Here is a 72,089-nt window from a genome sequence, read left to right on the forward strand (position 1 = left end):
CTGCATTGCATGAGAGTGACGGTCTAATATATATAAAGTTGGAAAGATTAAATTTAACAGTTTTTGAAAGCCTTTTGACGTGATTTTTAAAGGACAGTGTGGGATCTAGTACAATGCCAAGGTATTTGAATTCGTTTACAATCTGTAGTTCTTCTTTCAAGAATATATTTGAGTGTGTCCTTTCAATCGGCCACTTAGAAAACATCAGACAAGCAGTTTTTTTAGGATTCAATAGTAGACATGATTTTGGGAGCCATTCCTGTACACGGGTCAGTGCAGATGTAAGAGATTGTGAGGCTTCTTGATCAGTTTTGGCATGTGTAAAAATTACTGCGTCGTCTGCATACATTAAAGTATTGATGTTTTGGCATAGTGTAGGCAGGTCATTGAGGTGAGGAGATTTAATATTGTCAACAGAGACACAGTGCGTTCTGTTGGTTAAGTACGAGTTCATCCAGCTGATGGCTTGTTCGGAGAAATTGAAGTTTGTTAATCTGGACAGGAGTATTTGATGAATGACAGTATCAAAAGCCCTTTTCAGATCCAGAAACAGCACCAACAACAGAATGAGTGTCTAACGAATGTTTGCCCTTTTCAATAAAGACATTAACTGCTGTTTCAGTTGAATGATGGGCACGAAAGCCAAATTGCATGGGATACAGTGGGAAGCAACATTTATTCAGATGCTTTATTAGTTGTTTTGCTTTCCATTTTTCAATAATTTTAGATATAACAGGAAGAATACTGATTGGTCTATAATTGTTAATATATAATCTGCTCCCTGATTTAAAAATTGGTGTAATCGTGGCCACCTTCGAATCTGGTGGAACAACAGACTGCTTAATTGTTAGATTAATCATATGTGTAATAGGGCATACTAGAGACTCTTTGTGCAGTTTAATGAAATTTATGTCCAATCCAAACTCATCCTTAGCTTTGGATTTATTTAATTCATCAATGATAGAGGCCACATCTGGTTCCAATCATAAATATAAATATAGGCTGTGTTTAGTTAACAGGAAAGAAACATTTTCAGATGGGGTGAATAATTAAGATATTTTTGAAAAACGAGTTTAACTCAGACGCCAGGAGGAGAGGATCTTTCACCAATACATTATTAATTTTAAGTTCAAATAATTTATCTTGTTTGTTCTGTTTATCAGCTAATTTGTTAATGCTTTGCTAGATTTTTTTTCCCGTTCCCTTTTGCGCTTTCAATAATAGTCATATAAAAATGTGCTTTGGCCTTCCGCATTGTTTGTATAAATTTATTTCTTGCTGATGTAAATTGTTGTCTGTCTGAGGTCAGGCCAGTTTTAATCGCCCTTTTAAGTAATTGATCTCTTATCTTCATTTGACTCCTGCAGTCATTATGAAGCCATGGTATGTCATTGTCATTAGTTCTCCTATGCCTCATTTAGGGCTATTTCTAGATTTGGATGTTGACTTTTGGGGATTATATCATGATACAAAGAATTATTAGATAAATTGGAATTACGAAATAGTGTTTTGGTTAATTTTTGTGAAAAGAAGATGCATTAAAACATTAAATCTATTCTTGTTTTGGAGCGGTTAGTTACTCGGGTTGGCGTTTTAAATAGTTGATCCAAATTAAAATGATCAATTATCTGTTTAAGGTTTTTCCTGTCTTTCTTGTCTTAGTTAAGATGAACTATTTTTTCATGTTAGTAAGATTGATAAGGGTTTTAAGGTTGCTATAAAAATCTAATTTAGCTGATGGTTTACGATATATACATATGACTGTGAATGTCATTTCTGTAGAAAGTATAATGTCTACTCCCATACACTGTTTACGTTTTGGGGATCATGCTTCTAATATTTAGGTGTCCACCAAGTAGCCCTTTAGGTTTACAGCATGGGTCCCAAATCATCTTTGCCTGATTTAGAGTCTGAAACATTACCGTATGTTTCTTAAAAACTGGGTTTGGCTGTGGTTGTAATTTGTTGGTTGTGTTCAGCGCTACAGTTTATACCTGATGAAGGTGATTTCATTTGGCACTCACTGCCTAAAGTCTGTGCGGCTTTGCTGGTACCTTGAGCTGGTATTGCTGTTTCTGCGTTGGTGTCCGAGTGTTTCAGATCGGTGTGTATGGCCAGTTGTTGGGCATCATGTTGTAGGTACGGACCCGCGGGTGACCCTGTTGTAGACATTCTCTCTTTCAGTCCCTTATGAGCATCTTCAGTTGTTTGTGAGTAGCTCATACTAGCGGTTACATCATTGCCTCTGCACATGGCATCTTCTTTTTGCTGACCTGAGCATTTTCTTACTAACCCCAGACTCACTGGCGACGGGAAAGAGGGGATTCCCCTGGGCTTCCCTTTACTACAGGGCCTCTGCCTGGCCACAACAACCTCTGGCACACTTTTTATGTTTCATTATAATAAAATGTTACATGAATGTACTGACATAATTATATGCATATGCTGACTTACATTTAGCATGTAAATATATGTTTGTCTTAATATAATAAACCATACTGATTACCTGTAATATGCCAAATATGCTGAACACCAAATTAATATAAAAGGCAACTTATGGGCACATTTATACTTAATCATTATCTGAACTTTTGGCCTATATGTACATAATTATAACGTTATATTGGAAACTGATTTATGACACAATTTAGCTTCAGTTTTTGTACACTGTTGTATGTGTAGAAGGACACCTAGGGATTAGATGGGGTAATTATATAAGCATTTAAACTAATGGCTCAAAAGAGCGTGAAAGCAGAAGAGTAGGATTGGGCTTACATGTACCCCATGTGCAAATCTGTCAGAGTTGAAGGTTGTCTGATGGGATTTCAATATTTTCAGCAGAATTAGTTGCTTTGATGTGGGCATTGCGGTGGGTGGAGGAAGGAGGTTTGGGTAAAGTTGTCTTGTGTGATTCATTATCTGCCTTGATAGCATTGGGTGGGGGTGCTGGTGAGGATGGCAGAGCTAGGCCAGACATAGCTGATTTTAATGATGATTTTTAAACTATAGAGGCAGGGACGTGATGTGTTTTTTTGTTTTTTATTTGGTGCCAGCTCATGTTGGGGTTGAGGGAAATGAGGTGGCAGACAGTTTAGGCATGGACAGAGATGCAGGTGCCACTTGGCAGGGTGGAGTGTCGCGACATCATCAGTGAGTCATTTATGGCAGCAAGAGTGGGATGTAGAAAGCTACAACATTCAGCCTTCAGTTAAACATGGCAATAATATAATAAATATAATAATAAATATATGGGCTTAATCTCCTGGGGCAATGTGGTACTCATCCTACCAAGACTCTTAACAGACTGCGGGGAACATAATGAGACAAATTTCACAAGTTTGGGTTGAATTGGTGATGCAAAAGCTGAAAACATAGGATAACAACAATTACAGTACAGTTTCCATCATTTCTCTCTTTTTATTGCCCGTGCCAAAAGTAGCAAACAGCAGGAAGGAGTATGGCGTGTAGGCCGGAACTGTTTAGATCAGATTTTTCATACTCAGGGTTTGTATTCACAGATGGCTCCACTTATCCTGATACATATTAAGGGAAGAGTATCCGACCATTTGTCAGTATATACCACAGAGCTGTTGGCAACACTACTGGCCCTGCAGTGGATAGAGAAGAAAATAAATAACACCATTATTGCATCTGACAGCTTTTCAGCACTAAGATCTGGCAGATCATAATTAAGAATAGATATTAATGAAATATTCCTTATAATGGACTGGATGAAAATTAAGGGTATATCTACACACTTCCTGTGGGTCCCAGCTCCTGTTGGTGTGGAGAGAAAGGATCGGGACAACAGTCTGACCAAACAAACACTCACAATCAACCATGTCGACCTACAAGCTCCATTAAGCAAAACTGAAGCTTAGACATTCATTAGCATATATGCACAGCCAGTATGGCAGGAGTATCGGGATAACCGTGAAACTGGAAGACATCTATGATATACAAAGACATGATGGTGCCGGGAGGATGGTGGGCTGGAAACAAAGGGAAGAAAATATAATCACTCGCCTGAATAGATCATACAAGTCTCAACCATGGATTACAGGTGCTGCTCATATAATTAGAAAATCGTCAAATAGTTGATTTATTTCAGTAATTCCATTCAAAAAGTGAAACTTGGATATTATATTCATTTACTCGTTACACACAGACTGATATTTCAAATGTTTACTTTTTACTTACATTTAATTGTGATGATTAATGAAAATCCCAAATTCATTATCTCTGAAAATTAGAATATTTCTTAAGACCAATACAAAAAAAGGATTTTTAGAAATGTTAGCCAGCTGAAAAGTATGAACATGAAAAGTATGAGCATGTACAGCACTCAATACTTAGTTGGGGCTCCTTTTGCCTGAATTTCTGCAGCAATACGGCGTGGCATGGAGTCGATCAGTCTGTGGCTCTGCACAGGTGTTCTGAGAGCCCAGGTTGCTCTGATAGTGGCCTTCAGCTCTTCTGCATTGTTGGGTCTGGCGTATCGCATCTTCCTCTTCATAATACCCCACAGATTTTCTATAAGGTTAAGGTCAGGCGAGTTTGCTGGCCAATTAAGAACAGGGATACCATGGTCCTTAAACCAGGTACTGGTAGCTTTGGCACTGTGTGCAGGTGCCAAGTCCTGTTGGAAAATGAAATCTGCATCTCCATAAAGTTGGTCAGCAGCAGGAAGCATGAAGTGCTCTAAAACTTCCTGGTAGACGGCTGCGTTGACCTTGGACCTCAAAAAACACAGTGGACCAACACCAGCAGATGACATGGCACCCCAAACCATCACTGACTGTGGAAACTTTACACTGGACTTCAAGCAACGTGGATTCTGTGCCTCTCCTCTCTTCCTCCAGACTCTGGGACCTTGATTTCCAAAGGAAATGCAAAATTTACTTTCATCAGAGAACATAACTTTGGACCACTCAGCAGCAGTCCAGTCCTTTTTGTCTTTAGCCCAGGCGAGATGCTTCTGACGCTGTGTCTTGTTCAAGAGCTTGACACAAGGAATGCGACAGCTGAAACCCACGTATTGCTGTGGCCGTCTGTGGTGGTTCTTGATAATAATTGTGTAGCCTACAGAACTAGACTGAGAGACCATTTAAAGGCCTTTGCAGGTTTTTTGAGTTAATTAGCTGATTAGAGTGTGGCACCAGGTGTCTTCAATATTGAACCTTTTCACAATATTCTAATTTTCTGAGATACTGATTTTGGGGTTTTTCATTAGTTGTCAGTTATAATCAACAAAATTAAAAGGAATGAACACTTGAAATATATCAGTCTGTGTGGAATGAATATATACATTATACAAGTTTCACTTGGAATTACTGAAATAAATCAACTTTTTGATGATATTCTAATTATATGACCAGCACCTGTATATGCAAGCACCCAACTGGAAAATGTATAGTATAGTAAAATAATACAATATCAGAGAAATCACGTTCTTCAGTCACTAAGGAAGGCAAAACACCATGCCTTTTCATTGTCAGGTCTCTTTGGGGAACAGTAGGGCAGATATACTGTGACACTATTAAGTTTTAAAAGAAAATGATTTAGATAAAATAAACTATCCCCCCTGCATAATCTGTTGTTCTACACTCCAGTCCAGTTGGTGGCGGTAATGCACCTTTAAGATGGTTTGTCAACCGCCATTAAACACTAAAGAAGAAGCAGAACGAGCCGCTTCTGGATTGGTCCTACAGAGCTGCCGTAACAGCCATGGTGTTCGTGGTTGAAATTATTTGTGCTATTTTACTTGTATGTTTGTTGTTTGTTATCCGGTTATATGTTGTTGTGAAGACTGGACCAAACTGTCGACATGGAACCAAAGGTCCGGTTGCTGTTCTCGTTGTTGCGGGATCAGGTAACGTTAATGACTTTAACTTACGCCCATGTAACGTTAAGTTTACCTCTGATGTGTGCTGTTCTCTGTGATGTAAGTTTACGTTAACTTACTCAGTCATATTAGAAAGACTTTATTAGGCATTATTTCATATTCTTGCGCACAATGGCGAACAAGCAGAACACGTTTTCAAGTAGCTTATTGCAATTAGCTGTCTTCCTTCGCTTCCACGCTAACAACGCGTATAATACGGGACTGTACAGAAATACTGGGGGGGTGAAGCGAAGCCTAATCATTAAATGCACCGACTTCACTAATACCTCATCTCACTCCAGACTAAACTGAAAAGTTGGCAGCCCTGATAGGAACTGGCTTATATCTCCCATGGTGTGTTACCTGCTGTGTTGATCACGTGTTACAGACAGTGTGCCTTGTGTGTTTTCCAGGTGGTCACACCACTGAGATCCTGCGGCTGATGGAGTGCCTGTCTGCAGTTTACACACCTCGACACTATGTTATCGCTGACACTGACATGATGAGTGAGGAGAAAATCTCCACCTTTGAAAGCTCTAAACGACACTCGGACTCTGAGCCACAGGTACGCGCTTGTGTAGATGTGGGTCTGGCTGGTGAGGTCATGTTCGCACCAGTGTCAAGGCACTGTTGAATTGTCCTCATCAATGTGTTTTATATCCAATTTGTTACAAATCTCAAACAGTTTTGTCACTTTAACTCCACACAGTGTTACCGGGAAAACATTTGTGGAGTTGCCAGGTTTTTGTATTTTCTGCAAAATAATAATAGCGATTTTCAAAGTACCCAAAGATGGTTAGAGGGAGGGAAAAAATGTAGTTGGTCAAAAAATGGAGGGGAGTGAAGGGAAGGAAGTTAACTGGGGGATGCAAGCTTGAAATTGTGGGTTTTGAGGGCCTGTTTGAATGATGCTCTGGGGTTTGCCTGTTGGATGTACTTGGGGAGGGCCCTCCAGAGGGTGTGTGGTAGCTGAAAAGGCCCTGTCACCGTAGGTCGGGAGCTTGGTCCTGGTGGTTTGTAGTTTTGTTGCGTCTTATTTATGGCTTTGTAGGTGGTGAGTATTAATTTGAAGTAGTTCTGTGTTTAACTGGGAGCCCGTTGGAGTTGAGGTTGTGAACGACAGGTGTGATGTGATCTTTGCGACGGGTGGAGGTGAGCATGTGGGCAGCGGAGTTCTGGACATATTGAAGTTTATTGGTGATTTTACATTTACTGATTTGGCAGACGCTTTTATCCAAAGCGACTTACATTTGAGGATCAACATACAATCATTTTTATTTTTATTTATAGAGTTTAAGTTTACAGAGACAGTGCACATTGATAAACATTTCTGTAAATGTGCCAGTTTAGCCAGCTTGGCTAATGTTCGACTGTAGTCCCTGGGCAGGTGTTATCACAACTACATAAAATACACTAAAACAGGAAGAACAGTACTTAAGTAAGTAACAAGATACCTTTCACAAGGACATGTAAAATACAAGGACAACAATTTAAAAAACATAAAAGATAAAACAAGCACTCTTCAGGTGTTTCAGAATAATTCACAGACTATGGTCACACACTTGATTGTCTTTTAACCATGATTTTAAATTCAGTTTAAATGAATAATACGTTTCACAATCTATAATACCAGTTGGCAGACCATTCCATGTGTGAGCTGCTCTCACTGAAAAGCTGACTGTCCAAAGGCAGTCCTCCTCATAGGCATTATACAGTCTCCTCTTGCTACAGACCGAGTGTGTCTATTATCAGTTGTTTTCTGCTTTATAAAAGCAGTAAGAGGGGGAGGAGCCAAGCCATGCAGAATCTTATAGATAAGACAAGCATCTGTAAATTTAATATAATTGTCCCAGCTCAGTAAATTATGATTGTTTAGACTGTGACAGTGGTGATGAGTATTTGGCTTTCTATCAAGCACCTTGGAAGCCTGGTGGTATACTAACTGCGCAGGTTTGAGTGTTGTACAGGAAGCTTGTGCCCAACTAGTCAAACAGTATGATAAATATGGCATAATCATAGCATTAAAATATACTGTTGCTCCCTTAGTAGTTAGACAGTTTCTGATATGACGAAAGTTTGACAGATTAAACTTAACTGCATTTATTACCTTCTTAATTTGTTTTTTAAATGTAAGATTAGAATCAATTATTACACCAAGATATTTAAAATCAGAAACCACTGTCAGCTTTTCCCCAGTAATATAAATATTGGGTGTGAGATCATCAACAGACCTCTTTGTGAAGGACATACAAGCCGTTTTCTTTATGTTTAAATGAAGACAGGAGTTATTAAGCCACTGTGTGACATCGGCCATCACTGCTGGAAGCTTACATGCAGCTTGCTGTTTGTTTGTCGCGTGAACATAAATGACAGTATCATCTGCGTACATTTGAATTTCAGACTCATTGCATACAGTGGGTAGGTCATTTATGTAAAGGCTAAACAACAGGGGCCCCAGAATTGATCCCTGAGGTACACCAATACCACACTTGAGGGCTGATGACACCTCATCATTTATCTTGACCTGCTGTGCTCTGCCTTCAAGATATGATTGCATCCATTTAATACTATTTGGGGAGAAGTTACACAATGAGAGCTTTGCAAGTAGGACATCATGATCCACAGTGTCAAAGGCTTTCTTTAGGTCTAGGAATATGGCCCCAACAACTCCCCCTTTATCTAGTTTAGATCTCACATTCTCAAGAAAAAAGCAGTTTGCAGTTTCCGTTGAATGATTTGATCTAAAGCCAAACTGCATAGGATGCAATCTGAAAGGGCTGTTGTTAAGGTGGCTAGTAAGTTGTTGTGCTACATACCTTTCAATTACCTTTGACACTGTAGGTACTATACTAATTGGTCTATAATTGCAGACCTCTGATGGATCACCTGCTTTGTGAATTGGTGTTATTATAGCTGTCTTCCATGCTTTTGGAAAGACCCCTTCATTAATGGATATATTGATTGCATTTGTTAGTGGGCCAGATAAGCACTCATTAAACATTTTCAGGAACATTGTGTCCAGTCCATATACATCTTTGGCTTTAGAACTCTTCAGGGAATTTATAATCATTCTTACTTTAATTTCAGTAATTTCCTGAATCTCAAATACAGATTTATTATAATTTATAGGCATCATGCTTATTAGATTGGTGAAGGGATTCTGGATCAGTGTCTGTACAGATTCAACAAAATATGAATTAAGAGTTGCTGCTATTTCAGCTTCATCCTGTGTCATACTGCCATTCACACAGATTTCAAGGCGCTTTTCGTTACCATTATGATGTTTACCTGTCAACCTCTTTATGTTCTCCCAAATCAATTTAGTATTTCCTTTTGCTTGGTCAATAACATGAATTAAAAATATAGCTTTTGCTTTCCTAATCTCTCTTGTTACTTTATTTCTTAGTCCCACAAATTTAAATCTATCTGTTACTAATTTAGATTTTAGGGCAGCTTTCAGTGCCGCATCACGTTCTCTCATCAATTTATGTATATCACCACTTAACCATGGAAGAGCGCTTTTTTGTCTGCAGCCAGGTATATTTTTCCTTAAAAAGGTATTCATTATACATTGAATTGTAGAGAGAAAAATCTGACAGTCAGAGTAAGGGCACCTCCGTTGCATTTATCTTCCCAATTTATGTTAAAATCCCCCATTAAAATAACCTCTTTGTCAAAATTACATTCTTTTAATATATTAGTTTAACTGTTCAAAAAAAAGCTACTTTGGAAGAGGGTGGTCTATACAGACCAACAAGGGTAAAATACATTTGTGGAGACAGTGTAATATTAAGACCATACATTATCACATCGCCACTGGATTTGATGCCATCATCAACAGAGCATCAAATACAGCACAACATCTACAACTGACAATATATGTTAATAAAAGCAGCAATAAATGCTAGTAAGCGCTAATGGTACATCAATGGGGTAAATACTAAAGAAAGAAATTAGAGTTCACAAAAAGTGCAATCAATACAAGATAATTGTAGGGGATAGAAGAAGAAGAGCACAGGAAGTGCATGTTAGATGTTAGGAGATAGAGATGTTATTTTGTCTGGTGAACCATAAAGGATGCTGTTGCAGTAAGCGAGTCTGGAAGTAATGAGGGCATGGATGAGTAATTCTGCAGCAGCAAAGGACAGGGTGGGCAGGGTTCAGATTTGTTTAGTTGTTCAGTTTAGTTTGAGAAAGTTCTGTTGCAACCATGACTTTATCAGTACCAGTTAGTTTGCCGGTAGTAGTTGGGGATGTCAGGTTCAAATCTAAGTTTCTTTTTAGTATGAGGGTAATGGCAGAAAGCTTGGGTCAGGGGACAAGGCCAATGGACAAGGAGTAGTGAATTACATTGGTAATGAGTGGGGAGAGTGTGGGGAGGCAAGTCTTTACTAGAGAGGAGGGGATAGGGTCAAGGGTATAGTTTAATGACTTTATGCTTGCAACTATGGTTACAGGATTTCACTAAAGGATGTGAGTGAGTGGCTTGGAAGTAGTGGGGGGTTGGGTTGAGGGTCGGGGAGTGTGGTGAAAGAAGAAGTAGCCAGGTGATTGTGTATTGTGTCAATTTTGGTTTGGAAACAGAGATAGAAATGAATAGAATTTGCTGCTGGTGGGCTATTTTAATGAAAATTGAAACTGATGATATGGCAACCCACTGTACGCATAGTAAGTTAGCTGCAGCACTGACAGTAGTAGCCTTACGTAGTGTGTGAGCAGTGATGAATAAACGTCGGTTTGAAGCAGTTAGTATTATACTTTAAACGCTTCAAACATTGAAGAATTAAAAACATCAATCAGTCTGATATTATATATAAATTATAGGTCATTTCATTTTATCAAACGACTGCTAAAATATAATTAAAATGGTTTAGTCAAAATGCCCCGACAAAGCAAATTAGGGTGTCCTAAATTCAAAAGTGTACTAAAGCAAAAGTAGAGAAGCATCATCAACAAAATGTGCTTAAAGTATCAAAAGTAAAAGTACTTGGTCCCTAGTCACTGATTTAAAATTATCAATATTTTACTGTTGTAGTTGCTCTAGGAGCTCCTATTTCAACTACTTTATGTAGTTAGGTAGTTTAGTCCAGAATATCAGATGAGGTTTGAAAATATTTTAAAATAGACAGTTGGTTGAAACAAAGAGGCACATTACCTGCAGGTTATTTAGATTTTATATCAACTTATTTTCTTGAAACATTTATTGTAAACAGTTTTTTAATTATTCATTTTGGCTTGAATTTATGTTATAAAATATCAGTTTAAAATCAGAGAAAAATTAATATGACGCAACTCTGTTTTAAATAAGTTATATAAATACAAATTGAATGAAGTCAGTGTTTTGTAAACATGGGCTGCTCGTGTATGTGTTTTTAAATATGTTCAGGGAACCATTTTATAATTGATCTGTATTAAAGTGTGTACATGAGCAGTGCACATATTGGCCATCCCACAAAAAAAATCCTTACTGAAGTTGTCTGGGTTGGCTGATGAAAGGAGTGATATAAACTGTTAAGACTGTCTGGTGCAGTGTTGGCATTCAACAGCAGGTGGTGTGAGTACACCTCTCATCTGTGCTTCTCTAAAGTTGAAGTACAACACACCTGATTCCTACCTTGTACTTATTTGAATATCAGTGAGGAATAACTTTAATGACAATGAATATACAGTATACTATACAATTATTTGTATAAGTAAGATTTAACCGCAGACCAGTTGTATGTTGGTGAACCAAACTTTTATTGTTATGTGGCAGCGGTAAAAGTGTAGACTCATTGGAAAAGTCTACCACTGACCTGTTCACGTGCTGGTGAGAGGCAGTGAAATCTGAGAGATGAGCCAGTTTTATCCAAGTACAACAACTTGTTTTATGATGAATCTTTATTTTTTGCAATACAAATGGGGATGTCTCTGAGCGCCTCTGATGAACATGTGCCCTTGTTCCCCAGTTCAACATATATCGGATACCACGGAGCCGTGAGGTGCATCAGTCATGGAGTTTCTCTGTTATCAGCACCCTGAACGCGCTGCGGTATTCTATCCCTCTGGTCTTCAGACTCAGACCTGACGTGGTGAGTGAACCCAGAGACCAGTCAGTAGCTGTTCTCACACAGCAACATACCTCTGTACACACTGTACTACATACCAGGCAGGGAGGATTCAGTGAAAATATGTTGCGTTATGGGAAATGCAACATCCAATGTTTTTAGAGTTTGATACATACTAAAAACTAAGATTATCTAATGCCGTTTTTCCATTACCAGCTCAACTCACCTCGACTCTGTTTGGCCTTGCTCCGTTTTCCATTGCACATAGTACCCCTCAATGTAGCTGGTCGTCATAGTGACGCCACACACAACTGCCTCGACGTAATGTTCAATGCGACACACACACCAGCGACCCACAAACAGCTGTCTCTTGATTTAAGTTAAAAAGTTTCAGCATTCTTCAGAATGTAAAGACAGATAAGCGGTATGAAAACCTTCCAGCTGTGTTTTCCTCTGCCGTTGTTGCTGCAGCGGTCTGTGTGACGGCGGGAGCAGAGGGCTCTGTAAGCGGGCGGCTGGCCCGGCCTCGCGAGCTCCTCCCGCGTGTTGCTGCAGGCTTCCCCCGCAGCCACTTGCGGAGCTCCTCAACTCCAAAAACGTTCAAGCACATTTTTGTTCCGCCATCACTTCTCGTAAAACTGTCAATATTCAAAATCTACACAGCTGATTTCTCACCTCAAAACTTCTCAGAAGTGGATTTAGTGATGAAATAACGTGTGAAAACTGTAAAATATGAAACTTTCTGTTGCTGGCCTCTGTCTGGCGCGCAATGATGACGCAGTAAACAGTGACGATTCTCTCTGACCAATCAGTAGTCTGCCGTGTTTTCACGTCAAGTTTTAGTATCGCCTCAGCTCGCTTGGAACCTCGACGGAGGTGATATGGAAAAAAAATTACCTGGAAGCAGGTACAGGTACAACTTTTCCACAATGGAAAACCAAACAAAGGCGAGTCAAGTCAAGCTGGTACCTTGCAGTGGAAAAGGGGCTTAAGGATATCTCGGCCTCTACAACTTTTTTTTTTTTAAACCTTTCACTTGTAAGACCACCATCTTTTATAGAAGTACAGGACCAAACTGCCCTTAGTACCCATTTATAGATTCACTCTGGAGGAGCACAAACCCATCTAACTCCATCCTGCACAGAGCTGATATTTAACATAACCAGATCAGGCCCATGACTTACACAACCTCTGTGTCATTAATACATTGACTTATGTACGTTCTCATTTCTAAAAGATAATGAACTACAGAAGAGGGCTAGGGTCACATGTGGAGTCAGAAGTCATAACTCAGATACAGTTTTTACATGTGACCCTAACCCTCCTCTGTATTTAGCAACTTCTAATTTTGTTATTCCATTCAAACCGACAGAGAAGTAGACTGATGTTCGGTTACCAGGCGAACCCTGGTAAGTACAGTTCGTTTGGTCTGATGTGAAAGCTGTCAGTCGAACTCTGGTGCAGACCAAACAACCGCACAGAGACCACCTGGTTTCAAGTGGAAACAATATGTGATTTTATTTCAAAAGCTAAACTACTTATAAATCTATCAGCTGATCATGGAATGTGCTCAAAGAATGATGTTGTAATTGATTTGTATAAGCCATGTATATATTTATGAATATCATTTGGTAGCCACATGCACGTTAGCGGGATATTCTCCCTCATTAATAGCTGTTAAAAGTTGTTGTGCTTGTAGTCTGTGTTCTTCGTCAGTTTATTAAGTCCATCCAAGTGTGTGACAGCGATCCCACTGTAATAAGCCCTGAATCATTACTGTACAAAGTGACATGTCATTATTCATAACATGCGGTTGATTTACAGTCTAATAATGCTTGTATCAGTTATTGCTCTGTGAGCTTTTTGTGACACCAAAGAACACAAATATACATCAGAAGCATTAAAGTGCCTCTTAAACTGTCAGTCACCAGAATTAGATTACTGTCCTATCAATGAGTCACCTGTCAGTCTGTATAACTTCATGTTTAGTCATCTTGGTCATTTATAAAAAGTCAGTGTGAACAGGAACTGGACCAGAACTAAAATGCAACAGTGCATCATTGCAGTGCTGTATTATGACAAATAAACAACTATGTACCTTGTATACATTGTTATAAAAATATATATTGAGAAACTGCTTATGGATCCATAACATTTTTGATATTATCTAGTGGATTTAATACGTGACAAAGATGTCATCACAGTGATGCAATAATCTTATAAAAATCCAAAATTGCAACTAAGCAGTCCTTCTAATTGAGTCTGAACATTTCCCACTATGTCTGTCTCTCAACTCATTTGATTGGACTATGGGGGGGGGGGGGGTATGACATCATGCACTTTCTGTGCCGTCAGAGGGCTCCTTCGAAAACGCAAGGCACTGCAGGCGCCCAAAACGTGAGGAAACAGCGCACAGTACGCTCACTACCAATAGAATACAATTAAAAACAGGTGCCTCTCACTGCGAAAAATGTGTTCTGTCTCATCCGGTCATTAGTGTGAAATACTGAAATAATAATAAGTAATGGACGAATTATTGACAATTATTCATGTTTGTTGTGTGGCATTGTTCTGGACCTCTGACCTCAACCTTTTTTGTGAAAGTGGATCATATTTTATAGAGAAATCTTCCCTCTTATGTCCTCCGGTTGCTCTGCCTCAGTTTGCAGGGATTAATGGTGTATTGGGCTGACTGGGAACTTGGAGCACTAGGAGGTTATTGGTGTTTCTAGCACAGGAACTTCGGACCGCCAGAGTCTTCAGTCCTGGGGCGGTTAATGGAACTGGGCTAAGCTAATAAGACCGCTAGCTTCATGGCTAACTGAGCTGACGGCAGCTACAGTTGGCAGCAGTTAGCGGTTACTTTTAAAGCTCTTCTCCATCAGCAAAATTTGGATCTGATGAAGGTTTTAATGTGTGTGTTGTGCTGCACCACAATTTGTCTCTTGAAGGACATTAAAGTTTTCTAAGATCTATGTTCTAGCAGGTTAATCAGATCCACCTCAAGACCTTCACAATACTAAATTGCAAATCTTTTGTGTTTTCATAAAATGCCGTTGCCATGGCAAGACAGACAATTTGCTCATTTCACCATTAAGAAGCTGTTGTAGCTCGACTGCTGTGGCTCCCCCAAATTTCACGTGCTTGATAAAAGTCCAGTCCTATAAGCTAATATTAAGTATTAGTCATAGCCATACCTGTCAACATTGGGATTTGAAAATAAGGGAAATAAAAATAAAAATTTATGCAAAATGCAAAATTACAAGCACTGTAACAACCTACTTGCTGTGGGCACATTTTAAGTGTAGTGATATAAAACAACCTATAGAGCTTCTTTTCTTATTTTAATAAAAGAACATAACTGTGCTGTTGTCACAGCAGTACTGTCCCTGTCTTTGCCATGCATATGCACACATGTACCTGTTAGAATCCAGGTTGAGTGTACACATGGCCATGAAATCAGGTTTCTCCAGCAGAAATGTAGTTTACTGGGTTTCTCATATTTATGGGGTAAAAAAGTGAAAACTGAAAATTTTCTGCTGACAGTAACCAGATTGTGTAAGTGTAGGTAAAACCAGTGCTTGGAAATGTCTGGGTGGGGAAAATAAATAATAATAAATTTCCATCTCCAGAGTTGTATTTTCTGTAGCCAGAGGGAGCGATGTGGGGAAGTCTGCTGATGTTTATAGCAGACCTGAAGATTTATTTTAGTTTTATTGACTGCACAGCAATAATTTGTAAGCAGCTACTTTTTATAGGTTAACAAGGTTTGTAATACTGATGCTTACAGCTGCTGCTACATGGACCATTTCTTGTTTTGTGTGTAAAGTTCTGTCTGCTTTGTGAGTGCAGAGTGCAGGGCAGCCAGCTCCACAGTGCAGTTACTGTGTCTGCACTGAGGAGCTGGATGAGGACTCCAGTCTCCAGAGCAGCTCTGTCTGGTTTCCTGTTAAACCGTAATTCCCTCGGCTTCCATCAGCCATGAGGCCACGTTTTCATTTCAGTCCCCTTCGACTCTGTCTCTGAGTAACACTGAGCTGCCTTCACTCCTGTCACTGAGTCACACAAATAATGCAAGTTTCTGCTCTCCTTGTGTTTTTTTTTTTAATCTTCACACTATGTATTCACCACATTCCCTCACTCTGATGAACAGTTTCTACTACAGAACTCTCCAAATCCCAAGATCTCAAAAACAAACACGCAGAACAAGTCCCTGTGCTATCCTCTAACTATAGCCCTTTTGTCTAAAATGAATCAATTTCTAGCTGTAACCCTCACCACAGGTTGTGGACAAACTGTTTAGCAGCCACAGATAGAGGGAGAGGTCTGAGGAGGTGAACATATCCACTGTTTCACAGGAAAAAAGTTAAAGTTTGAGCTGCAAGTCACTGTTCAACAGAAATGTTTTATACAGAAGTCAGTTTATTTTCATACAGATAGAAAGTCATGGATTTTGATAGTTGATATTTTTACCTATAGTTGTTTTTGTATAGTAAAAATAACACCAATTGTAATACACTGTGATGCAACAGTTACCCTAATTCATACTAGAAATCTGCAAAAGTAATAAATTGTGAATCAGTGATTTCTGAACTAGGAAAATAAGTGAAAAGTTTGCAGGGTTTTCTGTATCTCTGAAAAAACATTTTAAATTGTGTGTGTATTTGGCCAATCTCACATATTTCTCACATGCACTCTACTGTTCTTTGGTCAGTTTTCTACAGTGGCTCAGACAGCCCAGCACAGTGCAACTGGAGGCAACTGGGTAAAAGTAAGAAAAGGATGTTCACCCATCATTGTAATAGGGGGAAAAAATGGATTTCTGGATGGAAAAACATCAGTCTGCTCTTTGTACTGGAGACACAGGGATTAAACAGATATTGATCTTAAGACAGCAAACACATATCACCCTAAACTTTAATGAGTTTCTGTTGTGTGACCTGAGAGTTGTCACAGATGTCCTGCACAGCCCCTGCTGGACACTGCTTTCTGTGTAGCTTATGAAAAACAGAGTATGCGTCACTTCCTGGAAATGTTCTCATCACCTACCTTTGTGTGTGTGTGTGTGTGTGTGTGTGTGTGTGTGTGTTATTTCAGGTGCTGTGTAACGGCCCAGGGACCTGTGTCCCGCTGTGTGTGGGAGGACTCCTTCTTGGAATTCTGGGAATGAAGAAAGTTCTTATAGTTTATGTTGAAAGCATTTGCCGGGTGCAGACACTGTCGCTCACGGGGAAGATCCTGTACCCGATATCAGACTATTTCTTTGTGCAGTGGTCCTGTCTGAGGGACAAATACCCCAAATCCATTTTCTTTGGAAGAATCGTATGAACACATCTGTTACACATAGGCACAAAATGAACACCAATGTAGGATCAAATATGTTGTAATGCTTGTTATAATGCTCATGAATAAATGCTCTATTTTGTATCAGTGAGTTATCGTTATATCATTTAACAGTTCTGTAGGTGTGATACATACCTCATACAGAGTAGTTGTTAGATGTAAAAACATTAGCTTCTATAATGTAAAAAATTACCATCTTCAAAAGAAGAAAATATAATAGATTTACTCTGCACTGACAGGTTTGTTTCTGCTCCAATAAGATTAAAGGAAAAGTTGAAGACCTGAAAATGAAATTACAGTGTACACTACTTACGTAGTTTACACCATCAAAGTCTATTGTTAATTTCAAAAGACACCTTAATCTCTAAAAAGCTGTGTTCAAATACTTGTCAGTGTGATACTTTTGTGTTCCCATTATCTGTGTGTCCAACTATATGGTCCACAGCCAGCTTCTCAACAACTGATTAGCCAAATTGCCATGACATAACTATACCGTATCTATTCCTAGGTCTCAGAAGATGAATCATTTAGTTTTTTGGTGAACCCCTGACTTTTAGTTTTACACTCATACACTAGAGGAATCTAAATCTAATGGGCTGATTTCCTACATGCTCCCCAGAGGACAAATCTATGTATGTCTTAAAGGTTCAGTGTGTAATATTTAGGAGGATCTATTGACTGAAATGCAATATAATATCCTTAAGTATGTTTTCAGTGGTGTATAAGAACCTTACATAATGAACCGTTATGTTTTTATTACCTCAGAATGAGCCATTACTACACCGCGGGCCCTCTTACATCGAAGTCTCCATGTTGCGCCGTCATGTTTCTACAGTAGCCCAAACAAACAAATGGCTCTACTATTACTTGGTATTGGATTGTGTAGGAATTAAGTGGTATCGCACATCACTACTGCAGTCATGTAATACTAGGATGGAAGGTTTGTTTGCAGCACTGTTGACATTTAGGCTACACCCACATTACTACGTTTTTGTTTTAAAACAGTTTTAACCGGCAATGAGGTGAACTATTACTGAAAGTAACACAGGAGTACAAACGCACTTTAAAAACATTTATTGGAAGTTTTATTCTTTTACGTTTTAATTTACAGCTATAAACGTTGAAATGCATATTGTGGTAGGCTGTATATTAACTTATTGGGAGAAAACTGGTAGATGTAAAATCAGACGTTGAGCACCGCTATATTGCGAATATATCGAATCAGGCTCTGCCCGTCGAAGCATCAAATCTTCGACTATTCAGGGTCAGCCCTTGGCCCCGCCAATAGACTCACAGACAAAACCAAACACTAAGACAGAAAGAGGGAAGAGAAATAACACAAGAATACACAAGATACTAAACAGTAACGCACTGTTACAGCCATAAAACAAGTTTTCCTTTAATCCAAAACAAAACTGTATTATCATTCTCTCTTTGTTGCATTATACAGCCAACGTGGTAGTATACCATAATACAGGCATGTAACAGTATTTTAATCTAATGTGAAAAATACAGATCCACAGTAACAGCATGAGTGATAGCACTGTAGTAGAAAACCCCTTTATATATTAGGGATAACTACACATAGTCTGGCTGAATAATTACCTGCAGTAGTCAATGCTATAAATCTTGTAATTAAATATTTTGTTCCTTAGAGTAGCCATATACCTCACTGGTAACAGATTAGCCCAAATCAGTTGGTCTTCACTTTCAGCCAGCTCTCCTGGCAGACATATATGATAATCATCAGTCATTTTTTTCAGAGCATATTGCTGACCCTTTTACACATGATAAAAAACCCAGTAACACCCACTAACACCTGGCTTTTGTCTTCAGTGTGAAATGTTACAATCAGCATTAATTAGCATTCTCTCCAAATGACTAGTAGTGGTAGTCCGTAGTCATTCATCTGTTTCTATCTGCTGAGGTCTGTAAATGTCGATAAACATCTATAACTACCACCAGATGCCAACACTGACAAGCGCTGCAGCTGTAACCAATGCACACTTTCTCTCTCTCTTCTCTCACTTGGGTGGCTGTGGCTAAGGGGGTAGTGCGGGTTTCCTACTCATTGGAAGGTCTGTGTTTCCATTCCTTCAGTCTGCACGTCGAGGTGTCCTTGGGTAAGATACTGAACCCCAAATGGCTGTGTGAATGTTTCTGATGAGCAGAGTTGGCACCTTAGCCTTTGCCATCAGTGTGTGAGTGGGGTGAATGCGACGTGTAATTTGCTTTGAGTGGTACTGTACAAGAACATTGCAGGCATTGTGAGTAGTGTGGAGTAACGATCTGCTGCTTGGACAGAGGACCCAGTAATGATGTCATATTACAAGGGCTTTAATAATGATGTAGGCCTACAGTAAATAGATTGTTAGCTATCTGCTAACAATCAAGCAATATGAAAAATACAATTCACAGTCTGACTGTAGCCCTGCGATGGACTGGCGACCTGTCCAGGGTGTACCTCGCCTTTCGCCCAATGTCAGCTGGGATTGGCTCCAGCCCCCCGCGACCCTGTACGCAGGATAAGCAGTTGATGATGGATGGATGGAATCTGACTGTACAGCTCACTGTAGAGTGAAACACGGACTGTGAATCAGTGGAGTGGAGCTGGACTTTCGTCGGTGGTGTCAGAGAGGAGGATGCTCTCCATGCTACATGTCTTCTTGGACCATGTCTCCCACCCACTTCATGATGTCAAATGCAGGAGCACAAAATGCACCACAGAGCTCCACAGGAAGTCATTCCTGCCAGTGGCCATCCAACTCTTTAACTCCCCCCTCAAAGTGTCAGACACAGTTAGTTAGACTTAGTAAGTTCTCAAACTAGACAATGTCGTCCAATTCTTCACATTCTGTTTAAATATTCAGTGTGCAATATCCTTTGCTGCAATTCTGCTTCTATTTATTATCTATTTTCACTACTACTGTGCATCACAATTCTGTCAATAACTTAAATATTGTACATACCAGACTCCTTTATATTTATACTTTTTATATTAAATATTTCTTTACTCACCAACTTCTATTAGGCCTATTATTTCTATTATTTCTATTTCTCTTGATGTGTAATGTTTGCAACTGACACAAGTATTTCTGATACATCCTACAAAATGGCTAACTGTGGACCACTATAAGACAAACTCACACACTGCGGGTAATGGATACAGAAGGAAGGTGACATAACTCTTAATTTGCATATCAGTACATTTGCTACAGAGAAAGGATCTTTGCTATGATCCACTTTGGCAATGAAGTAAAGCATGTATGTGCATTTGCATTGCAGCTACTTTTTGTTTGTTTTTTTACCACAGGGGTCTTTCAAGTCAATTGATCTAATCCAGAATTGCCAATGTTGCCACAGTAGTGAAACAGTGACAATATGGGTCCCAAACCGTTTCTTGTTGAGCATATGTTGCCTGCTTCCCACAGTGTACGTTTATATAAAAGGTTTCACTATATTTCACAACCTGAAACAACATTTGAACACTTAATAAAGGAAACTGAGTTTGGATAGCACTTTTTGACTTTGAGCTGAGGTTGTTTAACAGCCATACCGTCTGTCCGAACTTTTTGTTTCTAGTGTGACACAAATCGCATCAGGAGAGGGAGGAACCCGATACAAATCGGGTGCTCTGATTGGCTCTTGTAGTTACGTCAACCATTTGACATTTTTTTTGCAATCTGAGCACATCCTACAGATAGAGTCTGGTACTCTGCTCTGTGAAGCCTGACGGAATACTTTCCTCCTGGTCTGCGTGTTGAAAAAAGGGGCCGAAGCAACCGCTGCTTCTCTGTGCCACATTCTAGCTGAGGAGATTCATTTGGGTCTACGCGAAAAACCAAGAAAATGACTCATTTTAATAAGGGGCCAGCCTACGGTCTGTCTGCTGAAGTGAGGAGCAAAGTAAGTGTTCCAGTCTTGTCTTTGCCTTTTGCATCTCACGGGGAAAAACATCTTTCAGACACTTTTAAAGAAGTTATGATATGCATAAGTTTAGCTAACGCATGTGTTCCCGTATGGTCTTAATAAACATAAAGCCCGATAACGTTAACTGTTACCGATTGTTCTTTATCCTATTGACAAGAGCAACACGCAGAACAACAGGCCATTCACCAAAGTGCCCAAAACTTCACGAGCGTCCCGAAATTCGGGAGTCTCTTTTCAGCTCGGTGTTACAGGCTATAAAACCAAGATTGAGAACGCGCTACATTCTGGTAAATTAACTACAATGGCCTTAACGTTTAACTTGAACGTAATGTCAACAAAGGCAGAAGAAAGGAATGTGAATATTGAGGTCGACGCCACTTATTTTCCGTCAATGATGGGGAAAAAAACTTCCTTCCGTCCCACTTAAAAGCTAGTTTATAGACTTTAACACATAATCACTCTTTAAATGTCATGGTGTTAACACGAATTTATTTTCATGGTATGATGCACTTAATGTTGTTTGCTTTGTGAAGAATCTTGAATAGGATACAGAGGAACCGGGCCCCAGCAGGGGCTGTGTAAGTTAGCTGCCTCCTGGAATATGGAGCTATTTGGGCCTGCGTTATCTAATACTCTGTTGTCTGTTTTTGAATGTTGTAGCCTACTGTTTTATAATCAGATTGTCATGTAGTCTAGTAGTAGTGTGATTAGACGCTTTCTATTATTAAAATAATAGCCAAGGCAAAAAAAACCTCAGTTTTGTTTGTTAAAATAAAGGAACATGAATAAAGGTGGCTGTAAGAGTTATTGTGGACAGAAACTGACTGGGACTGTAGGAAATGCAAACCCAGTCTCGAATCACAATGTGTTAGACATTGGTCCACAGCACAAAACATATTAGTTTCACATTAAGGGCTCTAAAATTATGAGATGCCTACCTTTGTTTGTTTTTGTGCTTATTATTTTCTATTGGCCTGCATCATGTCACGTGACTGCCAAGGTTCTTTGTGGACAAATGGCAGACATTTCTTTTATCCCAAGTGTAAAATGCAGTATTTTAAAATAGTTAAATTAAAATGTGTTTTGATCAAGCAGCAACCTCTGGCTCTCACGTGTGAAGCCATCCAGGAATTGCCTTAAACCTGCATTCTTTCTAACAGCCAGCAGGGGGTGACTCCCGAGGTTGCAAAAAGAAGTCCGGTTCCATTAGAAATAATGGTAAAATTACCCTACATTTCACCTCATTAATTGCCTCAGTAAACACTTTCCTGATGTGTTTCTAGTCTAAAACGGAATGTGATGCATTCTGTAGATAACATTTGAAAAGTCTCTAACAGCCGCACGTATATAATTTTACCCCCATTCAAGGTAGCGGAGGGCTAAACCGGAACTTAGCATGCTTGGCTGGCAAACGTCAACACATTGGATGCTACAGCGCTACCGCCAACTACTGTTTGGAAGTGTAATTGCAAAACAACGCAGATACCAACGCTCAAGTAAATGCATGGCTACATGCGTAGCCTGCTAATCCATTCTTTGACCCATATTCTTTGTCTTTATAATTGCTATCTTTATAATCAACAACAGCTGTTTCGTGTGTAGTGTTGCGTCATTTCACATTTCACATTTCACATGTGTTTTCTTGACAAAACGTGGTTTGTCAGCTCGTGTAGTGTGTGGCCGTCTGTTACACACGTAGTGTGTTCGCCACAACAACTTCAAGACGGCAAGTTGTGAACCGCACAGTGATTGGCTGATGCTGAAAGTGGTGTAGTCTGCACGAGTCTTCAGTCACTACTTTCAAGTCTTCTCTTACACAGCATGATGTTTATATAGTAAATGGTCCTATTTAGGGGAAAATAGATTATAAAGCAGCGTGTGCTTTAGGATGGGACTACCTTGTGATTGACAAGTTGCAAGTAACAAGCTTATTAGGAGGTGGCTGTTAATTTTTTCCTTTAAGTACGTTTTGTTTTAAGCCTGTTTTTAGCTAGCCAGTTAACATGAATTACAGATGCACAGCCATCTCATCCAAATATGGTCACATCTGGTGCCTGGTTACAAAAAATCATCATGACGGTGGCCAAAATGCCAAACCAGAGGCTTCAAAACGGCAGGTCACAAACAAATGGGTGACGTCACGGTTGCTACGTTGAGAGAGATATATATATATATATATATATATATATATATATATATATATATATATATATATATATATATTTCTTGATCTTGTCAGGAAAGGATTTTTTAACAGGCCTAGAGATGAATGGGTCTTGCGGTTGGAAAAACATGCGGCAGAGAAGCGAACTGACCATAGGAGCTGACTGAGGCACACAGTTACACAAGATGATAGAAGGAGATGGCATTATCAAAAAAGATGTCAGGGAAAACAGTTGTCCGAGTTGAGTGGACGTTAAAGTAGGCATTTATTCTTCCAGCTTTGAGCTCTACGAGGCCGGTGTGCCTCATTTGCACAGAGTCTGCTGCGATTGTCAAAAGTGGAAATATTAAACTCAACTATGAAGCTAGACACAGACAATTAGATGAAACTTACCCAAAGCAGTCTGAGGTGAGGACATGGAAAATCAATGTGCTCAAAGGCAAAAATGAACAATCTACACAAGTTCGGTGTCAATCCCTCACAGTACAAAAGTGGGCATGAGTGTTCACTGAGAATACAGTGGATTTTTAGGACAACATAAAAAAAACCTTTACAGATGGAGAAATGATAAAGGAGCGCATGGGTGCCATGTGTGAAACACTTCTAGATGGAAAAGAAAGACATGAACTTAAATAAGCCACGACAGCCACAAGATGAGTTGATGTGTTATTGTTCAATAAAAATTATGACTAAACTCACTGCTTTAGTCTGGCAAAAAGCACGAGCCAGTATTTGTAGGTATCGAATCGTTTGGACCTCAGCAGGGGTGTGGGGATTAGATTAGATTAGACTGTTTTATTAGCCACACAACAATGCCGGTGGAATTTGTTTTCGGTACAGTATGTTTTAAGTTCTGCATCATGTGCAGACAATAGAAACAACAAACAAGACACTTGACAACATGTAACAATAGAATCAGTTTTATTGCCAGGTACATTTTGACATACCAGGAAGTTGCCTTGGTATAAATTGGTGCTTACAGTACACATGAACATAAATAGAAATATACATTTTTTTAAAATGAGATTAAAAAAAATCTAAGTATACAAAAAATACAATAATATAATACATTGCTGACATGTGTGTGCAAAAATTCACAACATGAGCATAAAGCACAGTTGAGCGTTGGTGTTTTGTGTGTGTTTGGGGAGGGGGGCATGAGAGTCAGTGACAGTGGGGGCCTTGTTGAGGAAGCCCACTGCAATCGGAAAGAAACTGTTCTTGTGGCGAGAGGTTTTGGTCCTAATGGACGGCAGCCTCCTGCCAGAGGGGAGTGTCTGAAACACTTTGTGTGCGGGGTGGGAGGGGTCAGCTGCAATCTTTCCTGCACGCCTTAGAGTCCTGGAGGTTTACAGGTCCTGAACAGAAGGAAGATTGCAGCCAATCACCTTCTCTGCAGAGCGAATGATATGCTACAGCCTGTGCTTTTCCCTGGCAGTGGAAGCAGCGTACCAGATGGTGCTGGAAGAGGTGAGGATGGACTCAATGATGATGGTGTAGAAGTGCACCATCATTGTCTTTGGCAGGCAGAACTTCTTCAGCTTCTTCAGGAGTCCAGGTGCTGGACAATCAAACACTTGCTAGCAGCTGCTCTTATGAACCTGTTACATAATCCTAGGGGTGTTTCTCAAAACCATGAATGCAAAGAATGGACTTGTGTTCTTGGGGAGAACGTTAGTTAGTCTAGACTGTTTGAGATGATGCGTTCTGGTATTGTGCAATACCTCCAGCACAGATGCCACCTGCATTGCTGTAATTATTGAAACAGTCAGGCTTCATCCCCCAAAACAAAAAGCTCAGAATCGGGTTTATTGTAGGTTTTAACTTACCAATATGTTTTCACATAAACAATTTATATAAAATAAAAACAAATAAAAAGCAAATACTGTCACCACTACTCGACTGTACACTAGCAATGTAATGTCTAATATAATAACAATAGTAATAGTAATAATAATAAAGCAAAGACAGTCCCCTTTCATACTATTTTTGATATTTTTTTCCAAAGTTTCACAAGACCAGATTTTTTTGTACATCACCGTTTTTCTGTAAATCATCAAGATGTCTCTTGATTTAAGTAAAAATCTCTCACTTACTTTCAATTACTCAGAATGTAATGACAGAATAACAGCGGTACGAACGTTATCTTACAGCTGTGGGTCTTTACTCTGCCGTTTTTGCTGTGTTAGCTGCAGTGGTCTGAGGGCTCTGTGAGCTGACTGGCAGGCCCGCTGGTTAGCTTCCCCGGCAGGCTGGTTCGCTAGCTCCCCCCACTGACTGTTAAGGAGCAACTCCGAAAATGATTCGCCATCATCATCTATGTTGATTTCTCGCCTCAAACCTTCTCAGAAGTGGATTTAGTGATGAAATAATGTAAGAAAATAGTACAAAACGTTCTGCTGTTGGCCTCTCTCAGCATCTTTCAGCCCCTCGCTTGAATGCCGAAATGAATGCTGGGATATCTCTGCCGTCAAGTTCACACAAGTTACCAACCGACACTTCCATTTTTAACCGTTCTTGCCAAAATGCAAACTTGTGTATTGGGACAGTACTTGGGGGCACAAAAGATGACGTTTCACAAGAACACAAGTACAGACAACACAGATTGTGAAAGGCCCTAGATGTTTTTTTGAAGAATGAGGAAGCTAACCGAGCATTTAATGTTACCGTGCTCGCACAATGTGCGAATTAAAACATTAGTTGCGCATTGATTAAAGATTGTGGGAAATTTTAATAGCAGCAGTCATAATTCAGAAGCGGCGCACCGCCGCTCCTAAATGCATATAGGGGAAACACTGGTTAACATGAATTACACTTCTGGTTCCGGAAAAATCAAGATTCCACCGGCCAAAATGCCCTTTGGTAAGCCAACCTGCTTTCCTGGGTAGCCTGTTCTGCCTGTGACAGCCTGTTTGTATAGTCAGGCTGTGTGTGCTCAGTCTGTTTTCCTTAGTTTTATATGTCAGGTAGGCCTACTACCATGTGATTTGGTGATGTATAATTTCCTTTTTGTTTAGAGATGATTTGGTTGGGACAGATTGTTTGGTGTCTGACCAGCAGTCAGAGAGGACTTTGTTTAACTCTGAAGAAGGCACTGAAGGGCCTTGTACTGGTAAGATTGGGGATTTCTAGATAGGAGATGTTTTAACTCACTTTTGAATTTTAATGATTAGATGGTATTGACCAAGTTGTTTCCTTCAAGTTGTGCGTCTATGAACTGTCTGTGAAATATGTTTTTGCATAATTATGCAGGCCGGGCTTCCAGTGGATGCTTTTCCCATTTGGCAGGTCTTGGCTGGTTAGTGGACCCACACTTCACTATCTTTATTATTGTTGGGTGTGTTAATGTATTTAAAATTTAGACTCGGGCTGTTCTGCCGGTCACTCTCTCTCATTCTCTCACACACAAGATAGATACAGAAGAAGATACACAGTGACATTTACACTCCCACTATTTCAAAGGGGTGTGGAGCACTGTGTCAACTCTTTTTAATGTCCTTCAGAATTTAAAAAAAGTAAAAGCTCTCAATTCAACTCAAAATAAAGCACTGCTGCAAAAACGTTCTCACGCTTTTATTTTGCTAAACTGGACTCCGGCACGGTACGCATCTTGTGTGATCTCTAACCTTGCCCAAACACAGAACCACGACACAAACTCCACTGTGTCGTGTGAGACAGAGCGCTTTATTTTTCACAGAATGACAGTCGATATTGACTTCCAGCTATGTACAGCTTGCTTACCTGGACAACCCAGCTGTGATCTGTTAACATAGCTCTCCTTATTAGCTAGGCTCCACATGCTTGCTAATAACTTTTTTGAAGGTGGGTCTCCGACATTGACAGTTGTGTTGGACAGATTTGTGCAGAGAGAGAGAGAGAGAGAGAGAGAGAGATGCGCGAACATATGCTCCCTAGCTCCTGGTTGCGCGCACACCAGGCTCACACTCACTGTTTTCACGGTGAGTTGTTAATTTGTCACATCAATTATATGACTTAAATAGTAATAAACCTTTTTATATACAGTCTGTGTAATAAACACGGACCTCATCACTTCTCCTCTCCTGAAAACTTTCATACCAGACTTGCTAACCCTCCCGTTTTTCAGTGCACTCTCCCGGATCACAGCAGGATGTTTCGTGTTACAGTAGGTGAGTGGTGGAGGCTGACATTACGCTGACAGACGTGATTGTAGATTTATTCTGAAACGGTGCGGCACTACGGTCCTCATTTCTCCCAAGTTCATTATTTCTAAATATTATTTAACATAACTTATAGCAGCTAACGCTGCCAGTTGCTAAATTAGCCACAAAGCCAATGTTTATCAGTGGAGTGGTGCTAACGTTAATGGGTGATTAAACTATAGTGTTTGATGTATTCTATATATCCAGGGCTCTCAAGTCTCACACATTCACCGTGAGACACATGCATTTAAGCCAGTTCACACACCACACCTTGTATTTCTCACTGAGAAGTTAAGAGATAACATCCTCGAAGTTGTCCCACTATATTAAATTAATGGACGATCATTTTTGTGCCGAGTTCATAGCTTTCTCCTTTGCCTACTAAATGCGAGAGCCGTTAAGCCGATCACAAATGAAAATGTGTTGTTTCCGGGTGAATTCCGTGATCCTGCCGCAAGAACGTTCGTTACCAGGCAACATGGATGCGCGTGCACACACAGAGTGGAAGTTGGAAGCCAAGACCCGATGAATGTGATAACTAGGTTTTTTTTGCATTTTGATTTTACGATTCCTGGATGAAATCGCTTGCCTTGGATCAAAGATAGTGAAATAGGGAAGTGTAGCCAAATTTGAGCTAAATTATTACTGATGCAGTCAAAAACTCTACAACCTGTTTGCAACTAGAAGCTTTGGCTTTTTTAGCTAGTGGTGAGCAAAGTAGCCTAACATATGCCTATTCAGATGCTTTAAAAAATATATAAAAGTACCAATACCTCACTGTAAAAATACTCTGCAAGTAGACCTACTGCATTGAAAAAGTTAAGTAAAAGTATGTAAGTAGGCTATAAGCAGGAAAATGCAGAAGTAGCCAATTAAAAATAAAAGTAGCCTACTCAAAGCAGAAAGGAAAAATGTCCCCTTTGACTGTTATAATATTTTATATTGTATCATTAGATTATTGTTCCTTATGCATTAATGTAGTTGGTTGAGGTTGAACTATTTTGTATCATACTGCAATTAATGATTATTTTTATTTTAATCAGCTGATTATTTTATCCATTAATCGGTTGTCATAAATTCTGGAAATAGTGAGAAATATTGTCACAGTTCCCTAAGTAAGACCTTCACAATGCTTGTTTTGTCAGTCCAAACCTCAAAATGATTAAAAATACATTAAAATAATAAAGTAAAATCAGCAAACCTTCACGTTTGTGAAGCTGGAGCCATGAAATGTTTTTACATGAAAAATGACTAATATCTAACAGCCTGCCAATTAAATTTCTGTCAGTTAGCCTAACTGATGTAGTTCTACTAGCTGGACTTGTATAAACTGTTAAGTAATTAAATTTATATGAAAACATCCTATTTTTTAAACTCTTCATACGTTTTGTGTGTAAAAAGCTTATTTTTAAAGTAACTAGTAACTGAAGCTGTCAGATAAAGTAAAAAGTACAATAGTTCCCTTTGAGATGTGGTGAAGTAGAATGTGGCATAAAAATGTGTCATAAAAACAAAATACTCAAGTTCAATACAAATACCTTGTGTACTTAAGTGAAGTACTACTTTGTTAGTGTCCACAACTGGGCTTAGCCTTGGGCATCTGAAACTAAGGACTAGAGATGTTTTTCTATATTTGGGTCTGGACGGAAAGCTATCGTCCATCATGATGGTGAAAATGGCTGACTTTGAGCCACAGTGCTCTAAGTGGGAGCCCCCTTCCCCTGTCATCAAGGCATTAAAATGTGCAACAAACGATTACAACACAAAACACCATTCATAAGCTGAAATGTGTAGCCTACTCACACACACAGCTTGGCATACATGCGTAGGGCAAGTTCTGCCATCCTACTGTAGGCCTATGTGTACAGAACTGCTGTTCAGTGGGCTCATTTGGGGCCAGATTTGTTTTTAGTTTTGATACATTTGTATTTTTGAAATATAAGTGTGTGTGTATGTATGTTTATGTGTGTGTATATATATAATTAGTCTTTTATCAGATCTACCTATTGTTATACTTGTTATTGTCAGTTATTAGCTAAAGGTAAAATCTAACTGCTAGTAAAAACTTGAGAGAATTGGCTGGGACCGAGGGGCCGCTGCTGCAAATATTTGAGTGGCTCCTCCTCTAACACGCGTTATCTCACTCCAAACTTTTGATAAAACTTGCGAGCCCTGCGAGCTGCTTGTCTCTTGTTACAGTCGGCGTGTCAGAAATGATTAAACCAGAGTGGACTTGTGAATAAACGTGAGCTGTACAAGAATCTAACACGGCTTCCTGCCTAACACAGTTCTCTAATGTTACCTCTTCTTTTGAATGTGAAACATTAGTGTGAATTCTCAAAGTTGCAGGTCCTCCTTGTAGACCGTCATGTAGTATTAGATTAATTAAACAGCAGTGTTTTCTTTGTCACTGTACGACGATATGTTTTAGAAAGTAGTCAATGGTGCTCAGGCACGGTTCAAGGCAACTGGGCCTAGTGTGAGTACACCCTAAATGTTTCACACTTAACCTTAAAACATTAGAATGATGAAATAAAATCAACATTGAGCCATGTCAAACAATAATAAGGCACTCCAACATTATGTGTGTACAAACACACAAAATATCCAAAACTGACCAAAAAATCCTTTATTTCTCAGAATCAAAGGGGAAATAATTAACAGCTATAACATTGTCCTACTGTTGAATTATCAAGGAAACGGTTGTGTGTGAGAAATTTTAAGGATGTCATTAAAAGAAAACTTTGAGAACAGATTGGCATACCGGAGGGTGGCGACAGCAATGCACCTGGTCTGTTGAAAATCCAAAGAAGAAGAATTTTTTGTTTTTTTTAAGGACATCATCAGTAACATAAAATAAACTACACAACTCAAAGAAATGATTCAAACATGCAAGCTATGTGTTTTCAACAATTGCAGAATCCATAGCAAACACCATTTTAATGAATACGTTGCATTGTAACAATTTCCTAGACAGACGTTAGAGTAATATAGCAGGTATATCAACATAGCAGGTGTGCTGTATGTGGAGGAGGCTTGTTAACTAAACCAATGTGGTAGCTAACAAAAGTACATCTGCAATGGTGTGTTCACTGTTGCTTTACTTGGTCCGTGCTTGTAAACAATCCACTATGTCCGCGCCTTGTAAGGTAATAGATAACTACCTGTATTTTTCAGCTAAATGCTAAAATGGGCTGCCACTTTTGCCTGGACGGCAGTTAATGTACGACCCGTCTAACTAAAGTCTATATGTGGGAAACAGAACTATGTCAATTTTGTATTTTAAGTGGGAGCTATAAGAGAATATGAAAATAAGTGGAAACAAATGACTAAAGGATATAAGTACAAACACCATGGCATGCCTTTATTATTAAGTATAACTGATTTGCAATGTTGGCTCAAGACAGAGGTTTTGAAAGTGTAAGGGGGGTGCTCCCAAGGGAACCTCTATACAGTTTCCGTGGAGGCTCAGTGAATAGAAGTGAAACAATATTACATTAGTTATCAAAAGGAGATCACAGAGACTGCAGGCCAAAGTGACCCAAATCCTTTCTTTTTTTTCCCCATATGTGACTCAGATCTGATCTTTGACAGTGTGAAAAGGCCAAGTCGCATGGAATCTGATCTTTTCCAGTTTGGATTTGTGCCACTTTCATATGTGGTCTAAATCCAATACAGATCGTATCTTTTTAAATGCGACCTGGAAACTCAGGTCGGAATTGATGCGACTTTGACGTCACTCTAAAGCTGCTGTTGTCATAGTTCTGCTGTAGACGGAGCTGCGGTGAACGAAAAAAGCTTCACAAAAGCCATAATTAAGCATGTGGCTCTCTTCCTTTTCTACCTTGCCATCATCTGCTCACAAATTTCCGTTTTACTTGAAATCCACCGGACTACAAGCTCCCTTGTGAGGTATGTGCATGCTGCTTGTGTCTGTAAGAACACAGTAGAGAGAGAGACTTAGGGAGGGAGTTGTGGGCCACTTGAGTTGTACAGTGCCAGAAACTGTAATGAAAGAGACAGGAAGTTGTAAACACTTGTCATAATTTGGGAGAAATGTGACCCGTGAGAGGACAATGATAAACGGGAGTTAACTTCTGTAGCTTACAATAGTGTACTGCGACGTCATGTTATTCTTCTGCGCATGCGGGTCACTTTCAGGCTGCGGACAGTACACACTGGAATCTGATATGGGCCGCAATAAAACAATAATGTGAACTGTCAAACAAAAAAATCGAATCTGGGGGAAAAAATTGGAATTGAGCATTAAGGCTTGCAGTCTGAACGTCACCAAAGAGCCAGACACTAATAAATGCCTTAGGTTAGACCTTTTTTTAATGTATTTGATATAGTCTGAAGTTATGTCTAACAGCAATAGTAGGGTATATTGGCTCAACTGTTGAGTGTCTATGGGATCAAATGACATAATCATGATCCCGCAGGCATCCAGAAGCAAAACTAGGCAAGTAAACTAAGGGGGAAAGTGAGGGGGAGCCTTTTCCCAAGCTTGAGCTTGAGGGGAGGCACATATTCTCCTACTTTGAAAACACTGGAAAGGTCCTTTTTAGAAACGGTGTCCATTTTTTAAAAAATCCTTCTGTATAAAGTATCATAGACAGCTTGAAGCTGAATACATTCAACTGTAAGAATTCTGGATTTTGAGATTCAAATTCCTCTTTTCCATTTGGAACCGACTATTCTTAATCTCTGTTAAGTGTAATGACACAATTGCAGTCACATAGTTCATTTCAGTAAAACATCCTCTGTGAGACAGCACACTTAAACAAAAGGAAGAGGACAGGCTGGGGGCCCATTTGGGTTCCATTGCTTAAAGTGTGATCAGTAGTCCATGCTCTTCTCTGAGCTGCATATGTCACATTCCTGAAATTCTTCAGCAAAAACCCCTTGATGAGGACCCCATCCATTGGTCCTTCAGGCCACATTTGACATCAATTTTTTTTCTACCCAGGGGAGTAGACATGCATTTCATGTGACTGTCATTCTCTAAAATATGTTGTGTGGGGAAAAAATAAAATGTTTTAAATAGAAAGTAAATTTGTCTGAATAAACTTACCAGATTTGTTGCCAGTAGCTTTTTAGGAAATAATGTTGCTGAGCATCTGAAAAAAGTAGGCAGAGGATCAAACCAATATAAGGCATTTTGAGGGGAGAGGACAAAAACGCATTGGACTCGTGGTCGACCATTTGTGTAATAAATACATTGACTAGACGCTGTTAATTGGAAGCTTGTATCAACAGTGAGTTTATAATTTTTTCATTTACTTACTTGTGCCAAGCCAATGAAGCCATATTTGAAACATCCATTTTAGGGCTGGGTATTGGCAAGGACCTCACAATATGATACTTATCATGATACAAGGGTCACATGCGATTGTATCACGAGATATTGAGATGTGATGCTTATTTCGGTACATTGCGATACTGTACTTACTTTTTAGAAATTTTTAAAATAGAGTTGAAAACTTGCTGTGTACCACCTAACCCCGGACTCACACAGGCGTCATGTGTGCTGCAGTTTTGATCTGTCCTCAGCCCGGCCTCAACTCACACTGGAAGTGTTTCAGAAGTGTTTCAGCAGCAGAGCGTTTAGCTTGCCCCACATTGTTGACTTGTTGTTTATTTGTCATTTTGTGTGCTTCTGCTACCGATCACAGCTCTCAGTGAACCGTTTTTTCCCGTTCCCTGCACGGCATGAAGCATTTCAGCCTGCCTGATTTTGCTGACACTTTCAGCTTTTGTTGATTTGTTCACTTGCTTCTACCATGGTTAAGTAGGCTTCATAGTTAAATTGTTTCTTTTTTTGTCTAACTGTGCACAAACCATTGTATGGCAAAATAATTTAATCTGGAAGGATATCTATGAAGAACTTTGCACTCTTGTAAACAATGTTGTGCTATAGTAAACTATTTGATCATAAACCCATTGTATAGCTTTAAATGGTGATGAAACAGCAACAAAAGTCAACAAATTTATTTAATGTTTTTCCAGCAACCCTAAATCAATAAATAGAAAACAGAATAAGTAATTTCCCTAACATTTTATTGTTGTTGTTTTTTTTTACTTTTAATAGACACATTATTTCTATCCTGTGGCACCTTATTTTGAAAACCGGATGTTGTCACATGTATCCTCGTGCTAAATTCATCAAGTCCGACCCTATTTGATAAATTATGTTGTATGTGGTTCTCGTATCGTGTAACATGAAGACTTCACAGCCTCTCTTCAGGTAGGACTCTCATAGTGCAACACTTGTCTTTGTAAAGAGAGAAACTGAATGGATAAGGTCGCTAACCTGCCTGTCGGCTTTTGGTTCATTTTGAAACTATGGCGGGCCACTATGGTCTCGTTAATTAACTTCCTAACATTCCAACGGCCCGCCCACGGGCAGTCAGGTCCTGGCAGCAGCTTTCGGTATGTGCACACAGCTGCTATGTTAACTTCATACTCATATGATACACCATTTGAAAGCTAAAATCCTCGTGATTCGACCAATGCAAACCATTTTGAGATACAATCACCAAAGCTGGTACAATCAGCGCTTCTGTCAGACCAACTTGTGTAAGCAAAATTTACGCAACTCACCTATGAAGCCTCAGTAATCCACTGATCGATTATATTCCAACAAAACTGGTATTGTTTCATATTTGCCAGCAGATGTGGCTCGTATGTCATTATAACCGTAATAACGGCGATTTGAATGTAAACAACTACGATAGCTTGTATTCAAATTAGCCGTTGAACTCTGACCTTTCGACTGACAGCTAATCCGACCCAATAAGAGTTCACATGTCCGTTTCGCAGCCTACAATAGCCAACAAGAGCCTGCGCTGTAAGGAAGGGCCAGCCCCTGTTATTTTCTGGGTAGGCCAAGCCAATTGCAAGCAATTGTGCCGACGACTGGCACTTGGTGTAGCCAGTAAAATTCTGAAAATAACGATATCCAGCTTTAAGTAGGAAGTTCATGATCTATCATTCGATCTACCGGCTAATACGGCGCGATGCAGCAGCAGCCGCCTGCCAAGGGGTGCTCTTAGAAAAGATACATACCCTTAGAAAAACCTGTGTAGTAATAGTAATTTTTTTATGGTATTGGTATGAAATATTAACTAGGACTAGGTAATACTTTATCCTGTGGCCCTACAGTTTTTTCCAGCTAATATGTCCCAGCTATAGTTGTCTGCATGCATTTGTTAGCAAGCATTTTCAAGCGGAAATGAAAAATAGCACAGTCTTAATCAAAACATGATTACGCGCTGAAGGAAGTAATGTGGAAACACTATCTTTCAACAATCCCTTTATAAAGCTCTCAATTCAATTCAGTTTTATTTATACAGCGCCAATTCATAACCAAAGTTATGTAAATTAACTTTTCATATAGAGTAGGGTAGAGGATACTGTTTGTAATATTATTTACAGAGACCCAGTAATCCCCACCATGAGCAATACTTGGCAACAGAGGCAAGGGAAAAACATCCTTTTAACAGGCAGAGAAACCTTGAACATGGGCATTAGCTTGAGCGGAGGGAGACAATATTCACACAGTAATACAAACACTAAAAGTAGTAGTTGTACAGACAAAAAATGAATAATGGGACTGATAATTCTAGTAATAATAAATGAAAGGACTAGCTATAGGACTAGTAATAATAATTGTAGCAGTGGGTGTTGAACAGGAACATGGGGGTAGCAGGATGCCTGCAACCACAGATCCAGACTCTACAGCTCCAGAGTCAGAAACGCCTGCAGAAAATGATAGGAGAGGGAAGAGAAAGCACAAGACTACGGGAGAGGGAAGAAGTTGAGTTAGTTAATGTTAGTAACTCAAGGGGGGAGAGGATTCAAAGTTTGCTCAATTGACTCACATGTAAACATTTTATTAAAAAAAAAAAAAGTATAGGTGTAGAAAAAAGTTGAATACAAGCCCACATATCCTCAAAGTGCTGAACAGTGTGGTAGTCGAATGGTTCCTGTAGCTGAAAGTATGCCTAAGTAGTAACGAACCACAAAGAAGAGTTGCAGTGGAGGGATAGTAACAAAAAGAGTGAATTTTGTACTAAATTTGAAAGATCTAACATAAGACATATTCCTAAAAACTGAAGAAGCTATGTCTGGTCAAGCTTGGTAAACAAGGAGGAGTGTTACCCACATGAGAGTAGCCCCTGTCAGACCCACATATTACAGTGTGTTCAGCAGCATATGGAGACTGTCGTGCACAATATCCCTAAGAAATTATCAGCAGTCAAGTAATAACTTATTTAATAATAATGTATTGCAACATTTCAATCATTGTCAATTGTCCTCTATTAAACAGTATGATAGTGTTTTAATATCCTACTGTTGCAATACATTTATTGTGAATTGTCCCCATAAATAATTGCACATAAATTTGAATATTTCTAAATGCACATTTGCATGATAAATCAGATTCATTGATAATGATTACATTTTAAATATTTCATCATTCTGATGACAAAATATGCTTATTGTAAAACACAGAATGCATAATTATTAAAACGGAAAACACGGAATTTGGAGGGAAAATGAAACCAAATCTGAAAAAAATTAAAACAGATTTCATAAAACCCTACAAGTGCACACAGCTTGTGTGATGTGACTATTAGTAGGAAGGATTGGCAGTTTACTTCAGAAATCAACTGGTTTGGTGATAACTCTTAACTGAGGGTGGCAACAGTTGATAAGACAAGTCCTGGGTTCAATTACCCACTGTGACATATCCACCAATGTGTCCCTGAGCAAGACACTTGACCCCTAGTTAAGTCCTAGTTAGACCTCTGACATATATAGTAATTGTATATGTAATTCGCTTTGGATAAAAGCGTCAGCTAAATGAATGTAATGTAACCCCCCTTATGTTACTCTCTCTGATCATTCCTGTGTTTTCTTTGAGAGTGCTATCTGCGTGCACACAAATGTACAAACAGAGGTAATAACAAAACGGCTTATCACTGAAAACACTAGTGAAAAATTTATTGAGGCTTTCTCCTCGACACCCGCCCTCTCACGGGTCTCAGTCAATGAGCTTGTAGATAATTTCAGTTCTAAAATTACAAATATTATTAATGCCATTGCACTAGCCAAGGTGCAGGTGGTCTCTGGTAAGAGAAGATCTCCATGGAGAAATGCCACGCTGGTTAGAACTAAAAAAAAAAAGAGTGTCTTCTTCTCTGACGTCATCACCAAAAACACTAATAATGCACGTGCCCTGTTTGCTACTGTCGACAGGCTAACCAACCCTCCTGTGTCTGTAGCCTCTGAACTTCTATACACCAGGGCCTGCAATGAATTTGCCTACTTCTTCACAGACAAAATTCAAACAATTAGACAAGCAATCAGTGCCTCCATGCCAGTAACAGGATATGTCTTGTCCCTGTGTCCACTTAAAAACAATTCATATAGCATGAGACAATTTGATTCTATTAACCTTAAAAACCTGGAGGACATAATACAACATCTGAAATCTTCCTCATGTTGCCTTGATATTGTGCCAACAGGTTTTTTTCAAAAATGTTTCTAAATGCATGGCCTCAGATCTACTAGAAATCGTCAACATGTCTCTCCTCTCAGGTTTTTTCCCACAGGCCCTGAAAACTGCAGTCATTAAGCCACTCTTAAAAAAGAGCAATCTAGGCAGGTCACTAATGAGCAATTATAGGCCCATATCAAATCTCCCATTTTTAAGTAAAATCATTGAAAAGGCTGTTCAACAGCTTAGTGCTTTCTTGACACTAAATAACTGTTTTGATGTCTTCCACACCACAGCACTGAAACAGCTCTTGTTATGGTCTTCAATGACATCCATTTAAACACTGACAGTGGCAGAATTTCAGTCTTAGTATTATTGGATCTTGGTGCTGCATTCGACACGGTCGACCACAACATATTACTAGACAGACTTGAAAACTGGGTTGGACTTTCTGGCACAGTACTAAAATGGTTTGAATCCTACTTAAAGGACAGGGACTACTTGTGTCTATAGGTAATCACATCTGAGCTGACAAAAATGACATGTGGAGTTCCCCAAGGCTCCATTCTGGGGCCTCTTTTGTTTAACATTTACATGCTTCCACTGGCTCAGATTATGAAAAACAACAAAATATGTTACCATAATTATGCAGATGATTCACAGATTTACATAACCATTTCACCAGGGGGCTATGATCCCATACGGGTGCTGAGTAACTTTATTGAGTAGGTCAACGGCTGGATGTGCCAGAACTTTCTTCAGTTGAACAAAGATAAAACTGAAGTTATTGTTTTTGGAGCCAGGGAGGAACGATTGAAAGTCAGCGCTCGACTTCAATCTGTAATGTTAAGAACCACAATTCAAACCAGAAATCTTGGTGTAGTCATAGACTCAGACCTGAATTAGAAAGTCAGCCTACTATCACCTGAAGAATATATCACGGATTAAAGGATTTATGTCTCATTAAGACCTGGAAAAACTTATCCATGCATTTATCTTCAATCGACTCCACTACTGTAACAGTGTCCTTACAGGGCTCCCTAAGAAATCCATCAGACAGCTGCAGCTGATTCAGAACGCAGCTGCTCGAGTCCTCACTAAGACCAAAAAGGTGGATCACATCACTCCAGTTCTGAGGTCTTTACATTGGCTTCCTATATGTCAAAGAATTGATTTCAAAATCCTGCTGTTAGTTTATAAAGCACTGAATGGTTTAGGGCCAAAATACATTTCTGATCTGCCAGACCTCTCAGGTCGTCTGGGGCAGGTTTGCTTTCTGTCCCCAGAGTCAAATCTAAACAAGGAGAGGCAGCGTTCAGTTATTATGCCCCGTATATCTGGAACAAACTCCCAGATAACCGCAGGTCTGCTGAAACTGTCAGTTCTTTTAAATTTTTACCATTACTTTTAATTAAATATTTAAGATTTTTCTTTTTACCACTGCCTTTAACTAGTAGATTGATAACTTACACTGCACTGTAACTTTTACTGTCCTGTTTTCTTTTTCTTTGTTTTTAACTTTTTACCATTGCTTTTAATTAAATATTTACACGGTGAGAAATGAGTAGGTAATTGAGTGAAAACATAATGAGTGTGAGATGGAACAGAGTGAAGGAAGTGGTCTTAAATCTCACGCCTGAGTGATTTGCAGGAACCTCTGTACACCTGTAAACACGCAGGTGGGTCCAGAGTATAACTGGATCAAAGTGGCCTGCGGACAGACATGTCCTGGTTTCTCTGTAGTGTCCGAGGGTTTTTGGAGTTTCAGTGGACCCAAAGATTGCTATGGACCCGAGTACAGACTAGCTAGAGAGAGCAGATTAAGTGTACTTCTCTGTTTATTCTCTTTTCAAAATAATTGTTACTCAATTATTTGCTCAACCCCTCAGCCTGTTTTTATTTTCCATTTAACTCTTTTAACCCTGATTGTACACTGCACTGTAACTTTTATTATTTTTTAATGTGTATTTTTTCCCTATGTTGCTTTTAAACTTTTTTATATTTCCCTGTTGCTTTTATGTTTTATGTAAAGCACTTTGAATTACCTTGTTGTTGAAGTGTGCTATACAAAAAAACTTGCCTTGCCCTCCCCCCTGCCTACTCCAGACTTAAAACTGTTCAGAAACAACTGGGCTAGCAGCAAGAGGTATCCACCAGGTGTACTAGTAATTTGTATATGCTACAGAGTCAACTGGAACAACTGTCTATGACCTTCCATGTTCAGCAGCCAGTGGAAAATATGACTTCCCTGCTCGCCCCCCATTGAAGAGCTCACGTAACAGATCATCTCAGCAACTGGATAAGCTGAAGATGTTATACCATCGATGAGTGTTAACTCTTCTTAAGAAAAAGAGACTGGCCATGGTGTGAAAACATTGAAAGCCACATTGTTGGAAACGGTCCAGAAGAGATTCTGTGACATTGATTCTGAGCGCCTGTGTGACATTGCGACAGTCCACGATCCAAGGTGAGTGAACTTCATTCACACATTCTTTACATTCCTGTGTGTGTGTTTGTGTGTGCGCGTGCATCCAGCTGTGTCACTCTTAGAGCGGATAAAAGAGCAGGTGAGAAAGCAGGCAAGTATTGAAACCTGATGAACCTGTATCTGCAGCTCCCCTCAGCTTTACAGTGCTTTACAGTCAGTTACAGTTCATTGTTTTGTGGTTTTGGTTCACTCTCACCGCTCTCATGGCATTGTTCTCGGCCACAGCAGGCAGCTGTTTTCAGTGATAATACTCTCAAAACCTACTTTACATCAGCACCAAACAGCAGACGGACAGTTTAAGACTAGCTGGCGAACACGGGGGAGCATTGAGCAGCTAAAGAGCAAAATATTTCCCTGAAGAGTTGGTAGTTACCAGACAGATCTAGAAGAGAGTGAATATTGGACTTGCATGGACTTGTGGACACAAACACTCCAGTTGTAATGTTGCTCCTTACAAGTACCACTGATGGCATTGATAAGATTCAGCATTTAAATATAGCACTCGCATTCCATTCCAGTGGTTGCCAGTTTGTTGCACAACTTGCATATTTCATGGTAGTGTGGAGTGAGACTGACATAGTCATGTTAAGTGATGAATCTTTTGTGGTAGAATAATGAATTAATTTTGCTTTAGATTTAGGTTATTTGTGAGGTGGTGTTTCAAGATTCATGAAGCTAAAATTCTCAATGAAGTCTGTGAATTGTGGCAAGTTAGTATTAGAATATATGGACATTCTATTCTAGAATGAGGGAATCGGGAACAACTTTCTGAAACCTTCCCTCAGTCAGTCTTTACCGAGACAATACCCAAAGCTTCATCTCACTCCATTTGCTTTAAATGCAACATCAGTGATTCTGAACTGATTGGATTAAACGACAAAATATGTAGAAGTAAGCAATGGTAGATAAATTTACTTGCTAGACATACCCTGAAAGTAACTATATAGCTACATGTGGAAAAATAAATTGTCAATATACAGGTGTGTAGCTTTGGTTAGCACTCAGCATCTAGCCTGGTCTGACCACAATTCTGCAGTGGCTCGCTGGGCAGCTAGGCCGATATTGCACTATGTATAGCTGTTACCATAACTACACATTTGAGATGGAGTTGGTGTAACCACATAACGGTTTCCTGCATACAGGTCAACATATCAATGCAGGTATCTGCAACAAGGGATGTTGTCTGCTACATTGACCCACCAGAGACATCATATGAGTGCAGATTTGTACGCTAATTTATTAGGACTATTCTGAGCTGCTCTGCTAACTTTTTCCCCAAAGAGTACACGTGCTCCTAAATGACAAAAATTAGGAGCACAGTGAAAATGTTTAGGAACACAGAGTTTATTGACATATTAACTGCATGTGTGTGTTGCTTGCTCCTCTTTGTGTACAAGGACTTTCAAAGTGAAGTACCTTGTATCTGGACACTTAGCATGGGCCTTAGAATGTTGAGACAGAGTTTGAGTTTAGGAAATTCGACACATTGAAAACAGCTTTTAAAACATGGACACAGCCCTTTAAAACATTTCATCACAGTGACGAGTGAAAACATTCATCAGAGAAAACTCTCATGTGATTGACACGTTGCTGCATTGTGGCATGTGGAGCTTATAGTTTTTGAACCCGTGACAGCTACCACAAACACCAGCACCACCCTCACAACCTAGGCCACACTTTATGTAAACAACAATTAATTCCAGTTGGACAGTACAGCAGTCTCATAGGCATAGACACATGAGTGAAATACTACTGTAGATCCCTGCTTTACTAGTTATACTGTAGTACTGTAATATTGCTATGTATTTGTCTTACAAGTAACACTGACTGCCATTTTTTACAGAAACTCTGAGTGACCTGATGAGGCTCGAGTGTTCTTGGACCCATCGGAGGAGTAAGTTATTGTTTGGCAGGTGCCGTGCCTCTGTCAAGCATCAACCTGAAGACAACACAGCAGCCAGCAACATCAGGAAAATCTCTGTATCCACAGGAAGACAGTTTACCAGAAGTCTTTTACCTGCAACCTTATACAGTATATACACCATGTACATTTCTATTTCATTGACAATGAATAAAGTGCTTTTTAAGGAGAGTTTTGGTCATTTTTAAATTCAGTAGTAAGGGTTCTGTTGTATTAGAGAAATATATCATGTTCTTGCACAAGGTTATTTCACTGTTTAAACAGGTGTTGTGAAAAATTGCATTTAGGATGGTCAAATAACTTGGTTCATTTAACACCCTGACTGAAGATATGAAAGAGTTTAGCCAGTAATCCCTTACTACAGGTAGTAAATAATGACTCATAGCAACACACGACATTTCTGTTTCACTAGCATTACTTCAGTGTTGACAGGTCACAATACAAGTTGTGCAATATTCAGTACAGCATTGTTAAAGGGTAGCAAACATAATTTACAACTTTGACTAACATTTAAAGCATAAATATACCAATAATTGTCTGACAGGCAAGTAAAAACTTCTCAGGTGAAAAGATCCAACTGGACCGTCCTCAGAGTAGCTGCAGACACTTCAAATACATAAAGTTATTTTATAAGATCAATATTCCTTAGGTTATGTTGACATGGTAAGGTGCAGGATAAAGTCTATACCAGGCAGGTTGCTGTGTTATTATAGTGTCACTTTATTTCATTCATTCAGATCTAGGATGTGTTATTTTAGTGTTCCCTTTTATTTTTTTGAGCAGTGTATTTCGCTGTTGTTTTTACGTTTTATGTAAAGCACTTTGAATTACCTTGTTGTTGAAATGTGCTATACAAATAAACTTGCCTTGTCTTGCCTTGCCTCCCCCTTGCCTACTCCAGACTTAAAACTGTTCAGAAACAACTGGGCTAGCAAAGTGGCTGAAGTACTTGCAGTACAATACTACTGATTCCTTCAGTGTGTTTGTTGTTTTTTTACTAGAAATAATTGCTTAATTAAGTTTGATGTTGTCTCATATAGTACTTTCCACCCCACCTACTAGTAATTACTTTGTGTCTACTTAACACACTGCACATGTTAATGTGTGGCTATCATCTCTTTATCAGGTGATTTCACTCTTGTGGTCTCATTTATCAGTAAAGTAGATGATTATATACTGCTGTATGGGCTCATAAAATAATAAAGACCACTGTATGTACCAGCTGGATTTCTGATGAAAAGTGGAACAGGAGTACAAATAGACAATGTTTTACTTGTGCCCCTTATCATATAGAGCTGTTGACAGGCAAAGCGGCTTAGGGCAGATTCAACTTAACGTATTACTTATTAATGTATGTTTTGTTTTTTGTTTTTTTAAAAATGGAATGCTGACGTATCATAATGTCTTTCAGATTGCTCAGAAATATGACACACAGAAGGAGGAGGAGCTCCGTTTCTGGATCGAGGAAGTGACGGGAATGTCCATTGGAGAGAACTTCCAGAAAGGCTTGAAAGATGGAGTCATCCTCTGCGAGTAAGTTTCGGGATTCCTCTATACTTGTGGGGTCCGACAGCTTTGTGAGGACAAAAATGCTGGACCCCACAAGATTAAAGCGTTGTTTGAGGGTTAAGATTTGGTTTTAGGGGAAGGGTTAAGGTTCGGCATTTAGTTGTGATGTTAAAGATAAGGGTAAAGAGCTAGGGAATGTATTGTGTCAATGAGATGTTTCCATGGGGATAGAGGGACAAACGTGTGTGTGTGTGTGTGTGTGTGTGAATAATTAATAGATCTCACTATGTTCTGATACATGTTGTGTTTTCCTTCCTCTCTCAGGCTGATTAATAAGCTGCAACCTGGTTCAGTAAAGAGAATCAACCTTTCACAGCTAAACTGGCACAAGGTAAGATCTGTTCTGACCTGGAAAATGCAATGCTGTCACATCATCTGCAGATAACAAGAATGGTCATTTTTTTAAGAAGTCTCTCAGAGGTCATCATAAAGAGGACATTCTGCTAGTTTAAGACCAGTCACAGCACATCGGGCTCTGAGAACAAGTGGACTCATTCATGGAGCTTTCACCGCTAACAGCTTTATGTTTTTTCCGTGCCATTTGTTTGTTTTTCAGCATTATTACAGAAAAACAACTGCCCCCCATAGTCATGAACCCACTACATTTTAGAGCGGATCTGAATCACGAGGCAGACACTATTTTTCACAAATTATTTTTCACTTTCGTTAACATTGCGAGATAGGTCACTGGTAACTTTGGTGTCTATAGAAAAATGAACTGAATTTGTTGCACATGTGCGAACCAGTTGTGATTAAAGTGAACGGTGTGCCACAACTAAACACACAACTAAGCATAACAGCCACGTCAAACAGCTAGGCACAAACATATTTTGACATACTGTAATTCTAATAGTTTTGTAGATCCAGACGTATAGTGGTTGCACTTGCAGAGTTTCATATCATACAAGACTGGACTATTGGCCTTGAGGTCTGCGCTCTCAGAGTACCCTTCTAGTTTTTGTTGTTTTTGCTTCCTTCTGCTTTTGTGTGAGTTTGTGCCCATCCCCCATTACTCCTCTGTTTTTTTTTCTTTTTTCCATTGCTCTCTGCAGCTGGAAAACCTTGGGAATTTCATCAAAGCTATCCTGGCCTATGGCCTAAAGCCCAATGACATCTTTGAGGCCAATGACCTGTTTGAAAATGGGAACATGACTCAAGTCCAGACCACACTGCTTGCACTGGCCAGCATGGTGAGTGAACACAGTACAGTAGGGTCATTGTCTACTGAGGAACATATTTCTATTGTCATAGGAAACAAATCTAACGTCACACCAGTCCTATGATCATTATGTCCTCTCTGTTAGGCAAAGACCAAAGGCATGGACACAAAGATTGATATTGGGGTGAAATATGCAGACAAACAAGCTCGACATTTTGACGATGAGAAGATCAAGGCCGGTCAGTGTGTCATTGGACTGCAGGTAACGACGACTAGTGATTAAGCGGTTCTTAATGCCAGCACATGAACTGGTATCTTTAGACTGATGTCACTGAGAGCTTATATAACTGCCTTTAAAAAAAGAAACAGTTCCTCCAAAACTGATATAATGGTTTGTGTTGATGGTTTATTTTAGGGTTAAACTGAAATATGATTGTATTTGATGAAATCCTGTCGCTGGCCTTTTGACCTCAGATGGGGACAAACAAGTGTGCGAGTCAAGCCGGTATGACTGCTTATGGAACCCGAAGACATCTGTATGATCCAAAGACTCAGTCTGACAAACCCTACGACCAGACCACCATCAGCCTGCAAATGGGAACCAACAAAGGAGCCAGCCAGGTTAAAACCCACTCCTCTTTTAATTCTGCATCTTTTTATTTTCACCAAATCCGTAATCTGCCTTGATCATGAAATGAGTATAGTATTAAGCTGATTTCACCTGGCGCAACAGCTATATTTGAGGGGTCAGTTCAACAAAATTAAACAGAAAATGTTGATGTTGATGTCACCCACATCTAGTGGTATCTATTAATGGAGATAGTTTCATTTTTATTTGTCCACATTTTGAGATTCTTCACACTCTGAGATTTCTGCCTCCACCCCATAAAATTTCATGCTGATCACATCATTGAAAAATGAGGATGAGCTTTATCATGTCATGATGTAAACTCACCCTTATAGATATAGATATATATATAATTTTTTTGGCTAAACCTGTGGAACAATGTGACATTACCTCCCAAAAATGGTTTTAATCACTAACCTTGATCATTGAACCTTGAATGACGGATAATCCGTTATTAATGATTAATGAACTTGTGTGGGAACTTTCTTTTAAATGCATTTGTCTACAAAAATGTGTTGTACAGATCATTCAATACATGTTGAGTGGATGTGTACTACCTTTATCATGTTGTAAAGTTTCTGCTGCATTGTGGTTTCCCGCAGGCGGGCATGTCAGCCCCTGGTACCCGCAGGGACATCTTTGACCAGAAGGTGGCGATGCAGCCGTTGGACAACTCCACCATCTCCCTCCAGATGGGCACCAACAAGGTGGCGTCTCAGAGGGGTATGAGTGTGTATGGTCTGGGACGACAGGTCTACGACCCCAAGTACTGTGCCCCCTCAACAGAGCCAGTCATCCACACTAATGGCAGCCAGGGGACCGGCACCAATGGCTCGGAGATCAGCGACAGTGACTATCAGGCTGAGTTCCAAGAGGACGAGTATCATGGAGGTTACCATGACAATTACAGCTCCCATTACAATGATCAGGGCATTGACTATTAGTGGAGACGTCCAGAAAAACAGTTACAAGTGTATTTTATCATCTTCACAACAGAGCAAGTCATTTGCTATCCTCACTAGTATTTTTTTTCTTTAAAATGAAATGTTGCCTTGAGTGCTTTACTTTTTCACCTAGACTCTTTGATCTGAGCAGCAAAGGTTGTAAGAAGTTGCAGTAGCATTTAATGAGATACATAAACATGTTTTTAAGCTTGAGAGCATTCTTTATTACCCACTTTTTAAAATGTGTCTTAATGATGGAACCATGAAGTAGTGATATGTGATATGATGGTGTAGCATCAGGTGAAGCTGCTGCATTCCAGTTTTTGTATTCCTTAACTGAAACTGCTGCTTGATCCATGTGAAATTGGAGTTGTGGAATTCCCATGTGTAGTTCTCAAGAATAGGCTGATCGATGTGACTATCTCCCCCCTGTGTTCTGTCTGTAATGTTTTACATTTAATCACTAGATTTTATTTCCTATAATGATAAGCATGGTGGCTATTTGGCTACGGTTAGGGCAGATGACTAGACCCAAGCTGGCTCTATTTTACAGCTAGGCTTTCTAGTTCCATTACATGACGTATAGTTTCATGTTGTTCCCTTTGTATTCCCAAACTGTATTTATTGCAATGGCTCTCATTGTAAAACAGCCCACAGTTATATGGTTTGTAAAGAAAGAGGTATGTTATAAATAAAGCCTTAACATTCTTTAATTCTGGAAGCCTGTCTGCACATTATTGTTACAAACATATCACATGACCAGTTGTATTGGCAGAAGGTGCTGCTACATTTGTTGCTGCAGCTTCAAAGTACATCAAGAATACAGTAATTTCATGCTGCAGTCCTTGTGTAGTGGTGCTGAGACAGGAATGTATAGTTCTGATGTGGAAGCATTCCACTACTTAAATTATAGTAACCAGCAGTAAGGGAATCAAAGGTGGAATATACCCTCACTGCCCACTTTATTAAGTAGGCCTACACCTTGCCTAGTTCCTTAGTTGTTGACTGTGGGGGAATCATTATAATTGACGTGTGACTAACTCTGTTGGCCTTCAGAAGTAGTGAAACAGAAGTAAGGTTTCAAAAGAAACTGTTGGTTGCTTCTTAATCAGAAGATACACAAGTTATAAACAAAGTACTAACTTCAAACTAAATGGAAAGGTAAAATCATTAAAAGTTCACGAGACCTCGTGAAGACAATTAAACGTGAGGTAAATCTAAAAAGATAGCTAGTGTGGGGAAATTTCATCCCAGGTAGAAATAGGCGAGTCAAATCTCCCGAGTCCGGAGTGGACATAGAAGGATGGACAATTCTGCAGTCAGAGAGATATTCCCCGGGCGGAAATCTTTGAAGGCGGGAATTCGGTTTCAGGAGAGCGTCTGAATAGTAAGAGAACGTAACAGTCTCTTACTAATAATAAGAGTGCGTAAGAAAGCGTAAGGAGACAGAGGTCGCATGGGTTTTGTTAGTCACTCTTCCGGGGGGCGTGTCAAACGGTAGGAGGTCACCTTTATGTCCCTCGAGGTTTCTGTGTTTTAAGAAACTTTAATTTCAGAGTCTTGGAAAATCTATTTGCGCATGTTTGATCATACATCTTTCCACAATGTAACCGCTCTTCTTAAATGTCATAAGCAGTTATACAATTATAATAAGATGCAATTATTTTTCTATTGAACGCATTATCAAAGGTTTACACCACACCTCTCAACCCGATTGAAAATTCCTACCGATTGGCCTGAATTGGGCCAGTCTCTTCCGACTGTGGTGGTCACATGAGGCGTTTTTATTCTGATTGGGCTATTATACCAATTATTAGTGGAATATTAGGGTCCGTTAATGCAGCCAATGAAAACTGTTTTCATGCCTGCTTTTTATTCATCTTATTATCAGATGAAAAACACAGGTTAAATGATTCACAACACATCCTACGTACTAGTCGGCTTAATATAATACATGGCTTAAATAAAAATTTTATGGTCACATTGCTTTCTGATAAAGCAACATATAGTTTGGGGCTGAGTAGTTTGTAAAGTTAGCTGTTTAATCTTTCAAAATGAAAATTTTGAAAGATTAAATTTTGATACTTTTTTTTTAATGAAACTGCCTCTCAGACCGGAGCTGGCTCACACCTTTCACTTTAAAGAGTCTGCTCTATGAGCTCTCTGACTGACACATCACTAGCACTGTTAAAGAATAGAGTTGTACCAGACTTTGCTCTCGCTGCCATGTAGTTAAATAGTTCCAAACAAATGTGCGCTATCAACCAGTTTGAATGGTTTAAAGTGGGACAATGAGCAGTAGCAATTATATTTGCAGCACTTTTTGGTAAATATTAAAGGGGCCATGTGTAGTTTTCAGTGGCCTCTAGCGGTGGGGTTTCAGATTGCAGATTGCAAGTGAGCACTTGGCACTGACTGTGTTTCATTCACCAGAGAGGCTCAGCAAAATGGTTATTGGATGATAACGAAAAGTGTTAGTGAACTAGAGTGAACATCATAAATGTGATTTTTGCCACATTGGTACAACAGTTAGAACGTGGTAAGTCATTTTACTGGAACTTACTGGATGGATCTTCGGCTATGTTGTTGTCCTGCACTGTTATGCTGCATCATTGTTTATTATGTGGTTCACCTAAATTACAGTGACTGAGACCGGGAAGAAGCTGTGTACCCGAGTATCAGTAAAATGAAAATAACTCTGAATTAACATTACGAAGCAAACCGCATCCATGATAATGTAGCTGGCTGACCCTGCATTGCGTCACTATAGGCTAGTATAAACAAATTGCTCCACATTTGCTCTGTAACGTAACATTTCTTGCTGGCTAAATGGTCTGTACTTGTATAGTGCCTTTCTGACCACTCACAGAGCTTTACACTACATCACAGTCACACACTGATGGAGAGAGTCTAAGTTGCATCTACAATCAGAAACAGAAATACACATTCATACACACATCCCAAGGATCATTTGACATGCAGACTGCCAGGGATTGAACCACTGACTTTCTGACCGCGCTACCCCTTGATCCACAGCTGCGCGCTTAAATCAACACTTTGACATAATACCAGTACATAGGATAGTAATATGGATCACGTTAGCTGGTGTAGTAATCTGGCAAGCGATACAGCTTGACATTAACTTTTTTGTTCACTAGCCAATGTGACTAGGGGTTTTCCAAAGTTACTAGCCCTGCAGCATCTTAACTACACACATTTTTGTTGTTGGGAAATTATGTTATATATGTGTGATTAAAGTTGACTATGGCGTGCTAAAATGCACTGATATTGTCATTAGCTGTGTAATGTAAGGGCAGAAAACTGTTTTCTTCTTACACTTATAATCTTTTATGCAAGTACTTATAAGAGTGCTATTTTTCTCCTTTTATTATGTCTTATATATTGTTTTAAATCTTTAACCTGTTCCATCTTTATTATTGTTCTTGTTATTCCAGTCTGTCCACATGTGCAGGGTTTAGGTCAGAGATGTGGGGTTGTTGATTGTTTTCCTTACTAGCTGTTCTTCTCCTTCCTTGAGTGGGACCAGTCAAGGACCATGTTTTGTTCCCCAAAACATAGATGCTCAGACTGTGTAAATGATCATGCAATTGTTTGCTCTGGGCTCTTAGTTTCTTATTGTATATAATAAAAGTGCTGCATGAGTGTAAAAGATTGATTGAAAACATAAAAACTAAACTGAAAAAAATCAGAAACACTGTAGTGTAAATACTGTAATACAGAGTAGAAAAATTATGTGCATTAGAAACAGTGAGCAAAGAATAACAAATTACATATCAACCCTGGAAAGGTAGTTGTAATATGATGATATGATGTGACATGAGGGTAGCCCTGCTAGTAGTAGTAGTAGTAGTAGTAGTAATGTTTTTGCCTTTTTTAAACACCATGTCCCTTATTCATGAAGATATCTGTAATTTTACAGCATTTAACGGCACTTTCCTTCTGGCTGTTCTCTGTCTCAGCTCTGCCTTTTTTCTTTCTCTCATTCTCCTGTGCATTTCTTCTCCACACTGTGCTAACAGGTGGGGTTAGCCTTCGGTGTGTTGCTGCAACGTAGCAAATGGGGGCGTTTCATACGGACGCTGAAGGGTAACTTTAGCATAAAATCCTTACGCTTTGTTACGCTGTCTAAAAGCGTCAGTTATGATGCACTGATATGAGAATGTGTTGGTCAGCCACGCACACTCACGCACTGACTGAACGCTGTGTTAATGTGTGTGTGCACAGCGACCAGTCGCGTGTTATGACAGAGATCATACCATTAGGGGGACTGACCCTCCAAAGGTCTAAGGGACTGTGACTGCCCTGTGATTGATCCAACTTTTATATTCTCGTTTGACAAAAGGCAGCACTGCAGGAGACGGTGAGATGCGCCTGTTGTGAGGATCCTCCTTCTATTAAAAAGCTTGCTTTGTCATCGCTGCCGCTGGTAGTTGATAAGTGTAGACCAAACAGCCCGGTGCTCCCGACAGACAGTCTGCTAGTTTAATCTCCACAACATCCTCTTGTTAACAGTAGTACTGGCCCGAATGTCATTTTTTGAGCTTCTATGCTTCGATAGTAATTAAGAGCGAATAATCAAATATTCGAATATTCGGGTCCAGCCCTAGTTAACAGTGTCGTCAATCACTAGCGAGCAGGACAATATACTTTAACAATGGACCATGTGCAGGTAGTACTCATGGGAGCTGTAGTGTCGTATCGTAGTGTAACATTGCAATTTGTTTGTTATTTCAGATGCCTGCAATTTTTCAACACGCCTAAGTGGTTAGTGGGAGTGACTGTGTTACCCGCCACTCCTGAAATCCACCCGCATTTGGCGGGTTGGTGGATGTTCATGTCAAGCCCTGGATACAATACCTTCATTGGGATTCTCGTTTGGCCTCACGGATTTCACACCTTAAAACTTTTTTTTGTTTTCTATCCTTCCGTGGAGTTTGTGTTGGAGTCTGTGTGTGCTGGGAGCTAGTAATTTCTTTTGTGTTTGCGGACTGCATTTCATTAGCTGTAGTATTGTGGCTGTGTGCAGTTCAGAGTTCATTTATAATGTAGTGATATGTGTTTTATATTTAGGGTTCAAACCGAAGCGTCTGCCACTGGCAGAAAGGAGTGTGGCATAACACAAATCAGACTGTAAATAAAAAACTGTGTCTCATCATAATATTGTTGAACCACATGTGTCAAATAATTGTGAAATAGCTTTGAAATTGCGGAAAAAGGTTTGAATCCGTGAATAGCTGCTTGCATCTATATTTTATCTGTGTTTTTTAATCGGAGGACTGAGCATTATTTCACAACTTTAAGAAGAAAGATTAAACAGTGTTCAGGTTAATACCATGTTGCAGTACAAGCACTACCAGCTAAGTGTGCCTGATGCCACCTGCAGCTAGATCACAGACTTCCTGTCTGACCAACCCATTCTCACTCCCCGACTTGTCACATATGCACGCATGGCCAAAACAAATCGGCGTCAGTTTGTAAGGCACTGGGCGTCATAGTTCACTGCAGTGGGGGAACCCTAACCAAGAAGTTTTGTTGCCTAAACCTGTTCAAGTACTTTTTGTGCCTAAACCTAACCAAATTGCAACATTTCACAACTTTAATAACGTGCCGTTTCAAAATGCCGATGTTTTGCAATGCTAGCGTTTTATTTTGAAAGTCTAACCGGGCATTGCATTTTTATTGTTGCTAAGCGTTGCTAACTGACCGCGGTGCCCTAAGGCTACGTTCAGACTGCAGGCCAAAGTGACTCAGATCTGAGCTTTTTATGACAGTGTGAACAGGCCAAGTCACATGGAATATGATCTTTTCCAGTCCGGAATTGGGCCACTTCCATATGTGGTCCAAATCCGATAGAGATCGGATCTTTTTAAATGCCACCTGAGTCTGGACACTCAGGTCTAAAACAGCTGTTGTCACCGTTCTGCTGTAGACGGAGCCGCGGTGAAGGAAAAAGTGTCACAAAAGCATTATTATCCATGTGGCTCTCCCCTACCTTTCCGTCATCTGCTCACAAATTCCCTTTCTTACACCTAAAATCCACCAGACTGCGAGCTCACTTCTAAGTTACGTTTATGCTATTTGTCCGAGAGGACCGGAGAGGACACAGTGGGGAGAGAGAGGGAGGGAGTGAGTTGTGGGGCAGTTGAGTTGTAGAGAGCCAGAAACCGTATGAGAATGACAGAAAGTGGTGCACTAGGTGTGTCCCCGACTAATGATTTACATAGTCGAATCAGAATCGTCAAGTCCTGCCTATAGTCGACTCATAGTCGAATCGTGTGTGTTTTTGTGCGCGGTGATTGCGAGCCGAAGCTAAACTGAGGCTTATTGTTGACCCCCCCCCCCCCCCTCTCTCTCTCTCTCTCTCTCTCTCTCTCTCTCTCGCCTGCCATTCTCCGGTCATGTGCAGAGTTTTTGCCGTGCTGCCGACACTTGCATGCACGTCGCGGTTCCTCGCGGGTGTATTTCAAGCTGTTTAAATACGATGTAATATTCTTTGTGTGGTTCATCAACGGTGATAAATTACCCGATAGTCCCACGAGGTGCGGACAACCTAGCACAGTAGTGAAGCTGGGGGGCCTTTCTCATTTCCTAAATGTCTGTCTCCTCGATCCTCGAGCGTGTGACCCGGAAATCGATCTCACGCCATCGTGAAGGACATCTCAATTCTTAAAATGCACATCGAGGAGTGAAGATCGAGGAGGCTTGCCGGAGGAGCTATAAGCGAGGATAAATCGGTGGATCCTTTGCGTTAGGCGTTACAAGCATCTGGACCAATCCACGCTGCAGTGTTACTGTTGTATTCAGAAGTTGTATCAGTTAAGCTTATTAAAAATAATCAATTGCACGATCGAACTGTTCTAACCGCGTTCCTTAATGTCATTTCACTTTGAAATCTCTGATGTTATTGTTGAATGTGATGTGTGGATGGGCAGCAGGGTTGTAATAATGAACATTAAATAGCGGCTGTCTCCCCAGTGACACTGCGCATTTAGCAGGAGCCACAGCAACAATAAAAAATCTCCCGACACTCTGACAAGATCGGTCAAGATCTGATGTTAATTCATGTTCTGTGTTCATCATAGACTGTATATAAAAAGGTGTTAACACATCCAAAAGGTCTCACACCAGTTTCATACAGTAAAACTGTTTGGAGTAAAGCAGCCGTCCTCCTGATCAACCCTGAGCTCTAAACGTGGATTATAGAAGCTGAAAGATTAATCCTCTTTTCTCTGTCATGTCAAGTTTATTACTGCAGATATTTTTGTTTTGTCTCACAATATTTGCTGTGACTTTACTGCACGGATGGAAACGTTTAAATGACTGACAGCAGCCTTTCTAATCATCAAAGTAAATCGTTAAAGAAAACACTCATACATCAATATAACACACAAGAAAGAAATCACCTGGAAAGCTACAGGAGGTGGGGGTAAAACGTCCATGCAGATGCTGGTCTCTAAAACTGATAAAATAATTAGTTGGTGGGGGCGGTTGCGTATAGGCCTATATACAGCGCCTTGCGAAAGTATTCGGCCCCCTTGAACTTTGACCTTTTGCCACATTTCAGGCTTCAAACATAAAGATATAAAACTGTAATTTTTTGTTAAGAACCAACAACAAGTGGGACAAAATCATGAAGTGGAACGAAATTTATTGGATATTTCAAACTTTTTTAACAAATAAAAAACTGAAAAATTGGGCGTGCAAAATTATTTAGCCCCCTTAAGTTAATACTTTGTAGCGCCATCTTTTGCTGCGATAACAGCTGTAAGTCGCTTGGGGTACGTCGCTATCAGTTTTGCACATCGAGAGACTGAAATTTTTGCCCATTCCTCCTTGCAAAACAGCTCGAGCTCAGTGAGGTTGGATGGAGAGCGTTTGTGAACAGCAGTTTTCAGTTCTTTCCACAGATTCTCGATTGGATTCAGGTCTGGACTTTGACTTGGCCATTCTAACACCTGGATATGTTTATTTGTGAACCATTCTTTATGTTTTGGATCATTGTCTTGTTGGAAGACAAATCTCCGTCCCAGTCTCAGGTCTTTTGCAGACTCCCTCAGGTTTTCTTCCAGAATGGTCCTGTATTTGGCTTCATCCATCTTCCCATCAATTTTAACCATCTTCCCTGTCCCTGCTGAAGAAAAGCAGGCCCAAACCATGATGCTGCCACCACCATGTTTGACAGTGGGGATGGTGTGTTCAGGGTGATGAGCTGTGTTGCCTTTACGCCAAACATAACGTTTTGCATTGTTGCCAAAAAGTTCGATTTTGGTTTCATCTGACCAGAGCACCTTCTTCCACATGTTTGGTGTGTCCCCCAGGTGGCTTGTGGCAAACTTTAAACGAGACTTTTTATGGATATCTTTAAGAAATGGCTTTCTTCTTGCCACTCTTCCATAAAGGCCAGATTTGTGCAGTATACGACTGATTGTTGTCCTATGGACAGAGTCTCCCACCTCAGCTGTAGATCTCTGCAGTTCATCCAGAGTGATCATGGGCCTCTTGGCTGCATCTCTGATCAGTCTTCTCCTTGTATGAGCTGAAAGTTTAGAGGGACGGCCGGCTCTTCGTAGATTTGCAGTGGTCTGATACTCCTTCCATTTCAATATTATCGCTTGCACAGTGCTCCTTGGGATGTTTAAAGCTTGGGAAATCTTTTTGTATTCAAATCCGGCTTTAAACTTCTCCACAACAGTATCTCGGACCTGCCTGGTGTGTTCCTTGTTCTTCATGATGCTCTCTGCGCTTTAAACGGACCTCTGAGACTATCACAGAGCAGGTGCATTTATACGGAGACTTGATTTCACACAGGTGGATTCTATTTATCATCATTAGTCATTTAGGTCAACATTGGATCATTCAGAGATCCTCACTGAACTTCTGGAGAGAGTTTGCTGCACTGAAAGAAAAGGGGCTGAATAATTTTGCACACCCAATTTTTCAGTTTTTTATTTGTTAAAAAGGTTTGAAATATCCAATAAATTTCGTTCCACTTCATAATTGTGTCCCACTTGTTGTTGATTCTTCACAAAAAATTACAGTTTTATATCTTTATGTTTGAAGCCTGAAAAGTGGCAAAAGGTCAAAAAGTTCAAGGGGGCCGAATACTTTCACAAGGCACTGTAAGTTTCAACCAGAGCATTCAGACCTGATCTGTTTCATGTTTTAATAGCCTAATAGTGCCCATGCAGTCTGCACATCATTCCAACAGCAGAGTCCTGTGATAGCAGCTGTAACTGGGGCTACATGAGATGAATGTTACTGTGTCATTTTGTAAAGGGACTGATGATGAAACGCTCATCTCATCAAGCTGAGGGCTGTAATGATCTCCTGTTTACAGACAAAAGGCGCACCTCAAAAAAGTGGCAGGCCTAGTCTGCTGTGTAGCCTAATGAATGATTAGGCTACTGTAATCTGACTGTTTAACAGATGCTATAATGTTTATTGGAACCTCAAGATGTTTCTACATGTTATAATGTTAACAGACATGTTTCTGGATTGTGAAGAAATGATCTGTAGCCTTTAGTGCCAAAAGCTGGTCTGCTGCTGCTCTGACAGAGATCACAGCTCTAATAGTGGACAGATGATGCAGCTGTGCAACAGGTCATCTTTAATTGACGTCGCTTTGAAATAAGGCTCTGAGGAAAGGACATCTCATTTTGTTAAATGCCTGTTTCCTCGACTCCTCTCTCCTTGCGTCTCCTCCTCGAGGTCGCATCTCGGATGGGCGGGACTAAAATGCGCCTCGAGGAGTCGAAGATCGAAGATCGAGGATCGAGGAGTCGAGGAGGTGGAAATTTGGGAAATCAGGCTCCACCCATCGAAGCATCAAATCTTCGACCATTTGGGGTCAGCCCTATGGTGAACACTTGTCATAATTTGAGAAATGTGACCTGTGAGAGGACGATAATGGGAGCCTCCTGTGAGCTAACCGGAGCTAACCACTGTTTCTCCTTGTTTACTTCTATACAACAGAGTGCTGCGTGTGATGTTGTGTTATTCTTCTGCGTATGTGGGTCACTTTAAGGCTGCAGACAGTACACACTGGAGTCTGATATGGGCCACATTTAAACAATAACGTGAACTGTCAAAACAAAAAAAATCAGATCTAAGGAAAAAATAATTAATTGAGCATTAAGGCCTGCAGTCTGAAAGTAGCCTATATGTCTAAAATTGATGCTAAAGGGGTACCCAAAGGGCCTTGACCAAGCGTCAAAATGTGACGAGTCAGGAATGAGAATGTGTTGGTCTGACAGGAGACAGCATGTGAAGCTGGGACACAAGCTGTGTTCTTGCCCATCTGCTCTTCTCCCTGTAAACCAACAGCTGCACCTTCACTCACCAGTTTGTAAAGCTCCTGAACTTTGCAGATGACACCACCCTCATTGGGGTTATCTCTGGTGGGGTTGAGTCCACCTACAGGTGGGAGATTGACCGTGTGAAGTCAAAACCAGCTGCTGCATGTCAAATCCATGCGGCATCACAGAGCTGGCTGCTGGTGTGAGCATACTTATTAATGCAGTTATGTACATATGTTAACTAACTGACTGTGTATTCCATAAATAAAATACTTGAACAGTAAAACCTAACTGATGGAGGAAAGTGGTCTATGTTGGACTATACAACCCCCTGAGCAACAACATAAGAGGATCTGCCTTGTTTGTTTTAATAAATTTAAGCAGTTTTAGAGACATTCAACATCAGATATTTCCAAAAGCATCAGCAGAACTGCCTGCAGGCTTAAATTTACACATGTTGCTGGAAATCTGAACAGTGCAGATCATAAAACAACAAGAAACAAGGCCTGCTGTGGAGAACATTATTTATATCATGGCATTACGGTGTTACATGTAAATATATATTTTGTGTCTTGTAGACAGTGAGGTGTTGGGACAGCACAACTTCTTGTCAATGAAGAATAAAACTGTTTATGCAGGAGGAAATGTGGCCATCTAGTGATCAGAGAGATGAAAGGAAAGGTTCATTGCTGAGTCTGTGATGATACTGACCTCATGTGGATTTTTTGCAGAATTACTATTTGACAAAGACATGTCTTTCCTATGACTAATGAGAACCCTTTTTCTAACACACTTCACCTTCACCCTTGTCGCTCCTATATTTAAATATGGAGAACAGCACAAAGCCAGTAACTATAAATCCAGAAGCATACTGCTTGTACTTTCAAAATATGCCAACTTATCTTTACAGAAACAATCATACACAGGGACCTTACACCTTTTTTGTTTTTACAAAAACATTTATGGCAGTATCAAATATAGGGAAAAGAGAAAAGTCAATTAAACAAGTAGGCTAGATGATGATGCATATTCAGTATTAAATAACGTGTTTCAGCTACACAAGGGAAGCAATGAAAGAGCTATTTCAAATGTATAACAGAAAAGAATCAACATTGAACATACAAGTTAACCAAATAAATAGTCTTTAAAGTCTTGGATATCTGTGAAAACCTATAGGAAACATAACAATATTAAAATAATCCCCCCCCGCCAGTCTATTATATTAACATTTACATGTAAAGCTGATGATACACAGAGCAACTTTTAGAGCAATGGTGCTGCCATCAATGGTAATGAGTAAAGATTACTACTGTAATAATCCCCACCGCGCCATGTGATGTCAGTTACAATGTCACTTGCTCATACAGTGACTTGGTTGATTAACATTTTCGAAATAAGTTCTACCTACCAACCTAGGCGCAGGAGAAGTTTGTCCTCAGACCTTTCTTCCAGAAAAGAGTGAGAAAGTCTGCGCGATGAGGAGGTTGGAGTGAATAAATGGGTCACACACAAACAGGAGTTTATTCTGTGATTGATTAGAGATTAATTGATTTTCCGTGGGAGCATCCCTCTAACGAGCCACATCCTGTTTGAATTTGTCCTCTCAGGGCCACTTCCCATACTGTTTGTAATGTGACCACAACTCAGGGACATCTTCACCTAAACATGACCAATCAATTTCTGAGTTTGTGCTCATCTGGAATTAATTGCATTTCAAATGCTTAAACAAGTCAAAGAAGTAGAGACGAAGAGAAAGCAAGAGGATTGTAAGTGTACAATGAGCATGAGTTAAAATTACAGCATTTTTTTGTATTAGTGTGAGTCACTGCATGTAAGATGATCATGACCCTGAGTCACTGAGGTAACAATTTCAACAATTTCAACAGGAATGCTGTTTCAGAGAAAATGCGCTAAGTCCATTAGTTTTAAGTCTAGACAGGGGATGCCGTTGTGGAATATGGGGTTGAATGTTTGTCCAAAAAGTATGGGCACAGACACAAGTCCACAATTATATGCTGGATCCAGACTGTGAAGTGCTTTAGGCTAAATCGAGGGTAATGTGATCTCTCTGAATAACTTTCCCCTAAGTCAGAGAATGAAAAATTATTTAACAATATGAAGATATAAAGTTGGAATTATTTATATATATATATATATAGTCAGCTGGGTTGGCTCCAGCCCCCCGCGACCCTGTACGCAGGATAAGCGGTTGATGATACAGTGAAACTGCACATTTTCGAGTGACCTTTTATTGTGGCCAGCCTAAGGCACACCTGTGCAATACCCATGCTGTCTGATTAGCATCTTGATATGCCACACCTGTGAGGTGGATGGATTATCTCGGCAAAGGAGAAGTGCTCACTAACACAGATTTGACAGAATTGTGAAGAATATTTGAGAGAAATAGGCCTTTTGTGTACATAGAGAAAGTCTTAGATCTTTGAGTTCAGCTCATGACGAATGGGGGCAAAAACAAGTGTTGTGTTTATAATTTTGTTCTGTGTACATATTGTCACATCACAATGTATTTTAAAATAAGATTCTAAATACCCTAATTTCAAGTGTATCTCAATAAACCACGCCAAGTGCCAAAATAAACTACTGTATTTTTGTATTTCAAAAATACTAAACATACTTTTCCAAGCTGCCATGTTCACTTTGCAAACTTTCTACTTGACTATTAGATCTATCCTCTCACAAGTACACTGACTCAGTTGATTAAGTGAACAATTTTTGAGAGCAACAGCTTTTACTTGCCTAATGAGATGCGATAAATCTGACATGCAACCAGTCAACAGATACAATTTTCACATATCCCAGTGATGAAGGTTAGTTTTAAAGTGGCCAACAGTTTAATGTTTAACTAACAGTTTGTTAATGATTTACGACTGTATCCTAATCTAGTTACTTCGTGTTTAGTTTGCATAATCTGAGTTACAAACTCAAGTGGAGGATGGGTTGACAACCTTCTGTTTAATGGAGTTGCAGCACAACTTTGTTTGTAGTGTTTGCATTTTAAAAGTTATACTATCTAAGGGCATTATAAAGTAATCTTGTACAACTACACTCTTTTGTTTTCATGCACAACCTACGAAAACTTAGCATAGGCTGAAAGTAGCAAGCCAACGTTAACTATGAGGGCTGCTACTCAAATCAATGTGTCAAATAGTTAGCTAAAACAAACACCAAAACTTGAATTGTAGGAATTAATACCAAAAGTTTATGAAAAGGTGGCAACACATTTCTCACTTTGTCCACCTTCTTCAGGTCTGAATCAGTTTGCTGTTCTGAGGTGTATGCACGAATCAAAGGCAGCATTTCTATGGTGTCATCACGTAGACTTCTCACAAAGTATTAGTATAACTACAAAAATACAAAACACTAAAGTATTTTCATAAGAAATATGAAGACAATTTTATCAACCCTGTCAAATACAAATTACAGAATATTCTTTTGAATTTGAAATACGTTGTTTTAATGCCTGTATCATAATCCCTGGTCACCACCTAAAATCTGGGTTTAGTGTTTTTACTATCTGAATTGTTTTTTCCCATAGGATATGAATGCAGCATGAGAACCACATGTCTGATGGGAGGTGCTATCCCTTCTGAATGTGCCTCCTATCCCTGACATCACTCTCTGTACATTCACATGACCATGAAAGGAGGTGGCGACACAATGATGGAGGGAGGAGGAGCCTTCCCACACTGAGGAGCATAGTCCACAGCTTAGATCAAAGGCTTCAAACAGCAAGCAAAGTCCTGCAATTTTTAAAGTCATGACGCATTAAACAGGCCTTTACATCTGGACATACTCACGGTATTTATGAGGGGCATGAAGTGGGTCATGGCCAATGTCATAATAACAGAATAACAAAATGTTGTGAAATTACATTACAGACAGTATTAAGTTCCTATAACGCTTTCTTGCTTCAAATTTTTTTCTTTTCATCCCCTACATTCAAAGCTTTCCGAGACGTCTGTCTAAAGCCTTGATTAAAGCAGCTTTGCTGGTTCCCAGCTCTCCTGTCAGCTACTGCCAGCCGGGTGATCCAAATCTTTAGTTCTTTTAGTGTTGCTTGGTGCACACCAAGTATACACCAGTGTTGTTGTCAGCAGGTCAGAGTGACTAAAGTGAATGTGGAGCTGCTTCATGTTTCCCTCCACCTGATGAAAACAGTATCTACCCTGCAACTGCAGTAGCTGATCAGGAGCAACAACATGAGAATTAAGTAGACTCACAGAGCCACATATGCAGGATTACCATGTTTAAATACATATGATCCAAATATTAATCTGAAACAAGACATGCTAGCTAGCTGACTAGTCAAACTGAAGAGGGCTAATGTCCTGAATAGATCCTCAGCTAACTCCAAAATATGAATTGATGTTAAATTTGAATCTGAATAGAAATGTAGAGATGTTGAGGAATTCAGAGATGTAGCCTAATTAGCTCCACAGTTTGCAGGTCAGTGCCTGAAGCCTTCCAGTCTAGCTGTCAGCTAGGCTGGTCAAAACTACCCAGGAAGAACTTGCACAGGAGAAATTCTCCAATTTGTCTGACTCTCCAGAGGTAGGCCAACCAGCGTCTAACTGAATCTTTGGTCTTGCTATAGACAGTACTTGTTGCTTAGCTCGGTGATGTCGATGTGTTGTAGTCTATAATTTATCGTTGGCTGGTCTGGTTGGATACTCATGATTTCTTAATTTGGATAATGAGAAAAGATTGCAAAAATGGACGGATTTAGTTTAGAGTAATGACTGGTTGAATACTCACTGCATATTGCTGCAGTTTTATGTGGTTGTCTTGCACCAGGGGAGCAAGTGCTATTACCGTGCTATGTCTTAACCAACCAGATGACATCTTGACTGTAATGACAGAGGATACAGGTCAAAAGTCACTTTATTGTGGTGCGTCTCTGCACCTTCTTGGTTTTCACATGATTTAAATTGGTCGTGGCTCCAGGGCTTTCTAAAATGATGACAGAAAATGATCAAGAAGTGAATTTGTGTCTGATACTTTGTCAACTGAAGCAAACCATGTAGCCTACAGTGTTTGAGAACCGCTGTTAGTTTCTCTTGTGGACAACAAGAGAGCTACATCGCTGCACTAACTAGTTAAAATGAACAAAATGAACACTATTACTCAAACAAAGATTCATTAATTTTACTGACCGAGATTGAAAGATCCATGTTAGTAAAGACTCAAACTTCATTAATGTCTCCTCTCTGGTCAGACATTTGATAAAAAATAATTGAGGAAATGTTCAATGATGTTCATGAGCTCTTCTCTGGTGAGGGAGCTCCAGGTATGACAGTAGAAACTGAATTTACAAATGTAACAAAACAAAACAGCGTGCACCGAAACACAGAGGCAGCCCTCTGCAGCGGCATTTTGGTCAGACTATGTTCTATTTTCCAAAACATTAAAAATATCTGTGACTAATTGAAATGGTTGTACCTTTTCACCAGCTGGGGAAGGTAGTGTGCTGAGCAAATTTCAAATGTTTTTTTACCACTTTTGTTCCAATAGACAGTTGTAGAATTTCAGGGTGGTCCTTTTTCCACTGCATGAACTCAACATATAACATGTTTCTCACAAGTTCTGCTTTTGTTTTCACTGGAACTAAATTTAGGCATACATACACAAGCATGCAAGTATTTAAGCCACCCCTTAAGGGAACAGTGGGAGCAGCCACTGTACAGCGCCCAGGGACAAATTCCAGATCTGAGTCAGTGACTGGGTCACTGGTACTGACCGAAGAACCTCACCTAAAAGGGTTTTTTTTGTGGTGGGGGAAACTGGAGCACCCAGAGGAAACCCACACATACAGAGAGAGAACATACAAACTCAAACCTGCTGTTTTCTAGCTGGGGAGTATTTTGGAGTATTTAGGTTTTCCCATACAAAATATTTGCTTCAGTATTTTGGTGGACAACAGTCAAGTTAAGAGTTTTATATATGAAATAGAAATTTAAAATACAGTATTTCATTTAAATTCTATATTATTTATACCTATATCTATAACGCCCATTTGTTTTCAAAAGTGATCTCATTGAACATTTCTTAGTGTGTAGTCTAGATCGTACTCTTCGTACATATTATTTATGGGGATCCAACGATGAAAATCCGACCATGAGCAAGCACTTAGCAGCAGTGGCAAGGAAATACGCCTTTATAACAGGCCGAAACCTTGAGCAGAACATAGACTCAGGGTGGGCAGCCAAATGCCTTGACAGGTTGGATTGAGTGGGGGAGAGAGAATGAACAGGAGGAAAGATAACACACAGTAGCACAATGCAAGTTCTACATAGAGATGCAAAATAATAGCAGTGGTAGTAATGCAAATATCAATAAGCTTTTTTTTTATAATGATAGCAATGATAATAATTATGATAATAATAATAATAATTATGGGACTAATAATATTAATAACAATAATTGTAACAGCAGGTGTTGCGCAGGAACATGGGAGCAGTAGGTGGTTCGGAATCACAGCTCCAGACTCCGGAGGCAGAAACACCTCCAGAAAGCGACAGATGAGAAAGCACAACACTGTGGTAGGGGGAAGATGTCCAGTTAGACATGCATTAACGGGATAAGAATGCATGCAGACTGAGAGGGAAAGGAGGAGAAAGGAGCTCAGTGCATCATGGGAAGTCCCCCAGCAGTCTAGGCCTATAGCAGCATAACTAAGGGATGGTTCAGGACTCACCTGAGCCAGCCCTAACTATAAGCTTTATCAAAGAGGAAAGTCTTAAGCCTACTCTTAAATGTGGAGATGGTGTCTGCCTCCTGAACCCAAACTGGAACCTGGTTCCACAGGAGAGGAGCTTAGCTGAACGCTCTAGGAACCACAAGTACCCCTGCATTCTGGGAGCGCAGTGCTCTAGTAGTGCAACAGGGTACTATGAGCTCTTTAAATGTATGATTGTAGGGATCGGGTAGGAGCAAGTTTGATCATTAGGAAAATATTGAATATATTTTAGAAATATTAATAAAGTTATTCATATTATAAAAAGTATTAATAAAGATGAATAAATATGGGGCACCACCCTGGAATCAGGGACCAGTTAATAAACATAAAAACACACTCAAAAAGAGTTTTTCCCACCTATAAATGCCAATATTTAAATACTATTTTATAATAAGGTGGACAAACAACTACAGGCAACTGTACTACAGTAAAATTTATTTACCTTAGCACAGATAAGTGATCACCATCTTTAGTTAATAAACTGCTATCATCTATTCTAAACAAAACAAAATATAAATCAATCAACAAGCATATACAGTGTGTGTAGTTGTATGCATGCATGTGTTTATGTGTGTGTAATAATAGTGGGGGTAGGAGCAAAGAAAATGGTGGACGTGACCATGTGAGTGGCTAGTCACACAATGATTCATAATGGCGGGCAGGCCCTAGAAGCTTAAGACAGGCTTTTGACCCAAAATGGTGGATCCCAAATGGTCATTGAGCACAGCTGGACTTTAGGCTACAGGTCTCAGATGTGTGTGTGGATGCACGCAAAATGCGTGTGTGTGTGGTGTGTGTGTGTTTGGAGGTTAGTTATAGGGAAAGAGAAAAGACAAAAGGCACACAAAGCAAGGTCTATCAGATCCTCCGGCTATGTACAATGTAACTTGTACTTTATTACACAGCACCCAGCAGTGAACGTTAACGATGACCGTTTCCTGCACTTGCGTCACTGTAAAGTATAGCTATTGACTCTAACACAGGTAAAAAATACACAAATCCTAATTACCGTGTTAAAACACAAAAAATGACACTTTATCACACAGGAACCAACAGCAAACTATAATTAGACAGTCATGTTACTGGACTTTAAAAAATCAAAAAATATCATGTTAATATCTATCTTTCCTAACATTTGTACGTTAAGTGGCACATTCAAATTGAGGAAACTTGGCAAAATATGGTTCCTGGAAAAGACACACCATGGACAGTAGTGTCTAGTTGAGCGTGTGCAGACAAATGGATTCCTGGGAACTACCGGAAGTGTTCTTCCTGTTACTTCGTGTTAGAGCATGGGTGGATTGGGAAGGGCTAGGCTGGGTCAGGGCCGCAACTGAATATTTTCAGTTAAGATGTATGCTTCAAGATAAATGCATGAGAACTGCAATTATCTAAATGTCTGGACTATTTTTTACATCTGGATCCTCTCCAAACAGTCACAGAACTAGTCAGATGACCCTTAAATAACCCAGAGAAGGTCTGGACTCTGTTCTTGTCAGATCACAGCTCTCCACTTCTATTGTTTCCCAGCTCATTTAGTAATTAAACATCTGGAACAACAGACCATGCTATGACAACTATGCCAGATTACAGGAAATGCTATGTGGAGCTCAATCAGGGAAGGGGGTGGGGTAATGTGAAGCTCATACTGCTGTTTTTTTAGAGAGAAAGTTTAGTGACTCTAGCCATGGGCAGTCTGTGGATGGAACTGAATGCTAATAAACATCAAGAACGAAAGCATGCTGATGTGCATCACAACAGTGTGGTTGCCAGACCCATGTTTGGATGGCTGGATGAAATGTTCCCACAGGAAAATTATCAAAGTTTACCCCCTAAGTTAAGTGTCATTAGGTGAAATCTGTTAAAACTTAAAAGAACGTCAACTAAATTACACACTGCTAAGACAGGAATTTAAATGACAAAGTGAATGGGTAAAATAAAACCTAATCAAAACTGTGTGTGTTGAAATAAAGCACAATTCAATTTTGGTCCTTAATAGAAAGTGTCACTTTTTTCAGTGTGTGTGGTCTTTTGGCAACATTTGACAATACTGGTGCAGGTATATTCATTAATGCTTTTACTAATGTATAAAACATAATATGCATGGGACACAAGGAGTTATGCATTAATGTTTAACACATCAACCGTTAATAAGGAGTCCATCTGATTAGCACAGTGAGTCACATATAATTTCCTATAAATTAAATCCACCATCATAGATCAATTCCTATCAATATCAGGCATTAGTGAATACCGCAAGTTCATGTGTTAATTACCAAAATAGGCAGAAGCCATGGATTTCAACTTCCAGCCATCTGCAACCTGATCTGGACCGCTATGAACCTACCATTTCGGTAATGTCCTTAAAATACTGGTGATCTAATATTTGCAGACAGCACAACTTACCCCTTCTTCAACTGCTTTCCCAGACATAGTGGTCAATGTGCAACTGTCCCACAGTCCTAAAATATTAGCGTCAATGTGTTTTCTGTCAAGCTTCATAACCAACTTATACAGACCCTACTTAACAATAACACATTATTAGTTATGTGCATTACCATTTAAAATAGTCACATAATAATAAATTCAGAAATCATTGGCTAATTATTAATGAACACAGACACTGATCATTATTTATTTTCATATAGTAACAGATAATTACACAATAAAAACAACAACATTTAAATAAACTCCATTATGAGTTTGAATTCTGCATTTATATAATTAAGGACTACCGTGCAGTTTGCAAAAGCTTTTTATTTAACAGTCATTTGAAAATTGTTTTTCAAACACGGAGGCCAAAACATGTCAAACCTGACTCATGTGCTGAGCTCTGCCAAAATATTTCAAGGGCAAAGGTTTGTTTCCTAGTTATGATAATGCCAGCATTTGGCTGCACAACACACTGTGCCATATCATTTATTCTCAACATTTAACAAAAAAAACCCAGAATATCTGATGGTGCATTCCTACACAGGAAATTGATGACGAATGTCTTTCAACAACCTACAAAGGGGACTCTGCTCCTCTAGATGCTCTCCATTCATCACTGATATCACTTATCTGTTCAGACAGCCGTCACTCTGACTTATTCCGTTTAAACCCAGTATTTACTGCTTCATTAGAATATACTCTGTAATTGGCACTGAAAGGATTTTCTCACATCTTCATTACCTTCCCTGGCCACAGAAGAATGTGCTACATTACAGAAGAATTTTACCAAATTGCAGGTAACTAAAGGTAGCAGGTAATTAAAGATTACAAAAACAATTAGGCTACATTTTGTGTTCTCAGGTGAATTCTCTGGCCCTCCTACAGGGACTCTGGGACAATGCTACAATATTTCCAGATCACATCAATGACTGGTCAGAGACCATATGTCATTTGTTTTAGGTGGATTAATTGCTTTTTGATGTACAGTATTCTTTAACACTAAAGGAGCATGTGTTTCTTTTCCATGTGTATGTATTTTATTTGGCATTGGTGGCACAAAGTTTGTGGTTATTAGGTTTCATATTTGAATAATCCTTCCAAATTATAGTCCCAGTACACTGGACCAAGTATATAGTGTACTGTTCATTTATGAAACAAAAGCAAGAGGACACCACAATGTTTTCTGACGTTTTATTTTTCCTGGGAGCACTCAAGAGAAAAAAATGTACAGGAGAAAAAAAATTACAATTGTTAATACAGTGTGTTACAGTTTTGCTTACAGTGTGCATTGAAATTAACACTTCTCTTTCAAGTTTCTAGATTTCCAAGTCAGTTTCCTCAGTGTCTCTTTTTATCAGTTTTTAAAGCACATATCAGTTAGCACAGCAGGAACTGTGCACTTGTGGGTGTCCTTCAAGTAATACTTACTACATTCAGGTCTCAGGTCAGGCCTTATAGCATCAGGGTCCTGTTACAAATCTATGATACAGTATTCTCTATGAGCACCTATTACTGACTTCTTATCTATTATCCATATACTGTAAATAAGAATATTTCCACAAAATTGACATACTGTACCTCCTCTCTCTCTCTCTCTCCTTCTGACTAGGCCAATAATATCTATAGCCTATAGTGTGTATCGAATAGTGGTTGTAATTAATACATTTCCTGTGTGACACATTAATGTCTGCTCACTTTAAAGTAAAAGTGTACATCTGTTAGGTTTTGAAGTTGATAAGTAGACTCACTATGATCTGAAAACCTCCATTATCAGCAAGTCTGACTCGGTCACCTGGGGATTTGAACCCTGGAACTTCAGATCTTCAGATCTTACTGACTGAGCTACTGGTGAGAGATTATTTCCTCACACCTTCTCACAAGTTGAGGTAGTGAAGTCACATGTGCCAGCCTTGAATATTTTTGTCAATTTAAAACACTCACAACTGTCAAGATGTTGGTGAGAACATTCTGAAAAAAATCACACATCATTCTGCTGGTTTGGGGTGTGTTGTCTATTATTTTGGTGGATCCAAAACTGAGCAAACAAGAAAATGTTGTGCATACTGTACAAGTTATAGCAAGATTCTGAAGATCACTGCAGACTCACCATTTGATCGATCTAAAAATCCTTTGCAACACTTGATATCGGCCATCTAGAGAATGTCTGTGTTGATTTTGGTAGTGTTTGAAGAAAGATGTGGAAATATAGATGTTAATTGAATTAGCATATTCTGAAAAATATAGAGTGACAGACTTCAGAGTTGACAATAGGTTGTAGTGAGGCAAACGTTAGTCACAAATCAGTGGATGTGCTGAAAAAATTTCAGCTCTCTAGGACGTACGGGTGATGTTCTTAGATTTATTGAAGTTTCAAATAAGAAATGTCTAGAAATTTACATTTCTTGTAATAATCCACGCCCACTTCGAGCAATCATTACCAAATTTTATACATCAACTGAGTAGTGACCCGAGATCGTACAAACCAAATTTTGTACTAATCCATCCAGCGAATTACGAGGCATAAACTTTTTGCAAGTGTAGCGCCTCCTAGTGGAAGAATATCCCAGGACTGCTCAGCGAAGCTCAGACCGAGCACCTGAACAGACGCGTCAAGTGTGGTGGCAATAGCTTAAGCCAATTTTGATTTATGGGCATTTATGTAAAATTGTACATAAAGACACAATAGTAAAAATTTATGACAAAAAAAAACAGATGGATGTATCAAAATTTTTTTGATAACTTCGACGTCGGTAGATGATCCTGTGAAAGTTTCAGGTCGATGGCTGAAACCGTCTGGGACGAGTTCGCTATAATAGGTTTTAGAAAAAAGTGATAAAAAGTTATTTTAATTTGACATTTTTAGAGCAGAAGACCATTGGAGCAAAGATGCAGATGAATCCAGAGATTTACATGATGAAAGAAGTTTGACTCTAAACGAAGCCGTTTTCGAGATAATTGCAAAAACGTAAAGTTGATTGTTATAGCGCCACCATGAGGTCTATGATGGTGACCCCATCATCTGTGCCCTTTAACTAAAGGGGACAGAGCATTTGCTGTCAGGGCCCCGAGGCTCTGGAACAGATTGCTCGAGGAAATCAAGTCAGCTGAGTCAGTGAACTCTTTTAAGTCCCTTCTTAAAACATACTTTTATAGGAGAGCCTTTCCCGATCTTATTTGACTTTATTTTATCCCTTTTATTTTATTCTATTTTACTAATTTTATATTTATCTTAAACATGTATTTTAGTCTTTTCAATGTTTTCATGCTTTTATCTTGTATTGTTTTTGTATTATTGTCTCTTGGGTATTATTGTCTTTACACTTGTTTAAGCACTTTGTAACTTGTTTTTGAAAAGGGCTCTACAAATAAAGATTATTATTATTATTATTATTATTATGAGGTCCATTTTTTTTTGCATGAGCAGTGGGGGGAATTTGCAACCTACGTGCCAATTTCGGGGAATTTGCGTCCAGCAGTTTTTGCTGCCCAAACACTTTCAGCGGAGAAAAAGCAGAAAGAAAGTAAGAAAGAAAGAAAGTAGTATATTATACATATATAGAAGTATATTATAGAAGTATATTGAGAACAAAAACAACAGCTTCACTGCTTGGATCCCCAGTGAAGTTAGTTTCAGTGTCTGGTGATTTTCACTGGTAGCTTCATAACAGCGTTCTGATGTGGTGCCATACACTAGCAGACTGTCCGTTTTGGCCTGTTGTTAATTGCCAACTTGACCAGCGGCAGCGATAATATAGCACCTGTTTTTTTTAATGTAGCAATCAGGAGAATCAACGGATCAGATGGATCTCACTCTTGCTGCAGTGTCCCCGCACCTAGGGAGTTGTTTCAGGCACGTCTAGCAAGGAGTAGGTTTAAGGGAAGATCCAAGATAAGGTGGAGAGATTAGATTTCCACACTGGCCTGGGAATGCTTCGGACTCCCCCAGTCAGTGCTGGTTAATGTGGCTCGGAAAAGGGAGGATTGGGTTCCACTGCTTAGAGCTACTGCCCCCGCGACCCGACCCTGGATAAGGATTGATGTTGCCTACAGCCCCAATTGCAACTGTCGTCACTGTAATTTTTGGTATGACATGTGCAGACTACATAATGGGGACTATTATTACTAAATGACAACATGAAATACAGCAGATTAATGCTGAATGCAGAGGATGCTCTGGTTGATATTACAGCCTAATAATTTGACATCAGCAGCTGTTTGCACTCATTTTGTCAGGATTATAGCAGCTGAATTGGTGTGATGTGCAGATCAGACCCCAAATAATCTGAATCTGCATGTAGGCTATGCATAAACCATAAACCAGCCATCCACCCAACTAATTATTTTGTCAGATTAGGAGACCCGCACCAGCATGGATATTTACCCTGCCTCTACAGGTCCTTGTAGCTTTCAGGTGATTTCTTAATTATGCTGTATTGATGTTGATGTTTAAACGTTTCCATATGCACAGTCAAGTCACAGCAAACACTGTGGGACAGTTAAGCATCAAAACTAAAAAAACTGCAGTAATTAACTTGACAGGACAGATGAAGGAAACTTCATATATATATATATAAAATAATTTACCTTTAATGTCTAAAATACATGTTTAGAAACTGATGAAGCTCAGGATTGAGCAGGGGCATGTCTACTTTACTCCAAAAAGTTTCACTGTCTGAACCTATACTGTGTGTGAGACCTTTTGGATGTGTAGAACAGTGTTGGGCAATAACATGCTACTGGAATAATATTCCTTTTCTGCGTTACTGCATTATCAGAACACACTATCCTTGACGTAAATGCACAACTACACAATCTTATGTTGTTCAAGTTAGCTGTCAGCCGTAAACAATTCTATGTCTAATGTATTGAAGCATCTGCTAAAGCAGCAAAGCAACGTGAAACTCATAGAAAGAAACTCCGGCTACTGCCAGTAATGAATCCACTCGTCGGAAGAGAGTGGCATTAAGAAACGTTTTGTGTTTTGTAAAAACGATAATCCCTGGTGCTGTTATGAATATGTTATTAGTTAAAAAGTCGGGAGAGACTTGCTTTGTTTTGTTAAATACTGTATATCCATAGCTGATACTGTACAGCATTATCTGGTTTGAGAGGCTGCAGTGTTTTCAGTTTGACCGGCTGTTGAATAATAAAAGGTTAATTAACTAATGTGGTAACCTGCTTAACAGGTTTTTTGGAACTTTGGAAATGACAAAAGCCAAAAGAGAATATGCACACCTAAAAAACCCTAGAGGGAGCCAACAAAACTAGGCACAGGTCACTCAGGGAAAAGCAACAGTAACAGGAAGCAAACGTAGACAAGACACAAGAGGTAGAACAATACAAAATAAAACAGAAAGTAAAGCACACATAAACACACGAGGATGGATGACAAAATAAAACAGAACTTACAAAACTCAGAACCATTATACCATGTCTCTTGAATATTTACATTGCGTCTCAGTCACTGCCACCTGAGATGCATGCGAGGAAATCATCCCTACTGGCAAAATGTTTCTCAATTATTTATTGATTATTTTTCAGAATTTATGGATTTTCTGATTGTGAATTCATTACTGAATAAGCCCAAAATAAAAATGTGTATCCTTGCTTGTAGCTCCTCAGAGATCCCTCCTCACTTCTCAGAACACAAACAAGAGCTTTGGGACGGCCTGCAAGATTGCCTGCAACTATTGTTCTATTTTGTTTAGGCTTCGCCTTCTAAGGCTATTGCAAGTGGGTTAGAGGCGAAGCAGGATGAGTCAGTGCCTCTCTGGGTCCATACGGTACCACCAACAGACATACCTGCTCAGAGCATAATAAAACGGTCCCTGACCGGCATTGCACAGTGTTCAACAGCGCATTACACTTACCCAAATGAATGGCATAGCAGAATATCACATATCCTCCATGCCTACAGGGCTGGGGACGGAGAAGGGAGCCCTGCAATTGTATAAGCGCACTGTAACAGTACAGCTGGATACAGAGCAGGGCTAACACCAGCAGCAGGGGAATGCACACCGCATGTACACAGATGTAAGACGCAGGGGTGGGGGTAAGATTATTTCCTGTTGCAGGAATCCGATGGTCGAGATTGTAGGCAGGGTGCAAACTAGGAAGATGGCAGCTCCCCTGATGGATCTTGCTTAAATAGATGGCTGTGTGTTTGTGCTTTAATGAATTAATTTCATGATCAGAGAGGCTGCTGTCAGTTCATCCTCACCGATCCTGTCGGAGTGTTAGGAGATTCAAATAATTAATGACGTTATGCGGTTGTACCTCCCACAGCGTCTTTCTTAATTGGGAGACGACATGGGAGATGTTTTAATGTAGTTTTGTAGACATCGTCCCAACCCTACTGAACAGACTGTTTCTGCTGCTCCCTGAAAAAAGATATGATGCTGATGATAAAGTGTTTGCAAACCACATGTTATTACACTTTTGTGTATATAACAGTACATTTAAATTCAAATTGCGCAATACACTACTTTAGAATTCATTATTCAATTTTTCGCATAACAATCGCAAGAAAATCATGCAATTAATCGCGATTAAAAATTTTAATCGTTGCCCAGCACTAATTGTAATATAACTGATTACTCTCAAATGACAGTAACTAGTAATCCATAATGTATTACATTTTGGAAGTAACTTGCCCAACACTGGTCCTGACCCATAGCATACCAGTTGTTTGCTCTGAGGAGGACCAACAGCAAGTTCGTCCGACTCCTGTTAGTTCAACGGGTATAATCTCTATGGAAAAAGAAGAAGAAAACTTACCCGTCAAAGACATGGCTCTCTGTACCTCTAGTTCCTTCTGCTG

The 72,089-nt window shown here is 39.6% G+C and overlaps 2 protein-coding genes across 4 annotated transcripts; both read left to right on the forward strand.

Annotated features, from left to right (window-relative positions):
- The first annotated feature begins 5,687 nt into the window (after positions 1 to 5,687).
- On the forward strand, positions 5,688 to 17,365 carry alg14 (ALG14 UDP-N-acetylglucosaminyltransferase subunit). Of its 3 annotated transcripts, XM_038723664.1 has the most exons (5): positions 5,691 to 5,872; positions 6,298 to 6,449; positions 11,833 to 11,955; positions 13,304 to 13,340; positions 17,029 to 17,171. In XM_038723664.1, the coding sequence occupies exons 1-5, from the start codon at positions 5,728 to 5,730 to the stop codon at positions 17,037 to 17,039; spliced, it is 468 nt and encodes a 155-aa protein (XP_038579592.1). In that variant the 5' UTR covers positions 5,691 to 5,727; the 3' UTR covers positions 17,040 to 17,171. The 3 variants fall into 3 exon arrangements, with proteins under 3 accessions (XP_038579584.1, XP_038579592.1, XP_038579575.1); XM_038723647.1 differs by lacking the exon at positions 13,304 to 13,340 and having other exon boundaries at positions 5,694 to 5,872; positions 17,029 to 17,365; XM_038723656.1 differs by lacking the exons at positions 11,833 to 11,955; positions 13,304 to 13,340 and having other exon boundaries at positions 5,688 to 5,872; positions 17,029 to 17,365.
- A 3,600-nt stretch (positions 17,366 to 20,965) lies between these two features.
- On the forward strand, positions 20,966 to 46,481 carry cnn3a (calponin 3, acidic a). Its single transcript, XM_038723678.1, has 7 exons — positions 20,966 to 21,180; positions 42,875 to 42,996; positions 43,297 to 43,363; positions 44,085 to 44,222; positions 44,337 to 44,453; positions 44,666 to 44,812; positions 45,422 to 46,481. The coding sequence occupies exons 1-7, from the start codon at positions 21,124 to 21,126 to the stop codon at positions 45,761 to 45,763; spliced, it is 990 nt and encodes a 329-aa protein (XP_038579606.1). The 5' UTR covers positions 20,966 to 21,123; the 3' UTR covers positions 45,764 to 46,481.
- The last annotated feature ends 25,608 nt before the right edge of the window (positions 46,482 to 72,089 follow it).

This window comes from Micropterus salmoides, unplaced genomic scaffold (genome assembly GCF_014851395.1).
Source record: "Micropterus salmoides isolate LMB-PRFRI ecotype aquatic unplaced genomic scaffold, ASM1485139v1 Ms_hic_scaffold_1, whole genome shotgun sequence".
Classification (NCBI taxonomy): domain Eukaryota; kingdom Metazoa; phylum Chordata; class Actinopteri; order Centrarchiformes; family Centrarchidae; genus Micropterus; species Micropterus salmoides.

Bases quoted from the DNA above. Each gene is read 5' to 3' on its own strand.
- alg14 (XM_038723647.1), top strand. From the start codon at position 5,728: ATGGTGTTCGTGGTTGAAATTATTTGTGCTATTTTACTTGTATGTTTG. The intron at 5,873-6,297 runs GTAACGTTAATG...TGTGTTTTCCAG, and splicing joins TCTCGTTGTTGCGGGATCAG to GTGGTCACACCACTGAGATC. The intron at 11,956-17,028 runs GTGAGTGAACCC...GTGTTATTTCAG, and splicing joins TCAGACTCAGACCTGACGTG to GTGCTGTGTAACGGCCCAGG.
- cnn3a (XM_038723678.1), top strand. From the start codon at position 21,124: ATGACTCATTTTAATAAGGGGCCAGCCTACGGTCTGTCTGCTGAAGTG. The intron at 21,181-42,874 runs GTAAGTGTTCCA...AATGTCTTTCAG, and splicing joins CTGCTGAAGTGAGGAGCAAA to ATTGCTCAGAAATATGACAC. The intron at 42,997-43,296 runs GTAAGTTTCGGG...TTCCTCTCTCAG, and splicing joins GATGGAGTCATCCTCTGCGA to GCTGATTAATAAGCTGCAAC.